Source organism: Humulus lupulus, chromosome 4, assembly GCF_963169125.1.
Source record: "Humulus lupulus chromosome 4, drHumLupu1.1, whole genome shotgun sequence".
NCBI classification, from domain to species: domain Eukaryota; kingdom Viridiplantae; phylum Streptophyta; class Magnoliopsida; order Rosales; family Cannabaceae; genus Humulus; species Humulus lupulus.
This window is the reverse complement of record NC_084796.1, coordinates 17,222,605-17,294,693: the sequence shown is the minus strand read 5'-3', so window position 1 is coordinate 17,294,693 and position 72,089 is coordinate 17,222,605. Positions and strand designations below refer to the sequence as shown.

Below are 72,089 nucleotides of genomic sequence, written 5' to 3'. Positions count from 1 at the left end.
CAAGTGTTTAACACTCTAAAGTAATTCAAGCAGCTTGTAGGCTCTGAACTCAGCTTGATGAATGAAGGAATGGCTGGGTACTAGGTCCTATTTATAGAGTTCAAGAATGAAAAGATCTTCATTTAGCTCGAATAAAATAATGGCTTTTTAATTGAAAAATATTTGAATAATCATTCAGCAGAGGCTGAAGACTCGGTCAAAAAGATTCTGGACTTTTCAAGAGGTTAAGGATTAAAATGAGCTCGGTTTCAAAATAGTTCAAAAATCATGCACCATAGTCGATATATCGCCCATGCTAGGCGATATATCGCCTGGGCTGATATACCCGAGGCTCGTCGAGGTTGTCGTGTGAAGCTACGTGTTTTTCGTATCCCCATATGGCGATATATCACCCCCTAAAGCTGCAATATATCGGCATACGTTGAAATATTATACACGTAATTACACTTTTTCAGCCTAATTTGAATTGAGTAAACAACCTTGACTAAGTCCTTTAACGATTTCAAAGCTACTGGCAGACCCTAGGATTTTCAAATATTGCTCTTAATAAACTTATTCCTCAAAAATACTTAATTTCTCATTAAACCTACACGTGACAAGTGTTAATATCTCATTAGGTCTATCTAAACCTTATAGTATAATAATTATCATCTCCATAATCAGTCATATTAATCAAACCTTAGGTTATAATTAATATTCTTAAACTATAGGTTAAACTTACAAAAATCTACTAGTGTTACTACGAGTGTCCAACTAAGTCCCGACTTGATCCAAAATCCACAGTCATAAATATACTACAACTACTACTAGCTATTACTACTACTACTACTATCTAACTAGCTAAGTAAAGTTCTTGGACTCCACAAACTCCTAGTAAGGTTTAATACCTTGATTAGCGTGTCAAAAGGGCATGTGGGATAATTATGTGAATTATATTATTATATAATTGAGTATGCATGATTATGTGTATTAAATGTGTTTAAAGACTCGCTTTTGTTAAAAATGGGTATTTTCGTAATTTGACTCATTAAGGGTATATTTGTAATTATTGTGTGTGTGCATTGAGACCACATTATTATGTGGATATATATGTGATATTCAACATGAGTGGATCCTTTTGAGCATTTTAGCGGAAAAGTCACAACGAGGATAATTGTTCGACTCGGGTCGAGCCTAGGGGTATTTTGGGAATTTTGCATATTTTGGAAATTAATGGCAAATAAAATTAATTGGTGAAATATTTGTATTGGATTGATTTGGTGATTAGTGGTGTAGTTAGAGTTTTATAGGCAAATGACCAAGTTACCCTTAGGGTTAGTAAATAAGGGTTATTTGAGGGAAGAGCAAAATGGTCTTTTGACCCTAAGATTAGAGAAAATTGGCTAAGTGCTAAATCCTAATCTCCATTCACATTCAGGACTTCGCCTACACTTCTAGGTCCTTCTAATTTTCTATCATTCAACTCAACCAAGAACCAAGGGCCAACTTTGGAGATTTTTGAAGAATTTCTAGGAAGGATTGAGGTGTTTTGAAGGGATAAGAGTTGTTAAGATCATCACTATCAAATTAGGAATTTGACTTTCAGATAAGGTATGGATATCTTAGCTCTGTTCTAAGTGTTCTTCGTGTTCATAATGTAATTTGGGATTTCGGTTGGAGTTTTCAAAATTTAAGGATGCTAGGTCATTTGGGTTTGTTTGTTGATGATAGAAACCTAGCTATTAACTGATCCCTGGTTTTAATTTGGATTGAATCCATGAATTAAGTTGAATTTAGGATTTAAGGGAAAGTAGGGTTTTGAAACCCTAAAGTTTCAATTTGTTTTTTTTATTCGAAATTGAAGTTTGAATGGTGTTTGTAAGATGTATATGGGGTGCTATAATTATTTTAGAGCACAAATTATGAGTTGAATGCAGGTTGAGGCGAATTTGAATAAGTTGGAGTCTTGAGAATCGCAGAAAATTTGCAGGTTTATGCTCTCTGACTTGCGTCGGTCAACCGGTCTAGGGCACCCGGTCGACCGGCTTATGGTTCGGGCAGGCTTGGCCATTTTGGCCAAGCAGTCGACCGGGCCTATGCTGGCAGCCATGTTTTTAGGTTGTTTTCATTAGGTTTTTATGGGTAACCTTGGGGGATGATAATCTAAGGTTCCTAGGACATTATGATGCATGTTTAAAGTGTATTAGGAGCTTATTGAGACTTATAGAAAGTAATGGTAGGTAATGGTTATGGAAAAAACCAAACCTACATTACATCATTGTGAGTAGGGTTTCCAAGAGGCTCGGGAGAAGATCGCACTCGAGGTCGCTCTGTCTTCAGCACATGACTCGAGTTAAGGAAAGTTGGCATTGCACGTAGAGCGGGCATTAACCCTATTGCATCTAGAAACGATTATAATTGTATAACATTGAAATGAGCTAGGATTGTGTACCCTTATTGTATACTTTGTTTGTTGTGCTTATTAGTAACTAATTTGATTATGAGCATGCGATTATTACCATATTTGATTGTGAGTATGCAGTTATTACCGTAAGCTTAGTGTCGAGAGACACATTTTTCTCAATGAGTACGCGGTTATTACCATAAGCTTAGTGTCGGGAGACACACTTTACTAGGCATCGACCGTACATATGGTGCTTAGTAATGCAAATGATTTTATATAAGCTGGTATTGAATGTACATATGAGTTATGTGAATTACTCTTTATATGGCTGACATATATGTGATATGAATCATTATATACATACATGATGTGATAATTATGTATGTTTTGTGGAACTTTCTTGTTGGGTCTTGGCTCACGGATGCTCTATGGTGCAGTTAAAGGCAAGGGAAATGTCGACCAACCATGATTTGGAGGGCTTTGGAACGACGCTTACATGTTCGGCCTGCTTGGTCGCCACAGTCGAGGGATTTGGAAGGACTTAGAGTATAAGTCCAATTTTGTTGCTTAGGTCGACTATTTTGTAAACTCTTATTGCAATTATACTTTGAAAAACCTTTTTGAGATCCAATGTAAATATTTAAAGTTTTAATGAAAATTTTAATCCTTTGACAAAAGTTTTTAATACCTAAACCATTGTTCAATTTTAATTACACTTTCGAGTCCAAGTGACTCGCTTAGCGAGTTAAGAACTATTTTTAAACACATAGTGTAATGGTCTTGGATTAGTAGGGCATTACAACTTGATATTAGAGCTATCAAGGTTTTATGGTTCCTGAAGATTGACTGAACATGTACGATCGCTGCTAAAGACAAACTCGACTCACGGTTCGATGGGTAATGTGTTGAATACGTGTTTAACTGCTTAAGTGAACTATATACCTTGTCTACATGCTAGAATATGGAGCATGGAATATACTGATAGGGCCTGGGCCTTGACTGTTATGTGAATATGAAAGATATGCTTATTAGTATTATTGTTGAATGTGAGTTTGATAGAAATACTTATTAGCATTGTTGCTTCATGTGGATGCTTTACTTGTTTGGTTTTGGACTGTGGGGCGGTTTTTGGATGTGGTTATCATGCCTAATAAGCCAAGTTATTGATTGCATACATACTTGGAAGTTATGTCTCCATGGCTGTCTATCAGACTAGGCGGTGCTAATATCGAGGACAGAAATGATAATCAGGGTCAGAACCCTTCATCTGCCCCTTGGCAACAAATGTTTGTAAATATGCAAGCTAGACTTCAGAGGCAAGAGGAAGAAATCATATGGTTGAGGCAGTAGGTTCCGCTTGGGAATGCGGCCCTGCTTGTGCCTTCTGTAGTGGCACCAGTATTGGTACAACTAGAGATTGAGAACAGTTGGGAACCACTGTATGAGAGATTCCGGAAGCAACACCCTCCAACTTTCGAGGGAGGCCCAAATCCACTCAGAGTTGAGCAGTGGATGAGCATGATCAGCCAAATATTTAAAGTTTTAATGAAAAGTTTAATCCCTTGACCAAAAATTTTAATACCTAAACCACTATTCAATTTTAATTACACTTTCGAGTCCAAATGGCTCGCTTAGCGAATTAAGCACTATTTTTAAACACACAGTGTAACGGTCTTGAATTAGTAGGGAGTTACAAATGTCTCCAATAATGATGTTACTCGGAAATCGCTCAACCGTAGTCTTCTTCTCAAGCCATTAAAATTCTTGGGAGGTTGCTAGCAAGAATAACATGGTAATCTCGACTATAGCCTGTAATACTCTAATCGGTATAATGTTGGGTTAAACTATAATGGTTGAAAGTTTCAATGTACGTGCTTCCCTTCTCGTAGTTCCTCGAGGTATCTTTTTAAAATAGCGTTGACCATAACTTGATTTTGTCTCTCGACCTACGTTAAGCTTTTTCCCTTAAATAGTCTTGGGCTCTTGAGGTGATGGTGATTGCTCGTCTTTTAAAAAAGTTGGAACAAGGATCTCACCACCCTTAAGATCCTTAATGCATTGAGATGTCTAGCATAAAAATTAGGAAAAAGGTGACACAAACCCTAGAGTGCTTGAATGAATAAAAGAGCCAAGACATGCTCATATGCTGGAATTCCAAGTGAACATGTCACTTGTGCATATTCCAAAAGTGAAAAACATAGAATTCCATAAGGAATTGAATCATAAACAAGATTCTTTAAAATTAAGAACCATAAGGTAACAACTATCCAAAATGTCTGAATTCCAAAACTGCCCCATACCTAAAAAATTAAGCGAAACTTTGAATGTGCACCACGACAAAACGTCAAATATGTAAGCTTCATAGCTATACTATCCATATAAATTTCATACTATTAATAGTCTAACTAATCGATTCCGTATGTAAAATAAGTATAAAGTTTAGGAAACCATATTTTGAAACATTAATAATTCTATCATTTCAATTCCCTAAAATTATAAATCATTATTAAAAGTTGAGGAAATTACATTTTATATGAGATTTTTAATAGAGTGTGCAAAAATATGGCTTTTTTTTTTCAAAAAAAGTTAGTCTATGGCTTTTTTTAAGAATTTTTACTTTTATGAGTTTATTTTCCCATATTTTTGTATAAAAGTTGGTTTATGCCATAGTTTTACTCTTAATCAAATTTGGAAGGGTGTGTTTGTAATTTGATTTTTATTTATTTAGGTTATTTATTTTTTTATATTTTTTTTATATGACTAAATTTATAGTAAATTTTTCCTTGGTTGTTTTGCAAATTTTTTTTGTAATATAAATTGTTTTTAAAATTATTATTTATTTATTATAAACATGTTTTTTTTAAGATTGTACGTTTTTTTTTTCAAATCCTGGGTAGGGTAACCAGTTACTTAATTGATCTTAAAAAAATCCTAGAGCTAGGTAAATAACATGCACCAGGAGGGGTAACCAATTATCGTGAGATGAATAACTTTCTGCCATAAGAGGGGTAACCAGTTACCTAAGAGGGGTGACGAGTTACTCATATTAAATATGAAAATAAACATCAAATTTGAAGGAAAAAATGGAAGAACACTTCATTAAAAAAGGAAGAAGAAGTAACTATGATTTTAGTAACATAAGTAACTAGTTACCATAAAGAAATCATAAATACACACACACCAAAACGTGAAAGTAACCAGTTACCCTCAGAAATATACATACAAAGAATGTGAAGGTAATCAGTTACCCATTCACGTTTTCATATTTTTATTAGTTTTCTTTCCAAACTTTGGTATTCCTATAAGTGTTACAATAAAAAGAAAATGCTGAAAAAATTGATTTGATTTTTTTTTACATATAGTGGAAAAAACTATAAAAAAATTACAATAATAAAAGATAATAAATAAAAAAAAATAGTAGAATATTTATGTAATGTTAAAATATATGTGTGAAAAAAATGGAAAAAAAAATGAGAATGAGAAAAGAATAAGAACAAAAATGAAAAAAAAAACAAAAGAAATGATGAATGAAAAAAAATAGATGAATAAATAAGAATGAAAAGAAGAAGAAGAAGAAGAAGAAGAAGAAGAAGAAGAAAAATAATGGAAAAATGAAAAGAAAAAAAATATGAATGAAAAATTGGTAGAAAAAAATGGAAGAAGAAGAAGAAAAAGCTCATATGTGTGAAAAAAGAAAAAAAATGGAAGGGGAAAATAATAAATACAAAAATGAAAAAAAATATAATGAAAAAAAAAACTGAAAAAATATGAAGAAAAAAAACAAAATAATACAAATGAAAGAAAAAAATAGATAAATAAATAAAAGTGAAAAAAAAGAAGAAGAAGAATGAAAAAATGGAAAGAAAAAAATATTAGGAAAAAATTGGTAAAAAAAAAAAGAAAAAGGAAAAAATGGAAGAAAAAACAAGTAAGGAAAAAAAAGAAAAAATAATAAAAAAATGATGGAAAAAAATAAATAAAATTACTTTCAAAATAAAAAAAAACATAACTATGATAAAAAAATGTGACATTTTCATATTTTAGTTAGCTACTAATTGTGTTTTCTATACTTTAATTTTTTCTTTAATAAATTTCTCATACAAATTAAGAAAAGTATAACTCTCATATTTTTGCACATTAGTATAAAAGCCATATTTTTTAAAAATTCCCTTAAAAGTTCGCATTAGAAGATAAGCCCATTGGGCTTCTCTACGATCTTGGTAGGGTCTCTTAGCTTAGCCATACCGAAGAAGTGGGCCATAGTGAAAGCCCAAAAAGGCATAGGTAGCCCACAGATATGTATTTAGTAAATCCGCTTTTGACTCACTCAGTACCGGTGATTCTTGACCGAAACCCATTAAACCACCGCCACGAGTAAAAAGGACAGCCACGTCAGTATTCCACGTTAGTGCGCAAACATTGGCCTCGGCGTACGTTAGAATAGCCCACCATTGGCTTGCATTGAAATCCGGATAAGCTCGAGTTGTCCTAAAATATCATCATTATAATAAGACAAATCGGATAAACATAAGGGAACAATAATTCTCAAGAGTTGACCAGATCAAGTTCTTTTATAACAACCCGCCACGTGTCTTGCTCGTAAAATTATGCAGTTTCAACGGTCTAGATCGATGGTTCGTAGTAACACACGTGGAGCCCCTTGCATATAATATGATCGTGCGTTTTATTTATTTCAGTGTATTAATGGTATTGGATCCTATCTTTGTCTGATTCACACTAGCGCAGAATAGAGAGAGAGAAAGAGATTGAGAGAGAAAGCGAGCGAGCGAGAGAGAGAGAGATGGGTGAAGCGGTGGTGGGTGAACAGAGTCCGAGTCCGAGAAGCCCAGAGGCGAAGTTGGGTATGCAGGTGGAGGATCTATGGGACACGCAGGAGCCACAGCTCAGTCCTACTGATAAACTCAATGCTTGTTTTGAGAGCATACCTGTTTCAGCTTTTCCTCCTGCTCCTTCTGATCAAGGTAACTATGCATGTATTAATATCATTCATGTGTTATATGTTTTATGCTACCTGGGTTTTGTTGATATAACTTGATTGGATCAAGTTCCGAATTTGATTGATGATTAATGTTGTAAAAGATTAATAAATATTGAGGAAAGAAAAATTGAACTGGGATTATTATATATGGTTTGTTTTAGAATTTAGCTGGAGAAGAAGTGTTCTGTTATGTTTTTGGGGGCCCAAAAGTGGATGTTACATTAGAACTATATGTTTTTTTTTTTATGATTTTGTTTTTGAACAGTTTCTAATGGATCTTTGTTATTGTTTGTTTATGATCATAATTTATGTTTTAAAGTTTTTTTTGGCCTAATACTTTGAATTGTTGCTGTTGTTGTTGTTGTTGTGTACAGTAATAGAGATAAAATCAGATACTTCCTTGGCTGAGGCTGTTCAGATTTTGTCTGAACACAAAATCCTTAGTGCACCTGTGGTGGATGTTGATGCACCTGAGGGTGCTAGTTGGATTGATAGATACATTGGTGTAGTAGAGTTTGCTGGAATTGTTGTATGGATTCTACATCAGGTTAGCAAGCCTACCAAATTCCAATGTCATCTACTCTTGAATATTTCAATCTATAAATTCTTTTGAATTGTTGCAGAAGAATGATTTCAATGCTGAAAAATGTTGTTTCTTTCTCAAATGTTCTTTATTCTGCATTGGAAATTGGCAGCTATATAGTTGCATTGTCATGGACCATAGTTGTCTCTTGTCTGTCCCTGATATTCTCTCTACACGGGAACTGAAAAATTGTGTTTAATGTTTCTCAGTCGGAACCTCCATCTCCAAGGAGTCCACATAGTCCAAATACTGGAAGTGCACTTGCAGCAGCAGCTAATGGAATAACTTCTTTGTTTGAACTTGGAGTCTTAGGCCCTGACTCAGCTGCAACAACCTCCGGAAACTTTTTTGAGCATCTGACTGCATCTGAATTTTATAAGAATACAACGGTTATATAACTAACACTTCAAACCGTGATCTGTTTTTAGTGATGATAACCTTCTTAGGCTTTTTTCTCATTATGCATTTTCGTCTATCATACAGGTTCGAGACATCTCAGGGTCATTCCGCTGGGCTCCATTTCTTGCTTTGCAGACATCAAACTCATTCCTGACAATGCTTTTGCTGCTTTCCAAGTACAAGATGAAGAGTATTTTTGTAGTTGATTTGGGTGAAGGTAAGATTGAAAATGTCATCACGCAATCTTCGGTGATTCACATGTTAGCAGAATGTGCTGGCCTTCATTGGTTTGAAAGTTGGGGAACCAAAAAACTCTCTGAAGTGGGTCTCCCAATGGTGACTGGAGATCGTCTCATCAAGGTGCACAAATTTTCTCTCTCAAACTAAAGGTTCGCAATATTTGTTGTTTTCTTTTTTCAAATGCTGACTGTTCTTCTTCTTATAGGTTTATGAAGATGAACCAGTGTTGCAAGCATTTAAGCTGATGAGGAAAAAGAGGATTGGTGGGGTACCTGTAATTGAAAATGGTGGTAGCAAAGCAGTGGGAAACATAAGTTTAAGAGATATCCAGTTCTTGCTTACAGCACCAGAGATTTACCATGATTATAGGTGAGTAGCTGAAATTTAATCTCAAAATTATACATTTTTATCATGGAATTGTTTTTTTAATCTAGGAAACTCAGAAAGAGCTATTAACATGAACACTAAAAAAATTGTTGATGTTTTGAAGGAGCTTTTAGTTCACAAGAATTTTATTAAATTCTGAATTGTGCATAAGTTTGACTTGCAACCAAAAATACAAGTAATTTGGAGCTCCTTTCTTTTATGTTCAATGAAAGTGAACTAACTATAGAGTTAAACTTCCGTAGTATAAAAATTTGTCTAATTTGTACACTTTTGGTCTATTATTTTGTTTAGATTCTGATTCTGGTTTGGTCATTTTAGCTTACAGTAGAATTTGTGCTGATCTTGTTGCATTGATTCTAAGAACCTTTCATTTTCACTTAGTCATTGAGCCTCGGTAATTTGCTGTGCTTAGTCACTTGCATTTCATATTGGCACTGATTTGGCTTGTAATAACAGATCTATCACGGCTAAGAACTTCCTAACAGCTGTTCGGAGCCACTTGGAGAAGCATGAAGAGGCTTCACCAGCAAGTGAGATGGTTACATGCAAAAGAGACCAGACAATCAAAGAATTAATTTTGTTGCTGGACGCTAAGAAGATTCATCGAGTATACGTTGTTGATGACGACGGAAACATAGGAGGAGTAATTACACTCAGAGATATCATCTCAAGGCTAGTTCATGAACCACGAGGCTACTTCGGTGATTTCTTCGATGGTGTTCTACCACTGCCCCAGAACAGCAGGGTTTAAGAGGAAGCAAATCATTTCCCTGATGATTAACCTTTTTTGTTTTTCCTTTCTTTACTTTTCTTCCTGTACTGATCCTTTATTTTGACCTGTTCTTGTTTGTTAGGTGAATACTGAATATGGCTTGAGTGTGGTCATCATTGTAACATAGCAGGGCCCCTGTAATTAAGCCGTCCATGTTCATTATGGTTTTTTTTTTAAATGTTTGTATGTTGCTCCATCCCGGAAGCTTTTCTGTAAAGCTATATAATAAGAGGAACATTATTCCATCTTCATTTGTGCAATAATATCAAAGTACTCTCCTTGTTCTTTCATTAACTTATATGGCTGGCTGGTTTGTCTCATGTCTTTGCAACTTCTATCCATGTGAATCTTTGATGATGTTTTTCTTCCCTTTTTTCCCCCCTCACAGGTTACAACTTCCAAGTTTATCTACCTCGTAAGACAATGACTTGAGAAACTTTGTCAATGGCAAATGCTTATTGGCCTAAAAGTCCATCATGAATCTTCAAAAGTATTGGAAAATGTGAATCTCTATTAGGATAATGGAATTCGATGACAGCTTTCGAAACAAGGCGCCAACTTTTTCTCATTGTCCTGGTCCAGGCAGACAAAGTTTCATTAAAACCAATGGTAGACTTTGAAGACTTCAATTTTTTCTAAACCTTTTATTTGTTTCCTTTCTTTAATAATGGTTTTCTGGGTCATTCAGAAGACCCAAATCCTCTCTCTCACACACACAACTTACCTGACACGGAGTTATCATAGTCATTAATTTGGTTTCTAGTTGGATCAATTAGTTTTAAGACCCTCTCTTGTATACCCATTTTAGCATAATAGGTCAACCACATAATCTAGTGTGTGTTAGGCAAGTACTTTTTCATTTTTTGGTGCAAATTCTGACCTCTTTAGAGAACCAAGTTGCTTGGCTTAACCACCAAAACGACTTATTGCCTGACAATCGAACAGAATGGATGAAACTTTGAGGGAGGGGACCTGGGTTGGTCTTCTGCATAGGCTACAAATGGGTCTTGATTTTTTTTAGCCATAACTATGTTGGTACTACGTAATTAAAGACAAATCATAGACGGCCCACCAAACCAAGCACACCAACAATGATACCACATTGTCTAATCCCAACAGCAAAGCCTTGTAAAAAACATTTAACAACATATCATATCAGGTCGTGATCCTTCAAAATAATTTTGATGAGTTATCAGTTTCAGTACCAGACATGGGCACTTCATTGTTAGTACTTAAATCAACTAAAGTGGGGTTTTGTTGCTTAATCCACGGTAGAATGGTTAACTTTTTCACACAGCTAGAGAGGTCCTTTTAGCAAGCGATTGAGAATTGTACCAATTGAATAAGACTACAGAACTGAACTCGTACTACATAGCTAGGTCACACATAGAAATATGGTCATCTTTAACCAGAGTACAGACAGATTCACGTGGGATTCAAAATTATTATCACAATTGTGTACTTACTTAGTGGGTAGATTTTCAATTCAATTCAAATAAGTGATATGCTCCTCATTTGATTGAGGGGTTCTTGTATTTGAATTAGTGTTGCAAGCCCTGATGTTAAGAAGCAACAAAGATTTAGCTTATGATCTTTTTGTTTATTTCCCAACTCAGCATAATGCTACTTACCTACAACAATGGAACCACATATGAAAGAAAAACAAAAACTAAAGAAGCATCTATGAAAACAATGAAACTTCTCTTTATCCCTTATTCACTTTAACAAGACTGCAAAACTTTCCACTTGAAGTAGGCTCTTTGTTGATATTTTGATCAGTTCTTAACAAATACCAAATTCAAAGTTGCAGGATATTCCGATAATGGAATAGGTGAATATGATCTGACGAGATTAGATATATAAAGTTTATATTAACTTGAATATTTGGGGACAAGAAAACTATACTAATATTTCTCCAAATTGAACAAACTATACATATCTTGGATGTTTCTTTAGATACCATTATTGAGAAAGCTAATTATTACAAATCACTGGTAGTAGTTTAAGAAGATAAAACCCAAAGCAAATAATGTATGGTTTCTGATTGTGATTCTTTCTAGGATATCACAATATACAAAGTAAAGATTTTGGTTGTTCTTTCCGGGAGACTATAATATACAGTGGCCGATCAAGCCAAGAATCACTCCAAAGCTGATGGCAAATCATGTCAGTAAAATACATGTACCATCAAAATGCACACATAAATAAGCCAAGATAAAGAAAAAAAGAAAAAAAAACTAGAATCTATAAAACATGTACAAAAATTATTACAGTATATAAAGAAGGGCAGGGGGATAAATTTTAACAAAAAAACCTGTGTTTAAAACATCAACACCAGCAACATAAATAGCGTATTCATCAACTACATTCAACATGGGATTTGTGTAACCATTAAACCTCAGATAAAGCAATGGGGCTTACCTGTTTACATAAGCCCCTGTATTCATTCTATGTACTTTTTCTTCTCAGATGGTGAAGAACACAAGGTGTTCCTTCAAACAAATCCAACAAATAGTTCTCTAAATCATCAGGTGTATACTTTATGTACTTCCCAGCATGCCTTCCACCTTCCAGCTGACTTCCAAACCGCCCCATAAAGGAACGGTAAGCCGGAATAACCTTCTCCGAAATAGATATTCGAAGCTCTTCTCGAAGCTGAGAATCTGGAACCTTCCAAGCTGTCTGAATTCTATAAATATCTTCGAAACAAGCATTGAAACTCTTAAACCTTTCCTTCAAAGCAACCTTGGAGGCATTACTTGAGCTCCCACCAATCCCTTCATCTTTCAAACAAGACAATGTCTTACTCCAAGAAGCTCTAAGATAACTTGTAGCATACTGGCGGACCTGCCCACGTCGCTTGCGAACCCAGCGGTCTCCCAAAAGCCTTCCCAGATCAGAATCTTTCACTTTCTGCACTATATAAAGAATGTTGTTCATCAGGAATATATATCTCATAGCACCATCCTCGTAAAGTTTTGATTTTTCGTCTAGATTAGACTCCAGTGTGGTTATCAACAACAACAATCGACGAGCTATAGGAGACACATTTTCTAACTCCAATCCATTCTCAGCATCATCATTGGTAAACCCATCATCATCTGCATCCTCTAAGAGAAAGTTCAGAGTCTTACTATAATCGACAAGGAGTCTCACATAGTTCATCACATAACGAGCCAAAGGGTGAATCTCCCCACTCAGCATGGGCTTCCTAGAAGCCTCATTCTGAACAGCATTCTCAAACTCACAAAAGGTCCCTCTTGCAGCATCACCAAGTGCCCCCAACACTCCTCTAGCCTCGCCAACTCCAAATTCATCAGTCACCATTATCTCCAAGTCTGGCAAAACATCATCCAAAGCATCATACATGTCCAATATTCTAAACAGCTTCTCCGGCGACCTCTTCCCAATCGCTACTGCCTCACCGAAATTCAACAACTGCATCACACACCCTTTTGCAGTTTCATTGAAGCAAATGTCCTTAGTCTCCTCAGAACCACTGAAAATCTGGTCACAAAGCTTTCTCTCCCCAGTTAAGAGAACCCTAACACCAATCTTCACAGCTTGAATCCATTTCTTCATCTTCTCATCCAAAATCTTCCACTCAATTTTCTGCACCTCCTCAATACTAAGCTTCTCAACACCGAGAATCACAAGGCTCTCGTCCAAGGCGTCACGGCGGACGGTACTATAGACCTGAACACACTCCTTCTCATACCCAGACCTAATCATCCGATCAGCAATCTCCTTAAGCTCAACAACTGCATCAGGATTAATCAAATCAACGCACAAGTCGTCTCCCAAGCTGGCTCCTCTCTCATGAAACCGCCCAGTGGCGTCACGGTCGTCTTCCCCAAAGCTCTCGAACTCATCATCGATTTCGCCGTCGTTCGAGGCAAACGACAACGAAACCCTCCGGATCGAACCGTACAGCCGCTCAGCATCTAAAGGAACCGTGTTCCGAATCAAGATATGGCGAAACTCGTCCTCGAGCCTCGACATCGCGAGCTGAACTGCGTTCTCGGCCCGGTCCACGAACTCGTTACTGGACTGGATCGAAAGACCATCCATCAGGTTCAGTATCTCATCGACCGCCGATAAGTACTCGGCAGCCTCATCCGGAGAGTCTTCCCAAGGGATCGAGTGCCTGGAAGCTTCCGAATTCGAATCCCACCGGTGAATCACCTTCTCGGCGACTTCGAATCGATCTTCAGTCCTCGCATCCTCACCGTTGATCAAATCACCGATGTTCGAAAGCCGGTTATCAAAGCTTTGCAAGATTAAAAGCATGTCTTCCCTTACCTCCTTAGACGGATTGAGCCTCTTCACGATCTGCTGAGCCGTGGCCAAGACTCTGTCCTCACCGGCGGCACCGCCGCCAATACTGGTGGTCGTCGTGGTCATTCCTCCACCTTCTCTTTTGGACCTCCTAGGGTTTCTCCTTCACACAGAAAGAAGGAAATACAGTCTTTGGTTGCTGAGAAAAAAGTTCAAACACTAACGAAATTTCGAAAACGAAAGGCAATCAGAAACCATTTCCGAAAACGATTAACTGGATGAGGCAGAAAACAAAAATTTAGTCGAGATTTCAAAAACGATTAATCGGAAAATTGTTAATGGGTTTGGGATTTTGAGACCAAAACGAGTTACTGTTCGTTTCGGCCGGCAAAGACTGAATTTGTTTTTGTTTCTTTTTTTTTTTTTTTTGGGTTTTTTTTTAAAGGAAGAAATGAAGGAGAGACTTGCGCAAGCGAACTCTTTTATTTTTATTTTCTTATCGTGCTTTGTCTGAACTCTGAAGTGTGGACTTGGAAATATTACGCTACTGTGCGGTGATAAGCCCTGCGGTTTGTTCTTTTGACCAATAGTATTTCGACACGTCATCATTGACCCATCAGACTTCGAATTTCAACTAAAGATGCGTAAATAAATTATTATTTTATTATTGCGACAAAAAAATTTATTATTTTATTATAAAAAGGAAAAGAATTGCGCGCTAGATATTTTTAAAGACAAATTGCATATATTTTAGAATAGAAAATCATTGCATGGTTCGCCCTATAATACCACTCCCAATACATCTTTTACTTTAACTAATATTATTACTCTATATTGGTATAGATAATTATTCAATAAATTATATTTGGAGATAATAATATGTTAGAGGTATAATAAAAAAAAATTAGTGATATATTTTTAAAAAATAATAATTAAGTGCTCTTAAGAATTTGATTTGTGTTAATGTTAATAATATTTTAGAATATTTATTATTAGATTCATTAAAATTATGGTAAGTAAAAACCAATAAAGATAAAAACAAGGAAAAATTATTTGTAATAATATTTTGTATCAAAATTTATATTTGTAGATGTTGTTTAAGAATAAAACATTTATATGTTTCTAGAATCATGAAACTTATTATGATTTATCATTTATAAATTTTTCTATTTATAAAGTCATCGTTGGTATCCTAAAAAAATAATAATATTTTGTTAAATTCGAAACTAATATTAAGAAACACCTAATATATTTGTGTATAATTTACTACTTTAGTATTTTTTTTTGAATAAAATATGTGATTTCATTAAACACTATCGGCTACCAAAATAGCCTCCAAGCCAATAAGATTAAACCCTCATTGGTAATGCGACCAGAGGAAGAACAAGCAGACTGAGCCAACTAATTGGCCGCCTTGTTCCTGAATCGTTTTACAAAAGATACATAAACATTTGGTAAAGATTGCAACAAAGTCTTACAATCATCAACAATTAATAAGTCCAAACGGAGAATTTAGAGAGACTGAATTACACAAAATTTGTACTAAAACTAGACGGTCAGATTGCATACTAGTATGAGTGCCATGAAATTGCTAAAATAATGCAGAATTATCGGGTTGGGCCATGATCCAACTTAGCACCTCCTTCAAGCTAATTAATTCAGCAATTAGAGATTCCACATTCCCCAAGCGAAAACCAACAACTGCCTCCAACAATCTCCCATTATGGTCACAAACCAGCCGTCCATAGCCATATTTATTCTCATAACTAAAGATTGAAGCATCACAATTAAACTTGACAGCACCAATATCTAGTTTAGTCCAACGCTCCTCCACACCAGCCATGTTAGCTGACGCATTCCGGTGTTCCCTTCCATCTTCATGAGCTAATTTCCATGAGTCAAGAAAAGTAATTGCATTACTTACCACTGTAGCCGCTATTGGAGTTTTTTTGGCTCCACACCAGATCATTATGGGCACGCCAGATTGCCCAACACACTACTGAAATGTGGCTGACAATATTAGTAGTATACCTCTTGCATAAATCTTCATACCAACTAGGAAAATTCAGCTAACCTTCTTGAGTAAATCCCATAATTACCTGAGACAGACAACTCTTAGCAAAAGAGCATTCAACTAAACAGTGGAAAATACTACTTTAGTAATTAAACTCAACTCGATTGCTTGAATTTAACGGGTTCTTAATCACTAACAAGAAAACATTATTATGCTATTCAGTATTCACACATAAAAAAATATGAATACACTTTTTACATTAAAAAATTATAAATATCTTAAGTGATGACCCCAGTTCATAAATATATGACTTTTCTGAGTATATTTTATATGAACAAAGCAAAAGTATATGTTCTTATCATCACTACCTACAAACATATTATTAAGTGATTTAAAAGTGAGAAACTAGACACTTAGTTTTTTTAGATAGTGAACTATTAATAATAACATTTCAATCACCTTCTATATGTATTATAAAAAAAAATAGTATCAAAAGGGCTCACCTGATGTGGCCAGCTCCTCAATTATTTTTCAATAAACTTTATCTTTTTTAGCCAATTTTAATTAATAAATTGAATTAATGTTATAAATTTAAATTTATTAAATCAATCAATATTGAAAGCATGATTGTAATGGATTTAATAAAAGTAGCTTAGTAAAATAATTTGTTTAGCCATATAGTTAAAATTGAGCTAAAATTATTGTAAGAAGGGTTTATGGTTTTTTAGATCTTGTGTTTTGCCTCATTACCCGTTTGGACCCTGTATTTTCTAAAATAGTTCTAAAGACCCTTAAACCTGATTTTGATCTAAGTTTTTTTAACTAAAATCACAAATAATTCATCAAACTAACAACTCATAACAAAAGTATAATCATTATGCTTAAGAATTGTGTTGTTATATTCAATTTATTTGAACTATTTTACAAAACACAGGGTCCAAAAAATAATTTGTCAAAATACAGAGTCCAAATAAGTAATGAGGCAAAACACAGGGTCTAAAAAAGTATAAACACTTCTAAGAACGTTCTTAATAGATTCTTTTATTTACATAACCACTTTTACAACATAACTTGCATGAATTTATTTATTTTTATTTATATCATTTAAATGTTATATTTTTTTTATTCATTTCAAATAAAGTGCAAAAGAAAAAAATTAACTAAAAAAATTTAAAGTGTCGGATAAAATTATATAAATATTGTCAAAGTACGGGAATAAAATGTAAAACTTTTGAGAGCAAATCGCCTATCCCATTTTCAACGTCGCTTATGTGTCCGACCAATTAAAAACAACTACATTGTTGACTAGTTTTTTGCTAACAACTAAATAATAGAAAAGCTTAAAGAAAATGAAAGATTAATACATATTTTTTACGTGGTCCAGGTTATTAATTAACCCTAGTCCACGAGTCACTTGTATTAGGATAAAGAACTTGCACAGTTCAAGCTCTCTTGGGGTTTTCAGGCAATGTTTGTGCTCACTCTGAAAACTGAGAAATCAAATCTTTTACAATGTATGCCCTAGCCCCATTTATAGGTAGCTGCCAAAATTAAACTCATTAATTGGAACTGATTACAATTATCATTTCTTAATGGAGGTTTGTTACAAAATAAATACACATTCTGTTATTAAATAACCTGGTGGGTCCCAGCATATCTTGGAGGGCCAAATACTAGGAATTCCAGCCCACTAATTTATTGGGGAAAATCGCCCTCACACTATCAGGGTGGTAGCTGCACGTTTTCTCATGTCAGGTGGCGTCGTGGGACATCCTTTTTGCCACTTGTACGATGTCGACACCACGATCCATGTGACAGCGGGTGCAGAAGGTTGTCTATGGTCCAGGGTCGCTGTGTTGGACACCTAACAACTTTCCTCCTAGGCCGGAGAAGGGCTCTCGCATGCCTAGAGGAGGAAATGATGGAGTAGGTGATCTCGTTGTGAGACTTTAAGCATTATCCCTTGACAAGGTCCTTGGGATGTAATGCTTTCTTAATGACTTACTCCTCTGGTGGTGGTGAACTGTGATGATGACTGTTCTTAACTCTCGTGGACCTTTAAATAGGTTCCGGGGAATATTAACCATCTTCCGTGGAGCCCTAATCACTTTTAATTTGTGCCACGTGTCAGCCAGTGAAAATATTGGGTTTTATGCCCTTATAAAACCACAATTCTGATGTAACACTTTTGATTATCAATAAAGAAGTATAAATTATTTTTGTTTATCAATTGCATTGGTTGCTTGTATTTATTACATGATTTTATGCTTGTACATGATTTTATGCTTGATACAAACATATATAAAATCTTGAACGTATAAATAAGTTACACTTATAGTGACTAGGTCACAGTAGATTATAAATGTAATTATATGTATAAAATAATTAGTCGTAAGATTAAAACAGTGCGTAGGATTTTCACTGCTTTGTTAATCTACGATATAATTTACTTATACACTAGATGTGATGTCTTGGCCATGACATTATCTAAGTAGATAAGATCGAATGTATTTTCTTACATTGGACTAGGACCAACACTGGTTATTGATAAATAAATAAGTATCACTGTTATCGAAACTAATCAGAGTCACAACGTTGATCGTAGGTCAAGTTGATCTAAATTCTTAATGATAATATTTTTATTAATTATATTATGTGAATCTTTTGATTTGTTCGTTAAAAGCTTACCCTACGGCATAGCCTATACTTATATCTTGGAGGTTCATTAGTGTAATTGAATGAGAGTATGTATCATAGATAAAATCTATAGCTTCTATATAAGAAGTGAAAAAATGAGTTCCTTAACAGCTTAGTCCAAATGGTTAAATGATTGAGCGCTCATATTTGTGATTAAGTTCACAAATTTATCATTTATAAGGGACTTAGTAGGAGTTAACGATAAAATACTAATGAGGGTAAAATGATAATTTATACCCAACCCATCAATAAGTCGTCGATAGAGGATTAACTGACGGCAATGATTATAACAATGGATAGAGACTTTATATGAGTAAGATCGTTCTATGAATTCAAGAGTTATTCTGAATTAATAATGGAATCATGATGAATTAATAAATTGTGAGATAATTTATTTGATAAATAAACTCATAATAATTTATTGAAGCTTGTATCCATGGATCCATGTTCCTCATGTCGTCTCTTATCAAATCAAGTTTATTAGTCTCAAACAATTGATTTAATTATCAATTATAAATATTAAATAGATTAGGTCAATTTAATGATATTTACATGTATTAAGAATTTGGGAATAAAATAGAGTATTTGGGTAAATTTATTAATATTGACAAATCAGTGTCAATATAAATAAATAATATTAAATCAAGTTTTAAATTATAATTAGTTAATTTGAATAAGGATTTAATTAATTAATTAATTAAAAGATAAATAAATAAAAGACTTTGAATTTAGGCTCAATTGTGATTAAATTCAAGATAAAGAAATTGGGCCCAAGAACATATATGGGGCGCCCAAAACTATTTATTTTTGCTTATTATTTTAAGGGATAATAGCGGCATAAGTACCCAATGTTTGGGGAAAATACCCGGCATGGACCCAATCTTTTTTTTTAGTGGGTAAAGTACCCAAACATCCTAAAACTGTAATTTCGTCAATAGGGTCTCCGTTAGTGGGCTATAGTGGACACGTGTAGGCTCCAGATTAATCATAAAAATATTTTCAAATTTAATTTCATTATTATTTTATTTTTAAAAACTAAAAACTAAAACCCCCAAACCCACGAAGATAAGTCATTTTCGAAGAGGTTGCAAGGAAGAAGTCGATGGTGGAAGAAGAAGCCATTTTTGAAGAGCTAAGGAAGAAGGAGGACTGGGAATATGGAGGGTGAAGGTTCATTTTGCTCTTCTGGTCGAGTACACAGCAGAGGGAGGTATTGGGGTAGGGGTCTAGTGAGGTATGATGGAGTAACCTGTGATTGTGGCTTAACGTCGGCATTGAGGACCTCTTGGACCAATCGAAATCCTGGTAGAAGGTTCAGAACATGCTATAGAATGAAAGTAAGTTTTTTTTTTTTAATTTTCTCTTGTTCTTGATTATTCATGGTTTGAATGGTGTTCTTGAAATAACTTGTATATTTTCTACCTTATTACAGTCAGAAGGGGGTGTGATTTTTTTCGTTGGGTGGATCTAGAAAATTGTCAAGGTGGAAAGGGTTTGATTCCATATTGGGTCAAGAGAATTGAAGGAGAAGATTGCAATGGGGAGGGAAATGTGAGTAATGATCAGAGACATGTAGAAATAGGTGACAAGAAAATTGGGAAACAAGTTTGTACAATGTGTGCTCATCCAAATAGTGGTCTTTGGTTGAATATAAGTTGGGGGAAACTATTTTTTTTGTAGTTGTCATTGTGCTAGCATTGCTGCTGAAGTAGTGGCGGTTTTACAAATGTAATGGTCTCATGAGTTGTAACAATGACAAATGAATTGAAATGAAATTGTGCTGCTTTTTTGTTTGTGAAAATTTGTGTGTTTTGATAAACAATTTTATGTTAAATTGTGTTGAGGGCACTTGGTTATTGGTGCATTTAACAAATTACATAATATTAAAATAATATCAATAACATAGGCATCAACATAAAGACCAATACTACATTAACCAGTTTTCAACAAGTTTGAGGTGGTGTCTTTGGTTAGATTAAGCATTTACATAGTACCTGTTGGCAATATTTTAAGGGTTGTACCTTATACAAAAAATCAAAATTAAGCCAATATGTCAAAACAAAGTGTTTTTGTAGTTAATTAAAACAAAGTCATGACTTAAAATGAAATGTTCCAACTGCCTAATCTAAGGATGTTCAGTGGTTTGTGGATGTGGCTGAGATGATAAAGCTTGTGCTGCCTCTCTTGCCTTTTGTCTCACCCTCCTCTTCTATCTTTTGATAGTTTCTAGTGTTAGATTTTTCTTTGGTGGTCTTCCCATTCTTCTCTGTTGAACAGGCTGCAAACAACATACCTTAGCATTAATAAGTTGTAATTATTAGTTCATATTAAAACAAAAGGAATATAGAATTTGCCCCAATACCTGTTCTGTAGGCTGACTCTTACAAGTACATCGAGAGTGACCTTGTTTCCCACAGTTGCTGCAAAAGTTTGCCTGACCTACTCTTCAAGCTTTTGTGGCATTGGGGGCAGGAGGTTCATCTGGTTCTTTTTTCCTTGATTTCTTAGGTCTCCCGAGCAAGACATTCTCAGTAGGTGGACAAATAGGATTCTGTCATGGATCTGGCCACTTATTAGGTGATGGCATTGGCTCTATAATACCAGCATACTGAGCTATAAAAGCCTCTTTCTTGTAAGCCAAATCCACAAAATCCATCACATTTAAGTTGGAGCTCCAAATGGCAGCCAAGGCATGGCCACAAGGTATACCAGTCAACTGGTAACATCTACAAGTACATACCCTATCCACCAAATTCACAGAGAACCACTCTGAGTCACGAAAATGTGCCTGGAATTTGTGTGAGTCTGCTCTAGTGGACTGGCAGTGTCTGGCCACATGCTTGTTCTTTTCAATGACCTCCCTAACCATCTTTCCTACAGGATGCACCCATTTGGAAACACTCTCCCTTTTCACACATAATCTAATCATTAACCAGAATCAAATCTTTTCTAGCAAAGTAATGATAGGCTTCTCCCTTGCATCCAATATTGCTGAGTTGAAGCATTCACACAAATTGTTCATTAACATGTCACACTTTACATGGAGCCTAAAATGACTCTTGTTCCACTCACTTGGATTTTTCTTCATCAACCAAGCATATGCCTTCTCATTAACCTCTTTAAGTGATGCCATTTTTTGCTTGAAGTCATCGGGTGTTGTAGCCCTTGCACATGTCCACAACTTTTGTTTCAGCAAAAGACCAGGAAACTTTTTCTTGAAGTTGGAATGTAGATGTCTCACACAAAATCCAATTTATGCACCTTCAAATACAAAACCCAAAGCATTCCCTAAGCCTTTTTGTCTATCACTAATCATAGTGATTTTTGTATGATCTATTCCTTCAAAATCCTCCTTCAACAAATTTAGGAACCAAGTCCATGTATCTGTGTTCTCCTTTTCACAAATATCATATGCAATAGGAAACATAAAATTGTCAGCATCAATACCAACTGCAGCCAATAACATACCTTTGCAATATCCCTTTAAGAAGCACCCATTCAATCTGACCAATGGCCTCCATGCTTTGAAACCATCTTTGCAAGCTTTCAGGCATATGTAGACTCTTTCAAACAACCTTCTATCATTCACCATGTTGCTCTTAATGATGGCTATGCTCCCAGGATTCAAGGCAAGAATTTGCTTGCAATAATCCTCCAATACAGCATACTACTCAGCCACAGATCCCTCTAGTCTCTTCTTTGCCTTACCCTTTGCATTGTAAAAAACATGTCTGCTTGTGTGGGAAAACTTAGTGTTGGTGGTTAGCTCCTTGAAGTTATTGTAATGCATCTTTGGATTCATTCGAAATTGAGGCAAGAAATGTTTAGCTAGCCAAGTTGCATCAATATGTTTGTTGTTAAAAACAATGCCAAAATTATGAACATCCACTAATGTGTTCACTCTAAAAGTTGTGTTGTCCATTTTCTATACCCGAGCATATAGGCACCAACCACAACCTTTTGCTCTACAAACTGCTTTAAGCTTTGTCTGGTTGTTGAAAGCATATACAAATTCTCGATCTGTACTTATGAAGTATTCCCTTAAAGCCTCTCTAAGTTGGTCCACATTAGCAAACTCCAATCCAAGAACAAACTTGAAATCTGCTCATTCATCTCTTGGGACAAATTGCTTTCTACTTTGCTTAGATCCACCTTCACCATCATCACTGCCTAGGTGATAACTCTACAAAATAGAGTTTTTTTACCACTATTTATAAGCTAATTAGTGTTAAGCTCTTAAGTTTTTAAGTAATTTTGAATTTTTTAGGTTTATTTTAATTTTATAGATTTTTGTGTATTTTTATGGTTATATTATTGTTAAATGTTGTAGTTTAATTAATTGACTTATTGAGTTTAGTTAGAAGTAAAAAAAAAATACACTTTTGTTGATCTTTAATGTTAAATTAAATTAAGTTTTAATTAATATTTTCAATGATTTATTTTATAATTGAAAATATTTGAATATAATTTAATTTATGTTTATTTTGTAGGGAGTATGTTGTATTTATTTTATTTTTTTGCTTTGAAAAGTAAGAAAGAAGTGGCATTTTTTGAGAGAAAAGCAAAGGAAAATGGCATCAGCAGCACTGGGCCGCACCTCCCTCAGCTCCCAACCAGGCCCACCCCTCCTTGCTGCAGCCAAGCCCACGCCCCCTTGCCCTAGCCATGCCTGGGCCCCCGCCTGCTCCCTGCTGCTCCAGGCCCACGCTCCCAGCAGCAGCCACCAGCCCAGCCTTCTACCCTTCCAGCCAGGCCCGAAGCCACGGCCCAGCCCGCTTGCTGCTCGGCCCACATGCCTGCACCCTTTGGCCCAACCTTCAGCCACCTGCCAGCAGCCACCATGCTCCCTTTCCCCTTCATTGAGCCCATAAATGGTCCCCTTGTCACTTTGTCTAAAAATGTCATATTTTTACCCAAATTTTACCTCAAAATCATCATTACACCCTAAAATTTACCCTTATTTGCCATATTATTATTATTAATTTAATTAATTTAAATTGATTATTTTAATACTCTCATTTTGACTATAAATAGGGAATTTTCAAGACCATTTGGGTGTACTTATTTTAGGGGGGGTTACACTACAAAATTTATACACTTGGAAGACCACTCCATTCTCTTCATCTTTTTCTTCTTTTTGGTCATTTTTTCTATGAGATTTTTTAGAGGAAAAATTTGGGGGTTCCTCCTCCAAATGTTCTTATTTATGTTTGTAATTTTTTGTTTGTATTTGTTATTCTAGTTATGAGTTTCTAATCTTTTTTAAGATTATTAAGGTGATGATGAAACAATATGTAACTAGATAGTATTTATATTGTGTGTTGATTTCCCATTTTGTGTAATAAAGTTTATGGATTTTCTTCTTCAAATATTTTATTTTATCTTAAATATCTTGTATTTTTTTTGTTAGAACATATTTACAATTTGTTCTTCATTAGTGCAAAATCATAATATTCTTTGATTAAGGTGTGCCATTAAATTGTGCACATCAAATGCTTAGAATAAAAATATTATGTTTTGCCTTATAAATAATATTCATTGATTCATTTGTTATTTCATTAGATTGATTTACATTAAATACTTTGAAATTATAATTTTAAAAGTGAAGATAAATCCTACAATTCCATGATAATTTGTGCTTAAATAGAATATCTAATTTGAATAAGTGATAGATGATTAATTTCTACTATTTATGAAACTTGGGAATCAATCTTATATAAATATTATTGAACTTATATTTTGTGGATTCTAATACCTTAATAATCTTCTTTTACCATCTTGATTTCTACTATTAATTTATTTTTATATATTGTCTTTAATTTCTTTATTATTGTATCTTATTTGATTTTCTTGTCACAAATTCTCATCAATCTTTGGAGCTACGTTAGAATTTATTGGTTTAAAATAGTTTTCTTTTTTATTTTAGACAACTCATTTGGGTTCGATCTCGTGCTTACACGAACACTATATTTCATATATGATTCGTGCGCTTGCGAGTTATAAATATTTAAAACATACCCATTTTGGGTCCATCACTAGGCTCTGCAGTTCATCTTCATCCACATAACCTCCATCTGAGTTGTCTGCTTGGACCTGCCCACACATTTCGTTCACAGAACCCCACCATCGGCTAGGCTCAGTAATATTCTCTTCATGTTGCCTCTCTTCTTCATCATCTAGGGCATACTTGTAATGCCCCAAAATCCCTAATGAGGTTTAGTGGTTAGATTGGTAGCCCGAGAGGGCCATAATTGATTTATTATGTCATTAATTGATTATGTGCATGTTTATGTGAGTTATATTATAATATGATGTTAAATGCATGCATGTGGGTCCACATTTCATGATAGGAGCATTTTGGAAATTTGGCCCGTTGAGGGCGTAATTGTATATTTGTATGCATGTTGGTGAATCATTGATGAGGCCACATTATAATGTGGATTTGTTTGAGCCATTCGGCATGAGACAATCTTTGAGTGCAAGTTAGTGGTTTGGTCATAACGGGATTAAGTTCGGGGTTCGGGGTGAGTCTCGGGGTAATTTGGTGATTAGAACGTTACCGGGAATTAAAAGGTTAATGGGATATGATTTATTGGTATTTGAGAATATTAGGAATAACAGGAATTGGAGGGTGTTAATTATGATTAACGAAATAGGCGGGAAATGACGATTTTACCCTTGGAAGCCTTTAAAAGATTTTACATGACCTAGGTACAATATGGTGTTTTCACCCTAAGATATATATAAACCATTGAAGGTTGTAGAACTTGCAAGAAACAAAGCACCATTTTCTTATCTCCCGTACATCTTTTCTTCTCCTTTTCCTTTGAAATTTTGAGCCTAATTTGAAGAACCAAGCTAAGGAAGTGGACCTTGAGGGCTTAGGGTTGTGTTCCACCATTGAAGAGGGTTCTAAACTGAGCTTGGGGTAAGGTTCTAGCCATTAAAACTCTGGTTTTCTCTATTTTTCTATTGGATTTCAGCTTGGATTTCTAGAGTTGATATTGAGAATTGATGGGAGTTTTTGGCTAGAGTTACTTGAGTTATGATGCCTAGGACTTATGTATATGATTTGTGGGTTCATTTGGGAGTCTAAATGAGGTTTGGAAGCTGGTTTTTCAGGTTGGAAATGGAGGAGTCGAAGGAGGGAAAAATCAAGGTTGAAAACCCTGGTTGTAGCGTTATAGCGCCCATCCATGGGCGCTATAGCGCTAGCCAGGGGGTTTTCTATTCTGCCAATAGCGCTGGGGCGCTAGGGGGGTAGCGCTACAACGCTGACCTTGCTTTTCTAGATTCTTGTTTTAGGCACTTCTGAGGGTTTTTGGCTTGGGGTTTCAATTCATAAGGCTCGAGATCGAATCTACTCACCGTTTGGGTACAATTCGAGGTCCCGAAAGTGAGGTTTAGGTCAAGACCCTTTTATTGTTGATTTTCATTAATGGAGGTTATAATTGGTTATGACTAGGTGACCGCTAAGGAATTAAAATGTCGATCATTCTCAAGGGTCGTTCTTTTACTATTTCTCGCTCGAACCAAAGGTAAAAAAACCGCACCCCATATGTGATATGCATGGTTATTATTGAGGCATGTTGAGTGTTTAAATGTGGACATTGATTGCATATCAAATGCTTAGCAAATCTTGCTTACTTGTGAATGGCACTGTCTAATTAGTCAGAATCGGCAATGGTGTTAGTAGTAACTATGAAGTTGTGACTCATTAGTCAAGCTCGACAGTAGTACTGAGCACTGGTCGTATGGTATTAACTCATAATTCAAGAACGGTCTTAGCATGTTTAACGCAAGCTGATAAATATTAGATCTAATCGACATCAGCATTGAATGATTCATCATGAGCATTAATGCTAGACCGACCTTAAGTTTGATGAAAACTAAAAGCGCTTGTCTAGCCTAATGGCTAGTCACTTAGAGCCAGGGCCAGAAGGCCCAGGTGACTGCATCGTCACGTGGCTATGGGTGTTGAGCCCACGTTCGTGACTCACTCATCAGTTACTCATCTGGTTTAATGATAACTCTACAAAATAGAGTTATTTTACCATATTTTATATGTTAATTGTTGCTTAGTTCTTGAGTTTTTAATTAATTTATTAAGTTTTTATGTAATTTTGAATTTATTAGTCTTATCATGATTTTATATACTTTTGTGTGTTTTTATAATTATTTTATTATAATATGTTGTAGTTTAAATTATTTGAAATTAGTATTGTTAAGTAGGAAGTAAAAAGATGAACTTTTGAGCTTAAGTGTTAAATTAAATTAAGTTTTAATTAATATTTTCAATGAATTAATATGATTTATTTTATAATAGAAAATATTTGATTTTGATTTAATTTATGTTTATTTTGTAGGGAGTATTTTTTTTTTGGGGGGGGGGGGGGGGTTGAAAAGTAAGGAAAAGAAAGAAAAAATGGCAAATTAGAAAGAAAGACATAAATTATGGTATTTTCGCCTACACCCCTTCAGCCAGGCCCAATCCGCATCTACAGCTGCCCAGACCCGTTAGCCTCAGCCAGCCCGCGCCTCCCTCGACCCAAATGCTGCTCTCTGCGCCTGGGCCAGCCCAGTAGCCTGCCTCTTCCACCTGCAAGGCCCGCTAGCTGCTAAAGGCCACCAGCCAATGCCTTGCTACCTTCCCAGCTGTCCACAGCATTCAGCCCATCACAGCCCCCAAATGCCTCCTTCAACACACGCCGAAACCCATGCATACCCCAACCTCACCAACGCCAGCTTCCAGCCCAACATCACTCGGCCCACAACTCAGCCTGCCACCACCCAGGCCCAATCATGCCAACAGCTCCCCTAGGCCTGCCACCAAGCTTCTTTTTCCCATTTTTTGAGCCCAACAAAAGCACATTGTCCCATTGTCCCTTTGTCTCAAAATACCACATTTTTACCCAAACTTTTCTACACATTTTACCTCAAAATCATCATTACACCCTATAATTTACCCATATTTGCCATATTATAATTAATTTAATCAATTTAATTAATTTAAATTGATTATTTTAATGCTCTCATTTTGACTATAAATAGGGAATTTTCAAGACCATTTGGAGTGCTTGATTTTGAGAGAGGTTACACTACACAAGTTCTACACTTTCAAGACATCTCTATTCTCTTAATCTTTTTCTTCTTTTTGGTCATTTTTCTATGAGTTTTTAGAGGAAAATTTTGGAGGTTTCTCCTCCAAATTTTCCCATTTATGTTTGTAATTTTTTTGTTTGTATTTTCTATTCTAGTTATGAGTTTCTAATCTTTTTAAGATTATTAAGGTGATGATGAAACAATATGTAACTAGATAGTATTTATTTTGTATGTTAATTTCCCATTTGTGCAACAAAGTTGATGAATTTTTCTTTTTCAAATATCTTCTTTCATCTTAAATATCATGTATTTTTTATTGTTAGCACATATTTACACTTTGTTCTTCATTAGTGCAAAAACATAATATTCTTTGTGTAAGATGTGTCATTAAATTGTACACATCCAATGTTTAGAACAAAAATATTATGTTTTGCCTTATAAATAATGTTATTTGATTTTATGTTGTTTCATTAGGTTGATTCACATTAAATACTTTGAAATTATAATTTGAAAAGTGAAGAAAAATCCTATCTTTTTATAAGTAATTTGTGCTTAAAATTATAAATCTATTTGGAAAATTGTAGTTTAATTTATTTTAACTATCACTAAAACTTGGGAATCAATGTACTTATAAATATTATTGAACTTATATTTTGTGGATTCTAATACCTTAATAATCTTCTTTTACCATCTTGATTTCTACTATTAATTTATGTTTATACATTGTCTTTAATTTCTTTATTATTGTCTTTTATTTTATTTTCATTATACAAAAATCTCATCAATCTTTGGAGCTAGGTTAGAATTTAATAATTTTGATTTAAAATAGTTTTCTTTTTTATTTTAGACAACTCATTTGGGTTCGACATCCTTGCTTACACGATCACTATTCTATATGAGTGATTCGTGCGCTTACGATTTATAAATATTTAAAACATACTCGTTTTGGGTCCATCATTTAAGCTAGTGACTTACTCATCAGTCACTCATCTGGTTTAAGCTAATGACTTACGCATCTGTCACTCATCTGATTTAAGCTAGTGACTTACTCATCAGTCACTCATCTGTTTAGGGCTATAAGCTCGATATGATCATCATTTGATATTATATACATGCAGTAATGAGTTTTCTTGCTGAGCCTTGGCTCACGGGTGCTATGTGGTGCAGGTAAAGGGAAAGAAAAGCTCACCCAGCCTTGAGTGGAGAGCTTAGGTAGCGATGTGTACATATGCGGCCGCTTGACCACCACAGCCAAGGAGTTTCTCGAAGGAACTAGGGGTTAACTCTATTTTTGCCGCTTAGGTCGGTAGGTTATAACTTTTGCACTGTAATGACCATTTTGAATTGTAAATAACTTGTAAATGCTTTTATGGACATGAACAGTTTTATGTTTTAAATAAAATATATCATTTCCTTTTGATCAATTTTCACCTTAGCCTGTTAATAATACATAGATGCATGTTTATAACCAAAGAACTCGATTAGCGAGTTAAGCACGGTTCAAAGCTCACCGTAACGGTCTTGGAGTAACCAAGGCGTTACAATACTCTTCTTCAAAAAAATATGCGTCTTCAGCAGATTTTCCTTAGCCCAAATCAGCATCTGGTTGGACCTCGTCTTGTGTACTCTCTCTATGCTCGGTTTGCCTTGAACACTGGCCCAAGTCAGGCTCTTCATGGACTTGAGTTTGGCTTGATGTGTGGCCCAAATCAAGCTCTTCATGGGCTTAGTTGGTTTTGCCTTGGACTCTGGTTCAAATCAGTATCTTCGTGGACCTGAGTTTGGCTTGGTGTGTGGCCCAAATCAACATCTTCACGGACCCGAGTTTGGCTTGGTGTGTGGCCCAAATCAACATCATTTAATACTTGACCTTCATTTCCCATGTCAAGCTCATCTACAAAGTTGGTTGCACCCTTACTTGTGCTGCTAGGGTGTGGCTAGGATGGTTCAGCCATCTCAGCTTCAACTTGGGTAATGTCACCCAAGTCATAATCATCTCTGGCCAAATCTGCCCCATCCTTGAATTTTTCCCATTCCTCATGTTCCAGAATCATCACATCTTCTTCATCCTCATCACTGTCAACATCTTCACTGTCCTCATCATCCTCTACACTTTCAGAATCATACTCATCATTCTCTTGATCACTTTCCCCCCAATCATCAGGCATATGCATAACAAATTCCTCTTCACCATCACACTCTTCTCCTTCTACATCCTCATAACTATTTATGATCATTTCAAACTCCCACTCCCTTTTATCGATGACATAATCATCTGCTTTAGCATTAACAACCACATCTACCCTAACATCAGCATCATTACGCAGCTCCTCAATGACACATCTTTTCAATGCAGCTAGGGATGAGGAACAACATGGGAGGTTACATGTGGTGCTGGTTCCAAACTGTTACCCCAACCAAGTTTCAAGACTTTCTCAGGCAGAATTATATAGACATCAACATGTCTATATTTTTTTACCTCCATGTCTTCCAACAACTTAAGTACATTCTTATCTGTGATTATTCTCTTCCCAACATGGAACTCTTTACCTTTCGATGTGAACCAGAAACCAAACGGAAGCTCATAATAATCCAACATGCCAAACTCATCCATTACACAACCATCAAAACAAGCCACCTGTCATCCCTCATATTTCAACTTTCCATTTGGATTAAACCAATTACCCCCGTGATGTACAATTAGTGTGAACATCTCTGAATTCAATCCCAGCCATCCAAAATAGTCAAACATTATTAATCCCCCACGTACTTTAAAACTCAGCACATGTTAAAACAAAAGACAACCACAACCCCAACCCAATGCAAAGATTCCACAAAAACAGTGTGTGGGACAGTCAAAACATCTTTACAACCAAAACTGTCAAGCACTACTATTAATGTACTTACTAAGAATTTAGTAAAAAAAATGTATAAAAATGGAACCCAATGCAAAACCTGGTGGTCTCAAAACCCATTCATGATTTTGTGCAAGCACAAGAATAACGGTAACAAACACATCCATTTTTCGTCTGAAAACTTACCATAAATGGGACCTGGAACTGATGCTTCCCTCCACGGCATTGTAGTCGTCTTCTCTAGCAAGCTGAATCAGAGCAAATGCCTCCTCCTCCGTCATTCGTCGTCTTCGTCAATGCAAGGCCCGTCGTCTTCGTCAACTTGGCTCGTCTTCTTCGTCAATGGGGTTTTCAAGACTTTAGGTATTTTTCGTGGGTTTGGAGAGTATAACTGAACTTTGGGGGTTTTAGTTTTTAGGTTTTAAGAATAAAATAATAATAACAATGAAATTAAATTTGAAAATAATTTTTTTTGTTTTAAAAAATTAAACCTAGGATTAATCTAGAGCCTACACGTGTCCACTATAGCCCACTAACGAAGACCCTATTGACGGAATTGGACGGAATTACAGTTTTACGATGTTTGGGTACTTTACCCACTAAAAAAAAGATTGGGTCAATGCCGGGTATTTTACCCAAACATTGGGTACTTATGCCGCTATTATCCCTTATTTTAATTAATTTAATTAAAATAAAACACATTAAGTTGCATATATAAGAAATGTGATGTCTAGGGTTTTCATTGATAAAAACAAGTGAAAGTGTTAATTCATTTTTTGGTAAGTGAAAACTTAGACAGTCTAATCCCCTTCTTGGTTGCTTACTCTCTGGTTCTTGTAACGCCTTACTACCCAGGGACAGTTACGGTGTGCATTTTAAACAGTGCTAAACTCGCTAACCGAGTCATTTGGCCATAATCGTGTAACTAAGTATGATTAACGGTTTAGGGTTAAAATTTTTGGTCAAAGGTACAACATTTCATTAAAATGTTTACTGTATACATTGGGATCCCAAAAATATAATTTAAAGGCTAATTACAACAAAAGATTTACAACCAACCGACCTAAGCGGCAAAATAGGGTTTAACCCTAGTTCCTCTTTAAACCCTCGGCCGTGGTGGTCGAGTAGCTGCATATGTACATGATAACTCTATAAAATAGAGTTATTTTACCACATTTTGTATGCTAATTATTGCTTAGTCTTTGAGTTTTTAAGTGATTTATTAAGTTTTTAAGTAATTGTGAATTTATTAGTCTTATTAGGATTTTTTTTATTTTTATGTGTTTTTATAGATATATTATTATAATATGTTGTAGTTTAATTATTTGAAATTTGTGTTGCTAGATTATAAGTTAAAAAATGTGATTTCATTGAACTTAATTGCCAAAGTAAATTATATTTCAATTAATATTTTCATGGATTTAATATGAGTTCTTTTATAATTGAAAATATTTGATTCTAATTTAATGTTTACTTATTTTGTATAATGTACTTTGCAATTTTCATGCTTGAAAATAAAGAAGAGAAAAGAAAAGAAAAGTGATAATTTTGTGAGAAAAGAAAGAAATTTTGGCATTTTTCAAAATCCCAATGCCTTAGCCCCTTGGCCCACGCTGCCCAACCAAAGCCCAGCAGCTCCTTCCAGGCCCACCACCGAAACACCTCCTGCTGCCTCCCCAGCTCACGCCAAGCACACCAACCCGTGCCTCACTCCATCACATTCTCTTCCAGCTGAAGCCTCCACCAGCTTGCCACGGGCCTGCCTACCATTTCCTTCATTCGGCCCAGTAAACAAACCCAGCCGAAACCACCTGCCACCCCAGCTCAAGACACGACACAGCTGCTTGCCCAGCCACCCAACTAGCCACCAACAATCATCTTGAGCCCACAATGTCCCCTATGTCCAAAATGCCAATTTTTTACCCATTTTTCTACACATTTTTCACCACAACATCATCATTACACCCTATAATTTACCTCTACATACTATATTTATTTTATTTAATTAATTTAAATTGATTATTTTAACAATCTCATTTTGGCTATAAATATGGTATTTCAAGACCATTTGGGGGGTGCTTAATTTTTGGGTTACCATCTTCTTCTACCATTTTCTCTCTTCCATTTTGGGTTTTTCAAGAGCATTTTCAAATATGTATGTCATTTATTTTATAATTTCTACTCTAGTTATGTGCTTCTAATCTTTTTCATAAGATTATTAAGATCATGATGAAGCAACTTGGAACTAGGTAATATTTATGTTGTATGTTGATTTCCCTTGTAATGCAACAAAGTTTATGGGTTTTTCTTCTTCATATATGTCTTTCATCTTTAATATCTCATATTTTGGATTGTTAGATAATATGCTCTTCATTTTGCAAAAACATAATATTCTTTGTGTAAGATGTGTCATTAAATTGTACACATCCATGCTTAGAACAAAAATATTATGTTTTGCCTTATAAATAATGTTATTTGATTTTTTGTTGTTTCATTAGTTTAATTCACATTAAATACTTTGAAATTATAATTTTTAAAAAGTGAAGAAAAATCCTATCTTTTTAGAAGTAATTTATGTTTAAAATTATAAACCTATTTGGAAAATAATAGTTTGAATTATTTTAACTATCACTAAAACTTGGGAATCAATATACTAATAAATATTATTAAACTTACATTTTGTGGATTCTAGTATCTTAATAATCCTTTCTTTTAACACTTATTTTCAAATCATTATTGAGTTATTTTCATTCTCTTAAATAACTTTATTTTAAATATTTTATTTTATATTCATGACATTAAATCTCATCAATCTTTGGAGCTAGGTTAGAATTTATTAATTTTGGTTTAAAATAGTTTTCTTTTTTATTTTAGACAACTGAGTCTTTTGGCCCTGGCTCTAAGTAACTAGACTTTAGACTAGACAATCGCTTTTGTTTTCATCGAACTTAAGGTCGGTCAAGCATTTCATGCTTATGATAATAATTGATGGACTCAAAACGGGTATGTTTTAAAAATTTATATCGCAAGCGCACGAATCGTTCATATAGAATAATGATCGTGTAAGCAAGGATGTCGAACCCAAAGGAGTTGTCTAAAATAAAAAAGAAAACTATTTTAAACCAAAATTAATAAATTCTAACCTAGCTCCAAAGATTGATGAGATTTAATATCATGACCATAAAATAAAAGATTTAAAATAAAGTTATTTAAGAGAATAAAAATAAACCAATAATGATTTGAAAATAAGTGTTAAAATAAAATATTATTAAGATATTAGAATCCACAAAATGTATGTTTAATAATACTTATTAGTATATCGATTCCCAAGTTTTAGTGATAGTTAAAATAAGTCAAACTATCATTTTCCACATAGATTTATAATTTTAAGCACAAATTACTTCTAAAAAGATAGGATTTTTCTTCACTTTTCAAAAAGTATAATTTCAAAGTATTTAATGTGAATCAACCTAATGAAACAACAAAAAATCAAATAACATTATTTATAAGGCAAAACATAATATTTTTGTTCTAAGCATTGGATGTGTACAATTTAATGACATATCTTACACAAAGAATATTATGTTTTGCAAAATGAAGAACAAAGTGCATATTATCTAACAATCCAAAATATGAGATATTAAAGATGAAAGACATATATGAAGAAGAAAAATTCATAAACTTTGTTGCATTACAAGGGAAATCAACATACAACATAAATATTATCTAGTTACAAGTTGTTTCATCATGATCTTAATAATCTTATGAAAAAGATTAGAAGCACATAACTAGAATAGAAATTACATAATAAACAAAATACATACTTGAAAATGCTCTTAAAAAACCCCAAAATGGAAGAGAGAAAATGGTAGAAAAGAATATGGTAACCAAAAATTAAGCACCCTCAAATGGTCTTGAAAATTCCATATTTATAGCCAAAATGATAATATTAAAATAATCAATTTAAATTAATTAAATTGATTAAATTAATAATAATAGGGAAAATATGGGTAAATTTTATGGTGTAATGATGATTTTGGGGTAAAATTTGTAGAAAAGTTTGGGTAAAAATATAGCATTTTTAGACAAGGGGACAAAGTGACAATTTTTGGGCTCTAGAGAGTGGGAAGGTGGCTGGAGGCTGCTGGTGAGACTTGGGCTTCGGCTGGGCCTAGGGGCATGGGCCGGTGGAAGGCTGGGTAGACTTCGGGTGGGTTGTGTTGCAGGGCCACGGTGGCTAGGCGTGGGCTGGCTGCTAAGGTAGCTGGAGGTGTTGGGCCGAAGAAGGGCTGCGCAGGCCTAGGTGGCTGGGAGGCTTCGGGCCTGGGGGTGTGCTGGGCCGACTGAGGCAGCTGGGGTGGCAGGCCCACGGCTGGGAAGGTTGGGCTGAGGGAGGCTTCCTTTTTAAATTCTCAACAATACCATTTTTTTTCTCTTCACTTCTTTATTTTCAAGCACAAAATTGCAATAAATTTCCTACAAAATAAACATAAAATATATCATAATAAAATATTTTTAACTATAAAATAAATCAAGTTAATTCTTTGAAAATATTAATTATAATTTAATTTATATTTAACATTTAAGTTCAATAATACAACATTTTACAACAAAATAACTATAAAAACACACAAAAATAAATAAAATCAAAATAAACCTAAAAAAAATCAAAATTACTTAAAAACTTAATAAATTAATTAAAAACTCAATAACTAAGCAATAGCTAGCATATAGCTAGCATATAAAATATGGTAAAATAACTATATTTGTAGAGTTATCAATAATACTTATGTCGATTAGATCTAATCTTTTCGGCTTGCGTTAAACACGCTAATACCGTTCTTGACTCATAAGCCAATACCATACGACCAATGCTCAGTACTACTGTCGAACTTGACTAATGAGTCATAGCTTCATAGTCAATACTAACACCATTGCTGATTCTGACTAATAAGTCAGTGCCATTCACAGATAAGCAAGATTGCTAAGCATTTAATATGCAATCAATGTCCACATATAGAGCACTCAACATGCTTCATTAATAACCATACATGTCACATACTGGGTGCAGTTTTCTTACCTCTGGTTCCAGCGTGAAATAGTAAAAGAACGACCTTTGAGAACGATCAATCATTTGATCCTTTAGCGATCACCTAGTCATAACCAAATATGGAATTTCATCAATAAAATCAATAATAAAAGGTTCATGATCTAAACCTCGCTCCCGGGACCTCGAATCCTACTAACACGGTTAATAGATTCGATCCCGAGCCTTAGGAATTGAAACCCTGAGTCAAAAACCCTTAAAAGTACCCAAAATAGGACCCTGGAAAAACAGGGTAGCGCTACAGCGCTGCCCCCCTGGTGCCTAGGTGCTACAAGCAGAGCTGATTGCCCTGGACAGCGTTGTAGCACCCTCCCTTGGGCGCTGTAGCACTAGAACCAGGGTGATTCAGCCCTGGTTTTTCCCCTTCGACTTCTCCAAATTCCAATCTTCAAAAACTAATTCCAAACATCAACCAAACTCACAAATGAACCCAAAAACCCTCTACAAGTCCTAGGCATCAAAACCCAATCAAACTTTGCCAAAAACTTCAATGAATTCTCAACTATCCAATCCAAAGTTCCAATTGAAAACTAATAGAAAAACATAGTATAACTGGAGTTTCCATGGCTGAAATCTTACCTCAAGCTCAAGATTAAACCCTCTTCAATGGTAGAACACAATCCTAGACCCTCAAGGCTTGCTTCCCTAGCTTGAATCCTCAAAATGAGCTTCAAAAATTTCAAAAGAAAATGAGAAAAAGAATGATCGGGGAGAAGAAGGAGAAGAGGCTCTGTTTTTGGTTCATTTAATCCACAACTTTCTGATTTTAAACATATCCTAAGGTCAAATGACCTAAATGCCCCCAAGCCTATTTATTTCCTTTTAAGCCACCAAGGGCAAAATTGTCCTTTCCAGTCTATCTCGTTAATTATAATTAACGTCCTCCAATTCCCGTTATTCTCAATATTTTGAAATACTAATAAATCATATCTCATTACCCTTTAATTCCCAGTAATGTACTAATCATCAAATTATCCCGAGACTCACCCTGAGCCCCGAAATTAACCCTATTATGACCAAACCGCTAACTTGCATTCAAAGATCGTCTCATGCCGAATAGCTCGAACAAATCCACATTATAATGTGGCCTCATTCATAATTCGCCAACATGCATGAAAATATACAAATATGTCATCAACGGGCCAAATTACCAAAATGCCCTTATAATGAAAACTGGAGCCATATGCATGCATTTATCATCATATAATAATTTAACTCACATAATCATGCATATAATCATTTAATGGCATAATAAATCAATTATGGCTCTCCCAACCTCCTAATCAAGGTTCTAAATCTTATTAGGAAATTTGGGTCATTACAGTTCTTCCCTCTCTAATTCTATCTCATGTGTTGAGAACTTGCCCACTATTTGTTAGACTTGATTTAGATATGGACTTAAAAGACTTTGGTATAGTCTAAGCAATTTCATTTCTTGACAATTCCTTGTATTAAAAAATGATCAAAGGATAGAGAATCTAAAAGAATGAGACATTGTTCTGCTACACACTTTGTAAGCATTCTATATCTATTTGAGTATTTACATGAAAATCCATATGCTAGCATGTTTTAGTATTTTCTATTTTATATTTTGTATATAAAAATAAGTAGCATGTATCTAGATAAAAGATATCAAGATCCTACCGAAAACACGAACAACACATCTCATTTAAAAGAGCATTGCTACTTGTCTTGAGAACGAGTAGCATCCTAATCAGAGTTGTTTATATAGTCTATTTTTATTTGTTTTTTAAATAAAAATAAATATAACACGTAATTTAATTTTTTTAAATCATGGAGCATTGGAATTTCACACGTACTGAGAATTCCACAATGATTAATAGTATTTTTATATTTAAAAAGATAATTAATTAACTTATAATAAATAAAATAAATTTTCGTTTTAATTGATACAAAGAGGGGACACATCGCAAAAAAAATGGGATAAAGATTTTCAATCTCTCTCTTTTTTTTTTCTTTTTTCTTTTTTCTTTTTATACAAAGCATGATATAATGCTTTTCAATCTTCTTCTTGTAAAATATAAAACATGATATAGTGCTTTTCAAGGTTTTTTTTTTTATTTTGATTTTGTTATTACTTTTAATTCTTATGCTTTGTGTTTCTAGATATCTAGATCTCCCAATGTCATTAACTATGCACACACTTAGGGTTGTATAGTTAACTCGTTTTTTCCCCTTTAATGATAGATTGTCAGGACCATCTCCATCTCTCATCCATGAGCCAAACTAAGCTTAAGCCTAAAACTTTATATTTCTATTTTATCTTTATATGAGAAATAAAACATTAATAAAAGAAATCTCTTTTAAAAACAAGCCCTCATAGAGTCATAGGCATAAGATCATAACAAACATTGAGTCGCCCTACTCTTTTGTGGTAATTATTGCTTTTTCTAAGTTCCGATAAAATTTGTTTTAAATCCACTTTCTTTAACTTTGTTCTTTTTTTGGAAACAAGTTTAATAATTTATTGGCAATGAAGATAACAATTATAAGAAAATTTTTTTTTTGGCTTGCTAATACATTACTCTACTAAAGAATAGTAACATATTCTTTTATGCTTTTGTAAAGTTATAAATATATATATATGTAATCTTTTTGTGATGTCATATATATATATATATATAAATTTTTTTTGAATGTTTGGAAACAACTATATAATTATTATTAAGTCGTATAATTAATAAGATAGTAATTATATTTTTTAGTAATTATACTATATTTTTAATTAAAGAGAATTTTACACACAAAAAAAAAAAAGTTAAGTAAAATAATAACAAAAATACGATTACACGACATTTTTTTCTTTTATACTATTCCAAGTTTTCTTTTTTCATTTTCACGGTGTTCACTTCTCAGGCAACACCTCAAATCTTCTTAATGGTCCATCGATTTTCAGAGCTTTATAGACTGGGACGATGGGGGAGTCCAAGCTTGTTTACGTTGACAACTGCGACCATGGATGATGAGTCCCAGTTGGAGAACGATGAGCGACAATTTCTGGTCGAAGACTCGAAAGGGCCCTCTGCATTTTGGGGGGAGCTTTTTGTTTCTGAATGCATATATGGGTTTTCTTCTCTGGCAATGGTGCGATGCGGTGTCGAAGAAGATAATCATTGGGGTTGTAAACAGTGCGTTGGTGACTTCGGAATCGCCAGAGTACTCCATGACCACTACTCGAACATGAGCACCACACTTGTGATGGGGACTCAGTATTTAGCACCAAAACTACCCATAACGGAAAGAAGCCATGACGAACTCAGATGTATTCGCGTTTAGAGTTCATATACACATTTTAGTATATTTGTTTAGTTTTTTTATCATTAGTCCTTGTCCCATTGAGTCAAATGCTCCATCAGATGAGTTTTATTTCATATGATCTTTCAAAGTTGATTGAGTGTGTGGCTTTTACAAAACTAAAAGACCTCCAAGTAAGGGACTAGACTATATATATAAATATATATACTAAGCAAAATGTAATAAAAGGTGTTAACTAATAAGCTAACCACGTGGTGTCAGCCTTCTGGAAGAGTGTTGGAAGAGTGCTGTGTGTTAAGCTAACATTGCTACATCAGTCAAATTGATTTTAACTTCAGCTATTAAGTTAAAATAATATTTTACACTGGTTTGTACATGACATAAACGGTGATGGATTAAAAAGGTTATACTATTGTCATGTTTGAATTTATTTGTTTCTTCCTATGAATATTTTGAGTACAATTGTAGTATATATATTTTTTGGTTTTTATTATTTGTATTTAGATATGTTTTTTGGTAATCATTTTTTAGTTAATTGTTAATGATTATTTAGTTTATTTTGAGTATATATATATTTTATGTAATTATGTTGAACGTGGATGTATGTATATATATGAACCAGAATAGTAAAGAAGAGAAAGATGAGATTAAAATTAATGAAAAATAATAATTGAGTATATTTTTAGTTTATTTTATGTATATGTTTAGTTGTCCAAACGTATATTTTGGGTTGATTTTTGGTTGAAAATATTTTTGGTTTTATTTTTTTTATTTTAAGTATACCTTGGTTTTAATGGTAATATTTTTTCAAGTTGTTTTTTTTAGTTTATTTTGATATATGTTTAGTTGTTTTGATGTATATTTTAAATTTATTATTGATACATTTTCCAATGCAAGGATACTTTTTTATTAATTTTTGGGTTGATGCAATTAGTGCCTCTGCTATTAATATTGTTAATAAATGAGGTAGAACCTGTGTTATGTTATTATATTGTCATGTTTAATTATTTTTTAAAATTATAGTGTTAATTTTTTCAATTTTGTTTTTGGGTAGCTATAGGTTGTACTATGATGTTGTGAGGTTGTTGTCGTGTTGCATTTAAGTTGCTTTTTTGATATTGTATTACAATGTGTTGCTTTTTTAAATGGTAAGAATGAGTTTTTCGATTTTTTTTTGTAGCTGCAATGAGTTGCACTGTGCTGGTATGAAGTTGTTGTTATGTTGTTTTTTAACGTTATGTTTTGTGGATTGATGTTTAGTGTAAATCGTATTTTTGTAATTTTGAAACATTAAAATCATATTTTTTTGAAAACTTGAGTTAGTAAAAGTGTAAAAAAAATATGAAGGACCATAAAAATATAAAAATCATAAAAAATTGGTATTTATGAAAGAACCCCTAAAATATAAGATGTGTTTGGATGTCAAGTGATAATTATTTATGAATTTATATTATTGTGTTTGGCAAAACAGTTAGTTTTACACAGAAAAATAATATTATATAATAAATACTATTTAAAATTAATAGTAATTAGTATTACATGGTGTAATTATACCAAATTCTTATGGGGTTGTGAGAATTTAAGAGTATAATTAAAATTATTCAATTACCTCCAATTACATAATTATTCCAAACTGCTCAAATTTAAGAGTATAATTAAAATTATTCAATTACCTCCAATTATAAACTGCTCAAATTAAATAATTAATCTAAATTACACTCAATTCAAATTCCAATTAAGGCTAACTTTTCAAACTCACCCTTAATAAATTAATTAATCTAGAATCTCATATCCCACATCTATCTTATCGAAAGCCACATCAAGAATTTGACTCTCTAGGTATACCAAAATAACCAAAATCTTCTCTCTTTTTTAGAAATTTCGTATGTTCACACCACAAAAAGAGAATTATTAATAATAATTAATAATTGAATACTATTTTTTTTGTTAGAAAGGACCCTTAAAAGTTGGGGGAAAGAGTGATGCAGTAAACATTGTCTCCATCAATTTTGTGTGGTGGTGCACATAATAAGCTGCACACATAGGAAGTTGATATTATTTTTAATAATTTAATTTAATTACACAAATTAAGCCTAAAAGACTAGAGTATATCAAGGAGATTAAAAAGTTTCCTAGAGATATGGTTCAACATCAGACTATATATAACAATAACATTAATAATCAAATGATGCCTTCTTTAAAAGGGGCTATCAAATGATCATGAAAACAAAAGTCAATATTTCATTCCCGTACCTCACAATACCAACCCTACAGTTTATATTTTATTAAAAAGAGGACTATAAAAGAACAGAAGAAATTAAAGTGGGTCGACTCGAATAGTCATTGTCCCCTCTTATTTTTTTTGTATTGAAAGAATTTCTCAATAGGTAGTTCGATGGGTTTAAAAAAATTTGGTGAACAATTTATATGGGCATTAACGTCCACTTGATTTTGGGTAGTTGCAATTCGAATTACGTAATACCCTGTGTCATAATAATAAATTAATCAACTCAAAACTAGAAACCCAAAGCAGCCTCCTCTAGTCTCTATTCTATTCCCCTTTCTTCCTTTGATGATTGACCACTTCAAGCCCATTCATCAATAATAGTAATAAAATAACATATCTTGCCTCTCTCATTAAAAAACTAGCTATGAAACGTCGAATATTTTGGACATATCTAAAGACTTGGATCAAAGTTGAGATCAGAGTTGGACCAAAGCCATGTAATAAGAAATTTTGATTCGATCGTTATTTTAGGCAGTTACCAACCAGGGTCATCATGTGCTTTGCTGACGTGGATTTCAAGACTGCATTTTTAATGAAAATTTTCATTCAAGAGTTTAACATTTGACTTCTTACTTACTACTTTTTCACAATTGTTTTGTACGAGTTCTTCTGTAGAATGAAAGTAAAATAAATTAAAAGAAAAAAAACTAAGGTTGGCTTAAACTGTACCCCTATCTATCTTGTACTGAAAGTTGGGGCTGACAAGAGTGCCTGGGTTTGTAAGCAGAATTAACTGTTAAGAGCTTCGAGCTGCTTTCGAAGATCTTCTAAGTCATCAATAGTAGAAGCTGGGGCATCATTAGGCTGTGTTTTATACTCATCTGCACTTGGAAGCTCCCTAGTAAGACCATCCGGAAGAGCATCTGACATTAAACAAGAGCACATAAGAAACCTGAGTTTAATGCAAAACTCGTTTATATCCATTTTAAAAATCCATGATCCTAATCTTGTTTTAAACTTGAAACGACAGGAGAAATCCAAGGAGTTAGCACAAGTTGAAAATTAAGGTATCTTCAAAATAATAATATTATACATAAGCTGCTTTAACTCTTTGAAGGATGGTTTTTAATCCATACTGTTGGTGGCAAGAAATTTGGGTTTCAGCAAGGAAAAATAGAATCTGCCAGTTAAGCAATTTCTTTCGATTTTAACACCATTGGGGAGAATTCAATTAGCTTAAATTTAGAACCTGTAAGGTAATTTCAAATTCAGCCAAGTAGTTCAGCCTTGGCATGTATCATTAATCAGCTAGTGCAAATCAACTACACTACTTGTCACTATATATAACAAGAGGTCTTATGTAATGCCGTTCACGAGTTATGTCATTTACCAATCGTGTTGTTGATGAATGACCAGAATACAATACGCAAGCAACTGTGCAAACATGGACCAGATAATAATGTACATTTGCTTGAAGTTTCTAGACAGAAAGATAAATTACCTGAAGTTTTGATGTCCACCTTATCCACCTTACTTTCATCGACAACGCTGAAAATTCAAATGAAAATTTAATAATCCCAAAAATGCTTAGTTCAAGGAAAAGAAATCCCCATGAATAATACAATGTGAGTCAGTACCACTGTCAAAAGAACCCCATGCAATTCTAAAAAATTCATGTATATAATTTTAAAAAACCAGGCTTTAACTAAACATGTTCAAAACCAATCAATCATCAGGGGAAGCACCTTATACTCCATTCATTATCAAGATGAAGTGGAGCTTCAACAACCAATGATGCTTCAGCTTCCATTTTTGCTTTAGCTGCAGCATCCCTAGCTGGCTTTAGAATTAAGTACTCTTTCTGCAAGTAAGAAATGTTTGAAGAATCATTACAGAAACTAAAGAACGGCATATGAACATAATGAGAGTGAATTGCTAGACCAACGCATGATCCAGTTAAATTACCTGCCGTTGCATACAAGCTCCATTTGAACATTGAGGATTGGGTTTCATTTCCATGGTTGGGAAGAAGTCTTTAAGAGAATTGTATCCCTGTGTTCATGAAACATCAAATTCAGAGTAAGGAACCTTCAAATTTGCAACAGAAGTAGATACAAAGATCTAAGACTTAAGTTCATTGTAGGTTCTGCCAGATGGGAAAAGCAACAGCGCAAACAACATGATTCATCATGGGATGAACTGAAACATACAGCTGCATCTACAGCAATAAAAACATCCCATTCTATGATATGTCTAGAAAAGAGAATAAAAGAAAAACATACCAAGTACGGGGAGACCTGTCCAAAGTTCAGCAAAAATTTAAGTGTGTTTTGGACTAGAAGCCCAGCAATAACTCCCTACAGAATAGAAGAGAATCAGCAGATATAAAAATGCTAGGCTATAGCCCACTACAATGAGTCATCATACACTTGAGTTTCATTCAACCAATTAAAGTCTATCTATTGCTTGTACACAACAGAGTAACAAGTCACAAAATCAAAACTTCTCTATAGTTACTCTATATTAAAAGCTAATATTATCAAGTGGAATTATATAAAAATTGAAGTATGAAGTGTTGGATTAAAATCATATTATTGGCACATATGTATTAATGTATTATACTATTATAAAGTTTGATACAAAATAAAATGACCAATTATGGCATAATAGGTATTAATATATCATGGAATAAATGTGTAGAAATCATAAGTCATATTTATAATTTGATGAGGGGCCAAATTATAAATATCCAAAAATGATATTATTATCAGTTAATATATACGGTTGTGGTCCCCAAAGAACAGAATGACTCGTATTCTCTCTTTCCTCGTCACAGAGAAATACACAGAGAGAAACTGCTTTTTTGGAAGATCACAACTTCTCTGTATCATCTCCAACAATGGCTTCAGGTTAATGCTTCCGCTCGTGTTCATCTTCTTCTTTAATTTAGCAAAGGATCTATAAAATAATGATTTAGGATTTTTCATATATGCATTTATAGTGACGTGATTTTGAATTATGTGGTGGAGAATATTATTTGTTCATGTTATTTGAGTGTTTTAGAAATTCTAACAAGTGGTATCAGAGCTACCTTTGCTAGAATAATTGAAGATTGTATGATTTTGTTCAAAGAAATTTGAGGATTTTCTGAAATTAGGGTTTTGATCATCCATTATCTTTAATTTGGTTTGATGACATAGATTTAAGGTTCAAGATTGATGATATGTTATCTATTTATTTATTTTCATTAATCGATTTAATCTCTGACTTCGTTTCCTTACTGTTTTTGTTTGTTATCGGCGATTTTGGTTATTCTCTATATGATGTATATTAGTATAATTGCCCATACATATAAAAATACTAATTGATTACGTATGAAATCAAGCCGATACATTCATATATATGCACCCTTTTGTCTTTATTTGATACATTACAGATTATTGTATATGAGTTAGCTTCAGATTATTATTGTAAATGACAAAATTAGTCAGTTTTGGTTTAATCTTATGGCTTCATTGCATATATGTATATGATTTAATTATTCAACTAAAACTATTATACATTCAATAAAAAATAATAATAATTGATATAACAAAAAAAAATTTTTTTTTTTTTTTTATTGAATGTATAATAGTTTTAGTTAAAATAATAATAATAATAATAATACAATAATAATAAAATTCAAATTTAGTTTTGGTATTGGATTTTATCAAGAATATCTAATATTTTAAATTAATTAATTGAAACAAAATATCACCAAAGTGATCTCTTTTGTGTAGATTAATTTAATTAAAATATAAAGACAACTGTGTATGTAATTCACTCAAAGGGAAGTTAATATTTGGCCAAGTTTCATGCATACCTGTAGTGATAAATGTGTGACAATTGTAATGTATTCCGTGTGAGTAATATGTTTATCCAAATATTGATATATTGTTTGACATGATTTATTGTCAATGTTTGATTGCTACAACAAGAGTACCGCTTACAATTAATATTATTGTCCAAAAAATTTGATATTGATGTTGTGCTTGGTATCTTGAGATGGGATTAACCATTATTTGAATTTATTGTTCTATATGGATTCTTATGTGACCTTGTTTTGTTATTTTGTTCTATATTTAGTTAATTCATCTACTCCTGCCACAATAACTGCCAACATTAACTCTATTCTTATGCTTAATGGGACAAATTTCAAGGATTGGAAAGGGAAATTACTTGCAAACCTTGGTTGCATGGAATTAGACTATGCATTAAGGTGAGAACATCCTTCACTTTTTACTGCAGAAAGCACTCCTAATGAAAAGATGGAGTTTGAGAGATGGGATCGTTCTAATCGCATAAGTCTAATGATCATGCAACAATGCATTCCAGAAGCCTTCAAATGCATAGAATCTGAAGAGATCACTAAGGCAAAGGATTTCCTCGATGAGATTGAGAAACATTTCGCTAGAAACGATAAGGTTGAAATGACTTCACTTCTGGCTTCCTTGATGTCCATGAAGTATAAGGGTCGAGGAAATGTTAAGAAGTACATTATGGAAATGTACCAAATTGCTTCAAAACTTAAGGCACTTAAGATCGAGCTTGCTTTGGATTTGCTTGTTCTTATGGTTTTGGTATCGCTTCCTGCACAGTTTACCCAATTTAAAATCATTTATAACTGTCAAAGGGAGAAATTGACTCTAAATGAGCTTATTTCTCACTGTGTGCCAAAAGAAGAAAGGTTGAAGCAAGATAAGACTGAAAGTGCTCACTTGCCAATGCCTCTGAGGATAAGGGCAAGAAAAGAAAATATGAGAATGAAGATGCTAAGGGTCCAGCGTAAAAGAAACAACCAAAGGAATCAGTAGGTTGTTTCTTTTGTGGCAAGCCTGGACATGTGAAGAAAGAATGTACCAAATATCACGCATGGCGTACAAAGAAATGTATGTTTCTTACTTTAGTCTGTTTTGAGGTTAATTTATCTTCAGTACCTAGAAACACTAGGTGGATAGATTTTGGTGCTACTACTCACATAAGTGATGATGAAAGACACATTTTTGTGGGCAATGAACAATCGGTACAAGTGAAAGCAATTGGGCATTTTAGGTTAATATTAGGAAATAGTTTTTATTTGGATTTGAAAGACACTTTTGTTGTACCGTCTTTTAGACAGAATTTAGTTTGTGTTTCTTTGTTAGACAAATGTGGATATTGTTGTTCATTTAGAAACAATCAGTTTAGTTTGTCTTTAAATTCAAATGTTGTTCGAACTGGTTATTTACATGCTTATGACAACCTTTATTTGCTGGAAACAGTTGCATCCTATAATGAAAACTTGCATGTGGAATCATGTGGTATTAAACGTAAATTAAATAAGGAAAATTCAGCATCATTATGGCATAAGTGCTTGGGTCATATAAAGTTGAGCACCTAGTGTCTGGTGGCATTTTAGAGTCCCTTAGACTTCACAAACCTTGATGTCTGTGTAGATTGCATAAGGGAAAACAGACCAAAACTAAAAGATTAGGTGCCAATAGATCTACAGACGTTTTAGAATTGATCCATACAGATATTTGTGGGTCATTCCCTATGACATCTTGGAACAATCAACAATATTTCATAATATTCATAGACGATTACTCACGTTATGGGTACCTATATCTCATTCATGAAAAATCACTCACTGAATGTATTCAAAGCTTATAAAGCTGAAGTTGAGAATCAACTCAACAAAAGGATTAAAACGTCAGATCTGATCGTGGTGGTGAATACTACCTTAGATATGGTGGCTCAGGTGAAAAACATCCAGGACCATTTGCTAAATTCCTAGAGGAATGCAGTATTGTCCCACAGTACACCATGCCAAGATCACCTAGCATGAATAGTGTTGCTAAACGACGACATAGGACTCTTAAGGATATGGTAAGGAGTATGATTGCTCATTCCACCTTTCCTAAGTCCGTCTAGGGAGAGGCTTTAAAAACAGCAGCTTACATTCTCAATAAAGTACCAACTAAAGCAGCTGCAAAAACACCTTACGAGATTTGGACAGGTCAAAAGCCTAGTCTAACGCACTTTCACATACGGGGATGTCCAGCTGAGGCAAAGCCTTATAGGCGACACGAAAAGAAATTGGACTCCAAAACAGCGAGCAGCTACTTTATTGGTTATTCTGAGCGATCTAGGGGGTATAAGTGTTATGATCCCACACTTAGGAATATTTTTGAGACGGGAACTGCAACATTTTTTGAGGATGTTGAGTTTGGAGGAATTGCTTTTGAGGAGGAATTGAATTCAAACCCTATTTCTACTATCACTTTTGACAATATTTAGGTTCCTACACCTATCATTCATCAAGCAGTGAATCTAGAACCTCAACAAGACAATGTTGAACAACCCCTATTCAAAATGAGGAAATTGTTCCAGAAGAACAAACTCAACATCCTCAAGAACCAGTGCCATTAAGAAGGTCCACGAGAGAAAAGAGAAGTGTTATTTCGGATGACTATATTGTATTTCTCCAAGAACATGAGGATGACAATGGAATGATGGAAGATGACCCAATCAACTTTCATCAGGCCATGAAAAGTTCTAACTCTCAAAAGTGGATGGATGCCATGAATGAGGAGTACAAGTCCATGCAAGACAATAAAGTTTGGGAACTTGTCCCATTACCAGAAGGTGCAAAACAGTTTGGGAACTTGTCCTATTGCCAGAAGGTGCAAAACCAATTGGTTGTAAATGAATATTTAAAACCAAGAGGGATGCAAAGGGTAATGTGGAGAGGTATAAGGCACGTCTTTCGTGTCTTGTAGCGAAAGACTATACTAAAAAAGAAGGCATCTATTTTACAGACTCTCTCTCCAATTTCATCGAAAGACTCTTTTAGGACAATTATGGCACTTGTTGTTCATCTTGATCTTGAGTTACATCAGATGGATGTTAAGACAACGTTTCTTAATGGCGGCATTGATGAGACAATTTATATGGTGCAACCAGAAAACTTGTGTTGGGAGACCCAAAGAATATGATTTGCAAACTCACTAAATCCATCTATGGACTCAAGCAAGCTTCTCGTCAATGGTACCACAAGTTTCATCAAGTAATTATCTCATTCGGTTTTGAGATGAATGTTATTGATGATTGTGTGTATCACAAGTTTAGTGGGAGTAAGCATATATTCTTGGTTCTATATGTCGATGACATATTGCTTGCCACTAACGATACAGGCTTATTGTACGAAACCAAGAGATTTTTGTTTAAACATTTTGAGATGAAAGATCTTGGTGACGCTTCTTTTGTATTAGGAATTCAGATACATCGAGATCATTCTCGAGGTATTCTTGGATTATCACAAAAGAGCTGTATCGATAAGGTACTCAAAAGGTTCGACATGCAAGATTGTAGACCAGGAGATACCCCTGTTGCTAAAAGAGATTAATTCAGTCTTAGTCAATGTCCTAAAAGTAACCTTGAAATTCAGGAAATGCAAAAGATTCCCTATCCATCAGGAGTCTAATGTATGCTCAAGTATGTACGCGTCCGGATATTGTGTATATTGTTAGCATGTTAGGCACAACCCTAGTATGGACCATTGGATAGTAGCCAAGAGGATTATGAGATATCTCCAGAGAACAAAAAATTATATGCTCACATATAGGAAATCAGATCATTTGGAGGTCGTAGGGTATTTTGATTCCGATTTCGCTGGGTGCCAAGATTGCGGAAAATTTACATAAGGCTATATTTATCTGTTAGCTGGAGGAGTTATATCCTGGAAAAGTGTCAAACAAACACTCGTAGCTTCTTCCACTATAGTGGCAGAATTTGTAGCATGCTATGAGGCATCAAATCATGGAATATGGCTGCGTAGCTTTGTCACCGAGCTGCGCATTCTGGAGAATGTAGAAAGATCACTCGAGTTATTTTGTGACAATAAGTCAGGAGTGATGTATTCCAACAACAACAGAAGCTCGTGCAAGTAAAAGCATATCAACATAAAGTTCCTAGTTGTGAAAGAAAGAGTGCAGAGTGGAAAGATATCCATAGAGCACATTGAGACAAACTCCATAATAGCGGATCCGCTCACAAAGGGATTACCACCCAAGGTCTTTCGTGAGCACATTGCTCATATGGGTGTTGTACTGTTTGAGGATATCATGATTTAGTGGGAGTTTGTATTTTGTATTTGTTATATGTTATATGTTTGTTTGAGACATTTGTATATTTGGTTATTTTCTGATCAGAATGAAGTATTCAGTTTATTCACTCTGTTTTGTCATGTTTGATTCCGATCTCATTTAAGTTTAAGGACCAATTGGAAATAGGCATGTCTGGTTCTCATTGCATGTAATTTCGATGCTACGCATCCATGATATATAAATATATATATATATATGTGACCATTGATGGGTTTAGTCAGGACTAATACGACAGACTACTTTGAACCTATATAGATATGGTTGATGGACGAGATAGATAAAGAATATTTTTTTTTTGTACAAGCAAATTTTGAGCTCATAAAGTTGTACATTTATAAGGAAACATATGTTGCCCAAGTGGGAGATTGTTGGATTAAAATCATATTATGGGCACATATGTATTAATGTATTATGCTATTATAAAGTTTTATACAAAATAAAGTGACTAATTATAGTATAAGTATTATGGGGTATTAATATGTCATGGAATAAATATGTAGAAACCATAAGTCATATTTATAATTTGACGAGGGACCAAATTATAAATATCCAAAACTGATATTATTATCAGTTAATATATGCGGTTGTGGTCTCTAAAAAAACATAACTCGTATTTTCTCTTCTCCATCATAGAGAAATACACAAAGAAACTGCTTTCTTGGAATATTACAACCCTCTCTGTATCATCTCCAACAAAGACTTCAGATTAGTGCTTCCGCTCTTGTGTTCATTTTCTTATTTAATTTAGCAAAATATCTATAAAATTACGATTTATGATTTTTCATATATGCATTTATAGTGACATGATTTTGGATTATGTGTTGGAGACTATTGTTTGTTCATGTTATTTGGAGATTATTGTTTGTTCATGTTATTTAAGTGCATTAGAAACTCTAACAGGAAGAGTCATTAAAATATGATTGAAAAGAACAACTTACCATTGTGGTAGGTAAAGATGCAGCACAAACCCCTTCACGCTTAAGTGTACGCTCATCTACTCCAGATGCCACAACCTACGAAAAATATTATAAAAGCAAAAATAAAAACTCTACAGTTAACAATCCAATATAAACTACATAAACCATTCAAGATATTCATGCCGGTTTTGTCTACATCAGAACAAATAACAATCTCCACAAAAAAGTTAAGAACATTCATCAACTTAATCCAAAATCGCATAAATAAGGAAAGCATACCAAAGGAGGTGCACATGCAAAACAGGCTGTTTCGCCTGGAATCAACAACTGAATATGACCCGACACAGCATCTTCAGATACACCTGAAACAAATTTTACGGTTTTGCAACTGAATTCAATTCTAAGGTACATAAAAAAAAGCCAAACATGTTTATACATTCATAAGCTACCAAAAACATGGGCTCAAACATCTAACAAGAATATGTTAAAAAACTATGAAATAACGTCTAGTACAAGCAGCTCCAACATAAAGTTGCAAAAGCAACATTAGAATCATAAATCACAAATATACAAAAATATAGGATTATGTTGCTTACCAGACTCCATCCATGTCTGGTTCAGTTCGTTGCAAGCCTGTATCAAAAAAAAAAATAATCATGTTTGAAATTTTATTTAATGTAAAAAAATAAATAAAGGAAAAGGTTAGACATAAGCTTTTCACACAATTATCAGATACTTGTGTAACCATTACCTGGTTAACAGCCATCCTCGCTTCATAGTTATCCACACAGCTAAGTACAAGATCCACTCCGTTACCTTCTTTATTAGGGCGAAATGATTTATCTTTCAAACTTGACATAAATGTATCAAAACCTTGCACTGTCGTGATGTTCAGCGTATAGCTCTAGATACCAAGTAAATTGAACAGTTAGCAAAACTGACTGCATAATAAGTAAACTTTCTTTCTCAGAAAAGCTTGACAATTGTTAAATATATTGAATTTTAATTCTCCAAAATAACAAATTACAAATGTCAAAATTCAAGACTGTGTTGTCACAAAAATCCACAACCTTACAAATTCAACTAATACAAAGACATTAACATATAAATATCACATCCTATAGTTTCTATTTCTTATGCCTGTAGGAGCCAATTTGCTAATTAGACATCACTCAAATTCTGATACATAGCAAATCAGCGAAATGATCAAGGAGAAATGCTAGCATTCAGGCATTCTCGTTTCGTGCATCACATCATAAAAATGTTTGTGGAACATGAGAACATGAAAAAAAAAAAAAGAGAAAATCTTACCTCGAGCACAACATCAGGATTTATGTCAGAAAGAGTCTGTACAGCAGCATCTGTCTTTGTCATATTAACCTGACAAGGCATAACACAACATGCATGTTACAGCATAAAGATAAACAAAAATAAGAATAACTAGAAAGAAATGTTAAGAATTCTGGTGGTTAAGTGCCGCTCATCCAAAAGAATATTCATACATTGTATGATGTGAAAGAAAAGATGTTACAGAATAAAGTCATAAACCATAACTAGTGGCTAGTGCGCACAGTGTTTGGACGATTGGGTGATAAGTGTGACACTGACAGTCAAAAGGAAAGAAGGCTTTTAGTATGAATCTTTAAACAACCCCCCATAACTTTGTAGCATATAAATTCAATATTGTTTTAATAAGGAAAAATCTGTTCGAGGACTTCGATGCCATAAGAATAAATAATTAGAAATAACATTAATGACAACCTGCTCTGGACGAAAAAATAGCCTGTTCATGTTAGCCAGCTCCACTTTGTCATAATCATACAGCAAAAGTCGACCTATACCACATCTTGTTAGCATTTCAGCTGCCACACTTCCCACACCACCTACTCCCTGCAATCCCATGGGAATGACCAAACAATGAACTAACAAGAAGAAAAAAACCATTAATACAAGAATGCTTATGCAGAATACACATAACATATTTCATAAAGCCATAAACTGACTAGATTAACATTTGATGCTTTCTCCTACGTGCATACATTAGTACAAAATTCAGTTTCAAAATTTTCACCTCAAATACCAAAGATAGCCTTGGATTTTACCAATGCAAAATACAAAATTATCTACGTAAATGCATCACACATTACTAATGTGACATTAGGATCAACATTTAAGCTAAAAACAATTCCCCCGAATACGAAAAAGACCCTTGCATTCTACCAATAGGAATTGCAAAAACATTCACGTATAGGAAATTTCAATCTTATATTCCAACAAAAGTAAGGAACTTTGAAAGAGGAGATAAATACAGACAACAATGGCAACCGAGAACTCCCGTATTCTTTCATAGTTCTCCACAATGCCCATCCTCTGAAGAGCCATAAGCCTACTGTAAGGATTGCTATCTACAACCTCAGCGCTCATATCCTGCCACCAGAATTCAATGCAAAAGTCACCACAACAGGTATCATTGCCTCAAAACAAGCCCAGATTCAAAATTACAATAGCCAAATACCTTCACTTTAGAACGCCGAACAAGTCCAGAGTTTCCAAGATTTGCTAGACGTTCTACATGCAATTGTATCTACAAACAAAGCAATTGTAAATTCAATGAAGTAGAACTAAAATCTTCAAAACCTCAAAACTTAATATTCTTTGAGTATATATAAAATACTAGACTATAAAGAAAACTGAATTATCTGCCATTATCACTTGAAATAAGATTAGCAATCAATAATTTATATGTATGGATTCAATAATTTAACATCCAAAGATTCCGAATTGCCACCATTTCATACTAATTCAAGTACTCATGCAAGAAAGCAAAAGATCCAAATTCAATCACAATTGAAAGTGATTATCAGTTGTCGCAATTAGATCCCGAAGTGTACCTATTTTGAATTGAGAACCATTACCTTGTCAATTGGAGCTCGATAAGAAGGATCAGTGAGCGATTGCTTCAGAGAATTGAGCTCGTTCAAGACCTCTTTCAGCTCTTCCTCCATTGCTCTCTCTCTCTCTCTCTGTGTTAGAATTTCACGACTTCAGCACTCTCTCCGAATCGGAGACTCCGATCTCACTTCGTCGATTCCTTCCTTGCACGAGTTTGTACTTCTCTGGTGCAGCTCACGCGCCTTTCCCAACTTGGCAGGAGCAACCTTTTAGGCTCCATTTAGGCCCAATAAGAACCAAAACATGGACTCCACTTAGGCCCAATAAATACCACGACTTGGGCTTCATGAATACACATTACCATGTGGAAGGTATAACTTCTTTTCAAAAAAAATTTTATAAAAGTAGGGAATTTTTAAAGTGGAAATTACATTTTATATGGACTTTTTATTGAAGTTTTCAAAAATATGGCTTTTTTTTCAGCATAATTTTTTTATGGCTTTTTATACTTTTTTATCATTTTTATGGCTTTTTTTTTTCCACATTTTTGTCAAAATTTCTGATTATGCCATATCTTTATTACTATTGAACTTTTTTTTTTTCAAGTAGAATGATAGTTTTGTAATGTCATTTTATTTAATTTTTTTTAACTTTTCTATACTACATTTTTTATGGAAAAAAACTTACATTTTCAGTTATTATAAAGGGTAGTTTTCATATTTTTATATTATTTTATTTTAACTTTTTTATATTACTTTTTATATTATTTTAGGTGACATCAAACTAACTAAATAAGCATGAAGCAAGAATTGTCGTTGGTATTTTAAAATCATTTTAAAAAATATCTTGAAAGCTTCCTCCTGCCATCTAAAATCAACCAGTTCTCATAATAATTTTCCTTTCCTGTCCATGAGATTTTTATTAGTTCTGACAAAATATTGGTCATTTTTCTCAAGAGCCTCATCAATGGTGCAAAACTACAAAATTTAGAGAAAAAGTTTACTGAATGTTACTGAACATATTAAGAAAAAGAAATGCACTAAAGGACATTGGTACAATTAAAGCACCCGAACAAATAAATACACATATATAGACATAGCAAGAGGGCATATACATTTTGTCTTAGTATTATAAACGATGGGGACCACCCTTTTAGGTGTTTTGGTAGGTTGATAATCAGGTTCTATTATATATCTTAGCCAACTCCTATTCTTGGGTCCTACTCTAAGATTGTATTAGTCAAACACTTGGGGTAAGCAAACAATCCCTTTGACTTTCACATTCTGTAATTTCTATCGAATTTCTTTAATTCCACTCCACACAAATGATTTGATATACTACTCATTCTTAACAATCACAATATTTACTTATCTTTTTTGCACTCTTAATTTACTTGGAATGAAACTTCCCCATTACTAGAATTCTTTGACTCCTAAGTCAAAATTTGAATTAGAATTCTCTTTATATAACTAATTTTATACTAATTTGTTATTTGGTTGTTTTGCAAAAATCTTTTTTTTTTTTCTTTTTGTGATATGAATTGTGTTTATTATTTTTTATTTATTTATTATAAACATTTTTTTTCTTATTTTTATATTGTATGTTTCTTTTTTCAAATTCTGGGTAAGGTAACCAGTTACTTGATTTATCTTTGACAATTATGTAAAAAAAAATCCTAGAGCTAGGTTAAATAACATGTACCAGGAAGAGTAACTAGTTACCCTGAGAGAAGTAACCTTCTGCCATAAGAGGGGTAACCAGTTACCATAAGAGGAGTGACGGGTTACTCTTATTAAATATGAAAAGAAACATCAAATCTGAATGAAAAAGAGGAAGAACACTTCATTGAAAAAATGAATAAATAACTATGATTTTAGTAACATAGGTAACTAGTTACCATAAAGAACCCATAAATATATACACACATCATAACGTGAAGGTAACCAGTTACCCATAGAAATATACACACAAAAAACGTGAATGTAACCAGTTACCCCAGAAATATACATACAAATAACGGGAAGGTAACCAGTTTCCCCAAATTTGAAGATAGAAAAAAAAATTAGATCCATCCCTTCTTCTCTCTCTTCTTCTTCATATAATTTTTTTTTCTAGATTTGAATGTTCCCATCAGGGTAACTAGTTATCCATTCACGTTTGCATATTTTTATTAGTTTTATTTCCAAATTTTGGTATTCCTATAAGGATTACAGTAAAAAGAAAATGCTGAAAAAATTGATTTGAATTTTTATATATAGTGGAAAAAACCATAAAAAAAATTACAATAATAAAAGATAATACATAAAAAATAGTAAAATAATTATGTAATGTTAAAATATGTGTGAAAAAAGGGGAAAAAAGAAAATGGAATGAGAAAAAAATAAGTACAAAAAAATAAGAAAAAAGAAAGAAAAAAAACTTAGGAAAGAAAACTAAAAAAAATATGAAAAAACAAAACAAAAGAAATGATGAAGGAAAAAATAGATGAATGAATAAAAATGAAAAGAAGAAGAAAAATAATGGGAAAATGGAAAGAAAAAATTGGTAGAAAAAATTGAAAAAAAAATGGAAGAAGAAAAAAAGAAAGAAAGAAAAAGCTCATATGTTTGAAAAATGAAAAAAAAAAATAGAAGAAGAAAAAAAAAGCTCATATGTGTGAAAAAAGAAGAAAAAAAATGGGAGGAGAAAATAATAAATACAAAAATGAAGAAAAAAAAGGAAAAAAAACTGAAAAAATATGAAAAAAAAACATTACAAATGAAATAAAAAATTTGATAAATTAATAAAGAAGAAGAAGAAGAGGAGGTGGAATGGAAAAATGGAAAGAAAAAAAAAAGATAAAGAAAAAAATTGGTAGAAAAATAAATAAATAAGTAAGGAAAAAAGAAAAAAAATAACTGAAAAAATAATTAAAAAATTGAAAAAATTAAAAAAATAAAATCACTTTCAAAATTAAAGAAAATATAACTATGATAAAAAAAAAGTGACATTTCCATATTTTAGTTAGCTACTAATTGTGTTTCCCATATTTTAATTTTGTCTTTAATAAATTTTCCCATACAAATTAAGAAAAGTATAATTCCCATATTTTTGCACATTGATGGTATAAAAGCCATATTTTTGAAAAATCCCCATTTTTAAAAGGATTAATTACATATAACACCGTAATTTAAAAAAAAAAATCTTTTTATACGGTATATGAAATTACTTACAAAATTACGGTTCAAGGGTGTATATGCTTACCCTTATAATTTCAATGATGTATTTATAATTATACTCACACGCTTTTACAGTAGGAGATAATATATATAAATTATTCTCTCTCTCGCTTATTACTTTTAGATTTGTACATGTTAATTTTTTTTTGTCTTTTTATGTCCATTTTTAATGAAAATTCAAACTTAACATATAATATAATAATAAAAGTGATAACATCATAGCTACTATCTTCAATAAAGTAGATTAATTTATTTTTATTTAAAAAGAATGTATTTATTAATATTAAAATAAATATTTATACAAGTTACAATATGTTGTTAATTAAAATTAATATTAATAACTATATGTTACAATATACAGCTAAAGAAAATCACAATATTATTATTCTTTATAAAAATATTATATATATTTTTTAAATCATAGCTAGTCAAGTCTCAACACGCAATGTTAAACTAAAATCATAATATAATCCAAGTTTCAAGTTTTGTTACAAAAATATATTTAAAGTTAAAAAATTAGTTTTGTAAATCTTTGTAATAATCATGTTAAATAAATTCATAAATATTTATGTAAATGTGAGTTACAAAAATAAACTTTTTAGTTGTGAAATTAGTTTTGTAAATTGTTGTTACAAAAATGTAAAACTTGTTTAAAAAAAATGTTGTATTTCACCATTACATTCAATAAAGTGTTTTATAAATAATGAATATCTTAAATTTGTATTTTTACGTTTTATAGCATAAATATAATGGTTCATGTAATTTTTTGGTACAATATTGTAATAATATAGAAAAATATAATATTTTTATGTATATTTTGTTTATGATTTCTTAACTATAAAATATTTTCGTAAATATTAGTTACAAAAATATATTTCTTAGTTGTAAAACTAGATTTGAAAACTATTGTTACAAAAATAAAAAATTTAGTTGCAAATTTGTTTGTAAGTTTTGTCTACAAAAAAACAAAAAAAAAATCTACAATTCTATAACGGATTTTGTAAATATTATTTACAAACACGTAACAGATATTTACAAGTTTGTAACAGATATTTACTAGTTTGTAAACGTTGTTCACAAAAAATTGTATTTTACAGCTTTTATTTATGATTTTGCCACTCCGTATTTACAATTTTGCCATTTCGTGTTTTTATCAAAAAATTCCGTATTTTTGTAATGCACCGTATTTTTCAATTTTTTTTTTTACTTTTAGTGCATTTTTGTAGATTTTCCTTTTTAAAATATATGGCTTTTATATACAAAAATATGGGAATTATAATTTTTTTAATTTGAATGAGAAAATCTATTAAATAAAAAATTAAAGTATGGGAAACACAATTAGTAGCTAACTAAAATATAGAAATGCCACATTTTTTTATTATAGTTATATTTTCTTTGATTTTAAAAATAATTTTTTTTTCCTTCATTTTTAAATTATTTTTTTCAGTTATTTTTTCTTTCTTTCTTTCCTTACTTATTTTTTCTTTCATTTTTTCTTTTTTTTTTCTACCAATTTTTTCATTCATCCTTTTTTTTCTTTCACAAAAAATTGTATTTTACAGCTTTTATTTATGATTTTGCCACTCCGTATTTACAATTTTGCCATTTCGTGTTTTTATCAATTTTGCCATTATTCTTCTTATTTTTATTCATTTATCTATTTTTTTTCTTTCATTTGTATTGTTTTGTTTTTTTGTTCATATTTTTTCAGTCTTCTTTCCTCTTTTTTCTTCTTTTCTTTTTTTTATTTTTTTATTTCTATTATTTCTTCATTTTTGTATTTATTATTTTCTCCTTTTATTTCTTGATTTTTTTTTATCTTTTTTCACACATATGAACTCTTTTTTTCTTCTTCTATTTTTTTTCTTTTTTTTCTACCAATTTTTTCATTCATACTTTTTTTCTTTCCATTTTTCTATTATTTTTCTTCTTATTCTTTTCGTTTTTATTCATTCATCTGTTCTTTTTTCCTTTCATCATTTCTTTTGTTTTGTTTTTTTTCATATTTTTAATTTCTTTCCTAAATTTTTTTTCCTTCTTTTTTCTTTATTTTTTGTACTTATTCATTTCTCATTCCATTTTCTTTTTTCCCCTCTTTTTCACACATATATTTTAACATTACATGATTATTTTACTATTTTTTTATTTATTATCTTTTATCATTGTAATTTTTTTTTATAGTTTTTTCCACTATATATAAAAAAAAAAATCAAATCAATTTTACAACATTTTCTTTTTACTGTAACCCTTATAGGAAACCAAAATTTGGAAATAAAACTAATAAAAATATGAAAACGTGAATGGGTATATGAAGAAGATGGGAGAGAAGGGAAAGGGGTAGATCTGATTTTTTTTTTTTTCTATCTTCAGATATGTGGTAACTGGTTACCTTCCCGTTCTTTGTGTGTATATATCTAGGGGTAACTGGTTACCTTCACGTTCTTTGTGTGTATATTTCTGGGGATAACTGGTTGCCTTCACGTGATGATGTGTGTGTATATTTCTGGGTTCTTTATGGTAACTAGTTACCTATGTTACTAAAATCATAGTTACTTCTTCTTCATTTTTAATGAATTGTTCTTCCTCTTTTTCATTCAAATTTGATGTTTATTTTCATATTTAATATGAGTAACCCGTCACCCCTCTTATGGTAATTGGTTACCCCTCTTGTGGCAGAATGTTACTCCTCTCAGGGTAACTGGTTACTCCTCCTGATACATGTTATTTAATTTAGTTCTATGATTTGTTTTTACACAATTGTCATAGATAAATTAATTAACTGGTTACCTTACACAGGATTTGAAAAAAAAACGTACAATCTAAAAAAATGTTTATAATAAATAAAAATAATAATAAACACAAGTCATATTAAAAAAAAAATCAGAAAACAACCAAAGAAAATTTTAATATAAAATTAGTTATACAAAAATAATATAAAAAACAAATAAGCTAAAAATGTAATAATCAAATTACAAACATACCCTTCCAAATTAATAAAACTTGATTAAGAGTAAAACTATGACATAAATCAATTTTTATACAAAAATATGGGAAAATAAACCCATAAAAGTGAAAATTCTTAAAAAAAACCATAGATTAATTTAAAAAAAACCTTATTTTTGCATACTCTATTAAAATTCTCATATAAAATGTAATTTCCTCATAAAAATATGATAATGTTTTGTCAATTTTTTATGGGATTAGCACATTTTAATTAAAATTATCGAATTTATTTTTCCATATATTTGTATATTTATGAAAAAAATACTATATTTTATTGAAATTTTAGTAATAATTAGTTTATATTGTAATTAGTTTATGAAAAAAACTTATTACAATCACATTTGATTATATGTTTTTGATTTATGAGTTTTGTGGTTTGTAACTAATTTATGTTATATTACAACAAATATTAGTAGCTGGTTACCTGAAATCTGAAAATGAGAAAACTAGTAACTAGTTATACTAATGACTTTTTGAATATTAGTAACTAGTTACCATGCAGTCTGAAAATGAGATAAGTGATAATTGCCAACTAGTTACTCTGATGTCTTTTTCAAATTAAAATACAATACTTTCCAAATTAAAAATTAAACAAATAATGAGTTACAGGTAACTATGTCCTGAGAAAATGTGTAACTGTAACATCTTTTCCATATTTTTTATATATTGGAATATGAGATTTTCCCCTTACATATTAGATAAAAATTCTCATATTTTGCATGATTTTACCCGATTACCATATAACAATGGTGGAAAAGTAACATTAAGAAAAACAATAAAAATAAAATAAAAACCATACTCATTTGTATTTTGATGGGCCATGTATAGGCTACTGTGACCCAAATCTTGAATTTATTTGGGCCTAGATAACTAAAGTGAGTGATTCTCTCTTTTAAGTAATAATAATAGTAATGGATGAGTTTTTATATCTATGGGCAAAAAATAAATGCTATATGGTGAATTTTTAAAAAATAAAATAAAATTAAAACATGGGAATCCCATAAAATATAAAAAATAAATTAACATATTTTTATACAAAGCTCTCTCATACTTTCTCATCCTCTCATTTCTCTCTCACGTTTATCTCTCTTCATTTTCTCATTTCTTAATCTCTCTTTCCCCACTTGGTTATTTCTTCTCAGCCCCCCGTCAGAGACACCACCTCCGCCCTCTGCCGGAGACGCAGCCCCCCACCCCCCCGACGATGATGTAGCGCCACTGCCCTTTAGTTCTTCTGCTTCTTCTATTGCTGCTACTGATTTTAATGTTATTATTTTAGTTGTTTTTGTTGCTCTTCTTTTTTTTTCACATTTGATTTTGCACTTTAGATATGATTTTTTTTTTCTTTCAGGCCTACTTGTAATCGGTTACCATTACGATTTGTTTAGTTTTTTTGTTCAATTTTTTTTTTCAGACTTGTTTAAGTAACCAGGTACTATAGCGACTAATTCTTTTTATTCATATTTGATTTATTTTCATACTTAGCTGTAACTAGTTACAATAACGATCGATTTAGATTTTTTTTTATTTAGTTATGATTTTCTTTCCAGGTCTAGATAAGTAACTGTTACCATCATAACTGTTTTTTCTTTTCAGATCTGATTTTTTTTTTCAAACCTAGCTGTAACTAGTTACGATTATGATCATTTTAGATTCTTTGTTTGAATCTTATTTGTTTTCAAGTCTGGCTAGGTAACCGGTTACCATCGCAACTAGTTTTTTTCATATATTTTTTTCAGTTACAATTTAGTTGGTATTTTGATAATAATATATTACTAAAAAATCAAAATTATTTTAATAGTTGTAACCAGTTACTACAACACCACTTAAAAAATAAAACTGATTTTTATAGATATAAACAGTTACCACTCACTAAAAAAATTGACAATGGCAAATAATCACTACCACAAAAAAAAATAAAAAATGTTATGTTAGTGGTAACCGGTTATAGCCGAGAAAATGTTGATTGAAGAAGATAAAAAATAGAAAGAAAAAAAAAACAAAACATTTTTCAATGTCTGAACAAAAAAAATAAATTAAAAATAATACCTACAATTACTGAAATACCCTCACAAAAATTCAAAATTAGCCAAAATAATCGTATATAATTAAATATGGCAAAACTAATAAATTATTATACAAATATAGGAAAACAAAAAAACATAAAATACCATATAAAATATAAAATGCAAACAAACAAAATGTCATATTTATCAAAGTTTAGAAAATTTTCTTATATTTCATGTAAATTTCTCTAATAATAAACAATGCCAATTTAAGTCATAACAGTCCCAAATATTGTAATTTATTTCGTGTCCAACAAATATTATTTTGAGAAACACTGGTGAAAAATTCCATAAAATCTAAAATACTCATGACTCATGCCTACTTCCGGAACCAACGAACACAAGAATTTATGGACAAAATAGCTTTTCAAGAACTACTTTTAAAAACAATTCTTTTTAGGATTGTCATAGAATTTGCTACTACTTATCTCCTAAGGTCATATATTTGCAACCGCAGTGACTTAAAGTCGCAAATATGGGGACACTTGTTGACACCAATGATCATTTGTCAACAATTATAGTACAAAGTCATTTTATTTCGCTCAAATTATTTTTACTCAAGTTCATCGAAAGAGATCAGTGACACATGACAGTTTTGTTTGTTTTCTAAGAAAAATATCTCTTTTGGGTGTAATTAAGTCAGTCAATCCTAACTTTCAACTTTGATGTCTTTAAAGTATTCATGAAGTTAGTGCATGATTAATCTTAAATGATCAGAGCTAAATCGGTTGTTATCTTTAATTTAAACTCCTTAAAAAATGCTAACGATATACCCTATCTTGTTATGTTGTGGATGAGCACCACACCAAACCCTCAATAATCTATGTCTTCTTTTAGTTTAGGACAAAAAAAGGTGTTCATCTATTAATTAAAATCCTTAATATCTAAACTTCTAGTCTCTGTCATGTCTCATCTATCTTTAAGGTTGTGTTTGGTAGGAAATAGAAGTGTGTGAATAAAAATGTGAGGAGAGAAGGAAAAGAGATAGCGAGATTTTGATAAGAGAAATTGTGTAATATTATAAATCGTTTCAAATTTCTTGTCGTCTGAAATTCTTAAGAAGGATTCACATACTCCATCTTAATTTGTTTAGACTTACAACTATATCCTCTTCAAAAAAATTAAATAATTATAAAGATAATATAATAATTTCATAATGAATTCTCATCTATCATTCCACTTTTTTATCTCTCCTCTCCATTCACACCCTACCAAACATAGTGTAAATATGATACATCATCTACATATATTCATATATAAATAATTAATACAATAATAAAGGCTGGCAACTACAAAAAAAATGTGTATCATTGGATGTTATGTGTGTGTATAGTAACAATTTAGTCTTAAGAATTTTTTATTCAAGAATAATTCACATAACATGGGATGATAACAAGTATCTCTCCCAAACATAAACAAAAGAAAAAGACATATCTATATGTTGAAGATGGGTCCAAAACATGAAAACAAAAGCCCACCTAATAAGAGCTGCTGCCAACAAAATCAAAAGCCCACATTCAAATTATTAGTATTATATATTTCTTTAGTGAAAAAGATATGCATCACAATTTTATTTTATTTTTGGTATTTTTCTCACAAAATTTCATGCTTATCTACAATTCTCTTTTTTTTCCGTACTCATAACACAATATAAAACTATACATCACACACCATTTACCACCAATGTTTGTAAGGAAATTAAGAAAGGTGGAACCCACAAACAAAAGCAAATTCAAATTCTCTAATAATTCTTGAATATATATATATAGATCTATATATTTATGATATGCAATCTATCAAAACTTGGTCCATATGAGAGGCAAACATTCACAAGACGAATAAGAATAAGTTTGATACGCCACCCAACCAACCCTATTTGTCAACCTCATATTTCCATTTTAGTGGGTCTTATTAAGTCTATCCATTTCTTATGTCCTCACTTATAGTTCATATATAATTGAAATTTCAATCACAATAGATTTTAATCACTTATTTATATATATGTATATTTTATTTTTAAATTTCTCAACCTAAATCTCTCACTTTCTTACTTTTGATTGAAGTGGGTATCTGGTTTTGTTTTGTTTCATTTGCTTTTACCCCCTAATGGTGGACCTAACTATACCACCATGAAGAATCATTACTTGGTTCTATCTTTTCATGAGTTTTAAGTTGCTTAGTCTTTGTTTAACTTAATTTTAATCACATGAAGCCATAAAGTGGGTCCCATAATGTCATAATTTGAAGAGATTAATCAATCCTTCATCAAAAAAAAAAAAAGATATGAAAATTGTTGTGCTTGTCTTTGTATATATATATATATTTCAATTATTCCAACACCACCCTAATTTGTCAAAACATGCCCAAAATCTCAAACAAAATTCAATATTTTCAAATATCTAATAAAACCACAGATATCAAAAAGTATCATCATCATCATCATGCTTAAGTTGGAAAAAATCAAATTATTATGATCATTATTATTAAGACCACCATGTAGTCCATATATCCCTACAAAAAAAAGAGGGAAAAAAATATAAAATTGATGCCCAAATTCCACATATGATGAAAAACGGTAATATTTGGTGCCCTAGTTCTTATAGGGTTTTCCATTGAGTGAACACCTTTTGGGTTTGACCAGATCAAATGCTTGTATGTATGTATATATATATATATATAGTCTAGTTAGTGACTTATTATAGTTATGTAACCTAAGAGGATGCAATAAAAAACTGATAGCGTAGGGCATCATAACTAGCTAGTAAATATCCCCTTAACGTGTACACGAAGATTTTAATAAAAAATATATATGATAAAATGTTGTTGTTTGGATAGCTGGAAAATCTTATACGGCAAAAATATATTATACATAGTCTTGTCAGTTTTCAATGTGCGGCAGCACCAAAGCTTTTATATCTATCTATAAATATATATATATATATATATATATGGGGTGTGAAATAAGGTCACGGCATGAGATAGAAATTAAACGTAGAACATCATTACATGAATTATGGCAGTGTAGTCAGCAGCCTCATGCATGGGGTCGAACTACTCATCATCTCTTCTCTATAGATATATATATATATATATATATGTACATTATTGATTCGTAAAAAGTGAAGCATCAAATGGGTTTTCTTATATACCTTATGGTATATGTAAAATTTAATTAATAATCATACTTGTATTACTTCTCTCTTGTCACGAGAGTTATTATTAACAAAATAAAATAAAATAAAATCAAAAGTTCATGTTGGTAATGATTTAGCTAGGCTACTCATTTGGCATGGGATATATGAATGTATAATTGCATATTTAAACAAACAATTTATGAGATAGTTATTGTCATTATAAGAAAAATGATTTTTAGCTGTGCTTTTAATTACTTAATAAAGTTGTTAAAGGGAGAACTTATTATTATTATTATTATTATTATTATTTGCATTGATAGACACATCTTCATAAATAGTTCCATCATATAACTAAGTAAAAAAATGTAGATAAATCAGTTAAATATATCTCTTTCTATATAAAAAAGTGTTATATAATAGAAATTTTTAATTTTAACAGTTTTTTATTTAGTAGATTGTAAACATAATTTAAACCTAAATTAAATTAAATTAAATTAAATAAATAAAATTAAAATAGGATATTTTTGAGATATTTTAAAATGATAATTATTTAAAAATAATAAAACTATACTTTTTATAACTTAAATAAAATTTAATTAAGAATTTTTTTCAGCTGCAGTCTCTATTCTTTACACTTTGTAATACTTAGGTCCCGAAAGGTGATTTTGTATCAATTAGGTTCCAATCTTTTCCAATCGTATCATTTAAGTCCCTAAATGTTATTTTGATTTATTTTCCATTTCAAAATACATAAATAAAATACAAAAAATGGTGAATCAATCTTAAAAAAATTGGACCACTTAATTTATGACAATATCAAACAAGACATTGAAAAAAATATATATATTCATGACATTTTAAAAAATATTTAATGGTTTTATATATTAAATTAATTTTTTATTAAAAAAATTATCTATAAATTTTTAATATTAATAACTGAACTATCACGAGCTTATCAATATTTATAATTTACATATTTATTTTTTATTTTGTAAAGTTTTTCTATAATGCAACTTATAACTAATCATATATATATATATCTGCACGTAAATAAATTTATATACACTATTATTAAGTTTTAAAAAAATGTATGAAATAAAAAAGCATAAACATATAAAAATTGATAATATCAAGATAATCGAGATAATATAGTTATTAATATCAATTATAAAACAACAGTGTAGATAAGAATATTTTTTTAGTAAAACATTAATTTAATTTATAAAAATATTAAATATTTTTAAAAATGCCATGAAGATATATTTTTTTTCATGTTATGTTTGGTATTGTCAAAAATTAATAAGCAGTCAATTTTTTTTTAAAAATTGATTCAACTTTTTTATATTTTATCTATGTATTTTGAAAGAAAAATTAAAAAAAAAAACATTTAGGGACCTAAATGATACGATTTGAAAATGTTGGGGACCTAACTGATACAAAATTAACTTTTGGGATTTAAGTGTTTCAAAGTATAAAGAATAGAGACCACAGTTGAAAAGAAAATCCTTTAATTAAACTTAAACTTCACATATTAGAATAATATCATATTAAATATATAATATAATATAATCTACTATCAACTAGTAACAAACTTAAATTTAAAATTCACGTATAATATTAATATTATATTAAACATTTAGTATATAATCTCTTGTTGTCACTGCCAAATTAAAAAACTAGAACAAACAAACAAAAATTAATTAATTAAAATAATTGATGCATGTATACTACTCTGCACTATGACTTTTTCCATTCTTATTTTATTTCTATTATTAATTTCTTTTTAAATATTATTGTAATTTATATACATATGTCATGTAGCCATGTAAATATATATATATATATATATTTATGTTAATGTTGTATTTAGATGACATATATGTAGAGATTATTGATATAAATATTTATATTTACTATAGAACTATAATTCATTCTATTGTATATATATTTTTTAAAAAGTAAATAAGTTTTTATTAAAATTATAGACAATATTTTGCACTAATTTTTTTAATGCATTTATGTCATACATTGTATTAAACATCTTTAATGTATTTTTATAATATTGTTTATTTATTTAAAATTTATATGATAATTAAAAAATATATAATAAAAATAAATACATGATAGGTATGTTTACAACTTTAAAATTAAGCAAACGTGCATTGCACGTTGCTTTTACCTAGTATATATATATAGTTATATAGTTATAACATTGAGTTCAAATCCCTTTCCTAATCTCAAGATATATACTAATACATATATATATAGAGAGAGAGAGAGAGAGACTAAGACTACGCTGCAACCAATTTGTGTTTTTTGGTTATTTTCTACACCTCGATATTTTTTTTCTAATTTTTTATATGACGGTGTACATTCAAGTCATTTAAGACTTCCTGCAAATTTTCAAAAAAATTCGAATAATTTATTGTGTCGAAAATAAGGTTCAAACAACTTGTTGCACGAGTGCTTATTTTTTTGTATACGCATATAAAATTCAACTATTTGAATCTTATTTTCAGTACTGTAAATTATTCGAAACTTCTTGAAAATTTGCAGGATGTCTTAAATGGCTACAATGTACAACGTCATATAAAAAAAATTGGAAAAAAATTATCGAGGTATAGAAAATACAAACTGGCAGCACCGCTACAGCCAAAAAAGTAGATGCATTGTAGTCTTCCCTATATATATATATTTGTTGTCTGTGTTTTAACTAGAACATGACACGTGTACCCTCTGAGAGGAAGATATATCACCATCCTCCTGAATAACATATTCGAGGAACATATTACAAAGCCGGAGAATGGGAAAGGTACTCAGAATTATTGGATTTCTAGATAGAGGGGAGCACTTTGTCGGGAACCTCACGATGCCACTACGCCAAAAAGGACCTACGACATCGCTTGTTAGCGTCAATTCATAGTGTGAACCGATATCATTGATAATCTCAGTTCAATAGCATTGGTTCAAAACCAACTCCACCGTTATGTAATGGTGTTGGTTACTACCTCGACGCTGGTGTATGAGGATCAAATGCGTTGGTTCAAAACCGACACTTCTGATCCAATGGAACACAACATTTCATTATAAGTGAAGTTAGTGGTGTCGGTTTAGAACCAATGCTAACATTGATATAGGTCAAAATTTGGGATCGTATCCCTTATTCCCTCATGATATCCTGAAACGAAAAATTGCAGAGGTGCACAGACGACTGTGAACCTAGGCCCTCCCGAGCCCTCTTGAGCTCTGAGAGCCCCTCCCGACCTCCGAAATTCGCCCTTCGTCACCCCCGAGAGCCCCTTATTCCCAAGGCTCTGCCCTCCCCACGGGTATCGGCCGCCCCTCCCAGTTCAGCGGTTTCCCAACCGTGGCTTTGCCATCCGAGATCCCCTCCCCCACGAGTCTTTGCTGCCCCGTGCCAAATCCGAGACCTCCCAAGGTAATTTCATTGTTTTTTTCATTAATATATATATATAAACATAAATATATAGATTTATAACTATATGTTTATTTTAGTGTTAGTAAATTGATTATAGAATTATGAGTATAAATTTTATTGTATTGGGATTATAAAGGATAAAATGTAGTTTAGTTTAACTTTTAATTTGAATTAATAATATTTTTAATTACGTTAAATTAATTGAAAGTTTTTGTTATAATTTAATTTGATTTTGTAATATAATTATATAATTAGTTTTAATTTTTAATTGTGGTTAGGTTTGGCCTTTTTTTTTTACAATTGATTGGATTTGGTGGTGATCCCATTTGAGAGTATCTAAGCATTTATCTTGGACGAGGTAATTCATTGAAACTTTAATAGTATATATATTGAAAGATATAGTTATATTAAATTTAGTGGAATTTAGGATGAAAAGTAAGTGAAGACAGGTTATAGGAATGTGTAGAATGACACAAAATAGTGGGGTCGTGGTTATTGATAGGACTTTCCAAATTTCTAGTTCGAAAGATACAAATCCCGTCAAATGACATCACAAGCTACTCAAGTATTTTATATGAGTGATCTACTAGATGTTAGATGATCAGTTGTCCTAAAAACCCCACCAAAAGATTATGACATGAATAATTCTAGTGGCGATGATCTTCATATTGATGGTGAAACTTTTGAAATTACTCCACCACCTATAGATTCGACTGTGGAGGAAGATAACACTTGTTCCCGAATCAACGGTGAAAGGTTTTGGATCGACAATTGAGTATGGTATACTTTGATTTGTTTGTTAATTTATATTCATTTATGTTCGTTTTACATAGGGAAAATAACAGTTTGGCCCCTGTATTTTTCCCTGAATATTCGATCGGCCCCTATGTTTTGTTAAATGATATTTCAGACCATGTGTTTTGCAAAATGGATCAAAATAGTACTCTGAGCCCAATTTTGGTCAAATATTTTTTCAATATGACCAAAATACCCTCGAAGTTTTTATTTAATGAATTACATTATATAAAATAAAATATTATTTAATCAAAATTATTAAAAAGATAAAAAAAATAATATAAAAATTAATAAAAACTATTTTAATTAATGAAAAGTAAAGAAACTTTTCTTAACTGCAAATATAAAATTAAATCATAAATCTTTCTCTAAATTTTTCACCTCTTCCCTAAACTTTTCCCGAATTTGTTCTTCATATTCATAAATCCATGATAAAAAAAAACTCAGAGAAACTAGTGTTCTTGAGCTTACCATTTTTCTTCTCTAATAAACCTAGCACAAACAAAATCATTACAAATAAATCAACTCAAATTTATAAAAAAAATTATTCAAAATAACATAGCAATTCAACACAAATAAATCATCCTCAATTGTGCCTAAACATACCACAAATTTCTATCGAACAAATGCAAAAATCAAACAAACTTGAAGAAAAGAGTGACTAGCAACCCAAGCCTTGTACCTCACCTTTGACGACCTCTCACCAGATTTGAAGCTCCAACCTCTCGCCTTCCTTCATTTCCAACCCAGTCCGGCCTCAATCGCAAAGAAAGCTCCGACCATCCTGCATTTTCCCACTCAAACCAGTCCATCCCAACCTCAAAAAGAGTCTGAACATCCGATGACTTAAACTCATAAAAGTGTCAGCCAACCTTCATCAGATTTGCAGCTTCGGAACGAAGAGCACCTAAGACGAGAAAATACCGATCTAGGGCCAAACTGGTTGCTGGCGCGCTGATGCAAGGGTGGTGCAGATCTGGAGTTGAGAGACCATTGGCTTTAGTTGGATCTGGGCTAGGTACGGTCAGATATGATGTTATGTCCATGGTTGAGGTCGGGGCTGGGCTAGGGGAAAAATGGTAAAGCCACTAAGAAAGCGAGAAAACGAAGGAGATGCCTTTATCTTCGGTGAGTTCTCTAGCTTCAGATCCATGGCCTCCATCTCTGACGAGTTCTCCAGCTTTATATCCATGGCCTCCATCTCAAGTGGGTTCTCTAGTTTCAGATTCATGGCCACCATACCTGCAAAAAGAAGAAATGGAAGAAATGAAAGAGAATGTTTGACTATTTTGATTTTTTTTATTAGATATAGTTTTAGGTTTTAGTTTAGATTTGTATTTTGTTTTGTATATCTTAATTTTATTTTTAAAATTAATTAATATATTATTTTAATGATTTTTTTATTTTAAAATCTATTTTTAATTATTTAACTAATTCACTAAATAAAAAATTCAAGGACATTTTGGTCATATTGAAAAAATATTTGACCAAAATTGGGCTCAGGGTACTATTTTGATCCATTTTGCAAAAGACATGGTCCAAAATATCATTTAACAAAACATAGGGGTCAATCGAGTATTCGGGCAAAACACATGGGCCAAACTGATATTTTCCCTTTTACATATTACTTACAAACATGCTGATAATTTATTTTTGTTATTCTGTAGGTGCATGCGTTGATATAAGTTACAGACAGGACAACCTACAAGAAGAGGACAATCATTTATACTTGAGTCGTCCCGTAAGTATTGTTTAATTTATTACTTATTATATAGTTTAATTTAACTTTTATTGTAAAATCATATATAATTCAAGTCTAACTAATTTTTTGAATTCATTTGTAGTTCAAAAGCACAATGTTGTTGTAACGCCCTAGTTAGCCAAGACTGTTACACTGTGTATTTTAAATAGTGCTTAACTCGCTAAACGAGTCAATAGGCCATAAACGTGCATCTAAGTGTGATTACTGGTCCAGGGTTAAAATTTTCAGTTAAAAGGAAATGATGTTTCATTAAAAACATTAAACTGTACATGGAGTCCCATAATATCGTTTACAAAGTTGTTTACAGTCCAAAATGGTCATTACAACTCAAAAGTTACAATCTGCTGACCTAAGTGGCAAAATAGGGTTAAACCCTAATTCCTTTGAGAAACCTTGGTCGTGGTGGTCAAGCAGCCGCATATGTACACGTTGCCACCTAAGCTTTCCAATTCATGGCTGGGTAAGCTTTTCTTTTCCTTTACCCGCACCACATAGCACCCGTGAGCCAAGGCCCAGCAAGAAAACTTAATACTGCATGCATACAAGTACAAGTAAATGATTATAGAATCATTTTAGGGCCCATAGCCCTAATCAGATGAGTCAACTTGGGGTCCTTTTCCCTGAATAAATGACCAAAGGGTCATCCTGGGGTCCTTTGCCCTGAATAGATGACCATGGAGTCATCCTGTGGTCTTTTGCCCTAGCCATAGAACTAGTTAAGCGCTTTGGTTTTCTTCGATCATGGGGTCAGCCGAGCCTATAACGCTCTACTGATTAGATCTAATCATATCGACCAATGCTCATTGTGCTATTGCCGCTCTTGACTCATAAGTCAATGCTTTATGACCAGAGCTTAACGCTATTGCCGCCCTTGATTGATAAGTCAATGCCTTTCTCAAGTAAGTAATGCAAACAAGCATTCATTATACAACAAATATCCATATATAGAGCACTCAACATGCTTCATCAATAAGCATATATGTCACATAATGGGTGTAGTTTTCTTACCTCAGGTCCGAGCGTAAAATAACTTAAGAACAACCCTTGAGCACGAACCTGACCTTGAGCCTTTAGCGGTAACCTAGTCATAACCAAATATAAAATCCCATAAAAAATGAGCAAATAAAGGCTTTCGGACTAAGTCCTAGCCTCCGGGACCTTGAATTCTACCAAATCGGGTAGTAGATTCGATCCCGAGCCTAAAGGTTTGAAACCCCGTCATTAAAACCTATGTTGGCTAAAAAGGACCAGGTGGACCGCAACCTGGTCCCCAAGGGCTGCGTCGCGCTTCCCAGACAGAAAGCCCCCCTGTTTGGGTGCAATGGGCGCGACACTCCATTAAGTCAGAGCCTCCACAA

General features: G+C 32.4%; 4 protein-coding genes across 4 annotated transcripts; 1 reads left to right on the top strand and 3 right to left on the bottom strand.

Moving 5' to 3' along the window:
* Positions 1–7,115: 7,115 nt before the first annotated feature.
* LOC133830072 (SNF1-related protein kinase regulatory subunit gamma-1) lies at positions 7,116–10,053 on the top strand. Its single transcript, XM_062259976.1, has 6 exons — positions 7,116–7,365; positions 7,757–7,929; positions 8,175–8,354; positions 8,449–8,724; positions 8,810–8,973; positions 9,448–10,053. Exons 1-6 carry the CDS (start codon positions 7,185–7,187, stop codon positions 9,740–9,742), a joined length of 1,269 nt encoding a protein of 422 aa, XP_062115960.1. The 5' UTR covers positions 7,116–7,184; the 3' UTR covers positions 9,743–10,053.
* Positions 10,054–11,835: 1,782 nt separating this feature from the next.
* Positions 11,836–14,524, bottom strand: LOC133830070 (exocyst complex component EXO70B1). The gene has a single exon (XM_062259975.1). The coding sequence runs from the start codon at positions 14,165–14,167 to the stop codon at positions 12,212–12,214; it is 1,956 nt and encodes a 651-aa protein (XP_062115959.1). The 5' UTR covers positions 14,168–14,524; the 3' UTR covers positions 11,836–12,211.
* A 6,782-nt stretch (positions 14,525–21,306) lies between these two features.
* LOC133831947 (uncharacterized) lies at positions 21,307–21,885 on the bottom strand. Its single transcript, XM_062262349.1, has 2 exons — positions 21,788–21,885; positions 21,307–21,673 (listed from the first exon to the last, which is right to left on the bottom strand). Exons 1-2 carry the CDS (start codon positions 21,883–21,885, stop codon positions 21,307–21,309), a joined length of 465 nt encoding a protein of 154 aa, XP_062118333.1.
* A 19,990-nt stretch (positions 21,886–41,875) lies between these two features.
* Positions 41,876–53,556, bottom strand: LOC133830069 (ubiquitin-like modifier-activating enzyme 5). Its single transcript, XM_062259974.1, has 14 exons — positions 53,338–53,556; positions 52,938–53,006; positions 52,736–52,849; positions 52,184–52,312; positions 51,734–51,802; positions 51,174–51,326; positions 51,019–51,055; positions 50,702–50,784; positions 50,444–50,518; positions 43,602–43,676; positions 43,285–43,371; positions 43,065–43,180; positions 42,821–42,867; positions 41,876–42,242 (listed from the first exon to the last, which is right to left on the bottom strand). Exons 1-14 carry the CDS (start codon positions 53,425–53,427, stop codon positions 42,109–42,111), a joined length of 1,278 nt encoding a protein of 425 aa, XP_062115958.1. The 5' UTR covers positions 53,428–53,556; the 3' UTR covers positions 41,876–42,108.
* Between the last annotated feature and the right edge of the window lie 18,533 nt (positions 53,557–72,089).

Excerpts from the sequence above, each read along its gene's own strand:
- LOC133830072 (XM_062259976.1), top strand. The coding sequence starts at position 7,185 with ATGGGTGAAGCGGTGGTGGGTGAACAGAGTCCGAGTCCGAGAAGCCCA. Across the intron at positions 8,725-8,809 it reads CTGGAGATCGTCTCATCAAG|GTTTATGAAGATGAACCAGT; the intron begins GTGCACAAATTT and ends TTCTTCTTATAG. Across the intron at positions 8,974-9,447 it reads GAGATTTACCATGATTATAG|ATCTATCACGGCTAAGAACT; the intron begins GTGAGTAGCTGA and ends TTGTAATAACAG.
- LOC133830070 (XM_062259975.1), bottom strand. The coding sequence starts at position 14,167 with ATGACCACGACGACCACCAGTATTGGCGGCGGTGCCGCCGGTGAGGAC.
- LOC133831947 (XM_062262349.1), bottom strand. The coding sequence starts at position 21,885 with ATGGCATCACTTAAAGAGGTTAATGAGAAGGCATATGCTTGGTTGATG. Across the intron at positions 21,674-21,787 it reads CATTTTAGGCTCCATGTAAA|ATTATGTGTGAAAAGGGAGA; the intron begins GTGTGACATGTT and ends GTTAATGATTAG.
- LOC133830069 (XM_062259974.1), bottom strand. The coding sequence starts at position 53,427 with ATGGAGGAAGAGCTGAAAGAGGTCTTGAACGAGCTCAATTCTCTGAAG. Across the intron at positions 53,007-53,337 it reads ATCGAGCTCCAATTGACAAG|ATACAATTGCATGTAGAACG; the intron begins GTAATGGTTCTC and ends CTTTGTTTGTAG. Across the intron at positions 50,519-50,701 it reads TTGCATGTGCACCTCCTTTG|GTTGTGGCATCTGGAGTAGA; the intron begins GTATGCTTTCCT and ends TATTTTTCGTAG.